We start from the raw sequence: 72089 nt of genomic DNA, 5'->3' as shown, positions 1-72089 counted from the left end.
GAGTAAATATTAAATATATAAACTGAATTTTATGTTTCAGTAATCCATTTTATAAAATATTATGAAACAGGCATAATATTTATACCTCTATAATGTATGTTACGGAGAAGGCAATGGCACCCCACTCCAGTACTTTGCCTGGAAAATCCCATGGATGGAGGAGCCTGGTAGGCTGCAGTCCATGGGGTCGCTAAGAGTCGGACACGACTGAGCGACTTCACTTTCACTTTTCACTTTCGTGCATTGGAGAAGGAAATGGCAACCCACGCCAGTGTTCTTGCCTGGAGAATCCCAGGGACGGGGGAGCCTGGTGGGCTGCCGTCTGTGTGGTCACACAGAGTCGGACATGACTGAAGTGACTTAGCAGCAATGTATGTTATGTGATACGTTAAGGTAAAATTTAAAATAATGTGTACTATAATATGGTGGACTCTGTTTATAATACTTACACTTTATAATAGTGCCAGTTTTCAAAACTCTAGAGCATGAGAGGTAAACAATAAAATTGCCTGGCAAAATGTAACTTTTGTTTGTGAATGTAGCAGGACCTTGCAACCAGTCCTCATCATGAGTATTGATTTTTACCATCTTGAAATTGCTTGTAAAGAGGAGCTTCTGGTTTCAGGACAACCAAATATGCAGGCTTTTAACTGTAATTTGTTCTACAGGCTAACGTTCATATTGTCAAACACTGCAGGCAACATTATAGATTTTAAGGCCTCAGTATCATTATGTCTCCCAAGGTATTAAATGCACTTCAAACACAGAAAAGTGTTCTTCTCTCATTTTGTCTTTTCTTTCTGATGAGAGTTGAATAGATCCACTTGAGAAATGATTATATTGACAATTGCAGTCTTACATTTTCTTTAGCACTACAGAACTGGCAAGAAGTGCCAAGCTGGTAAGTCCAAGTAGGCTGGCGAGGCGTGATTTCACATCCCAGGTCTTTTCTCTGTAACATAATGGAACAGAGTGTATGTTATTGAGTTATTCCCCAACGAATTATATCCCTCTTGCATCCTTACAAATCATTTTCATTAATATTAATCATCACTAATTGTAATTACAACTTGCCAGTGAATAATGGGAATTACATTTTTACAGATTTGGCTTCACAAAAGACTCTTCTTTTTTCTCTGCACCCTGGTCACTGTGCAGTCTGATCGCTTTCAGAGAACAAGCCAAATCGTCAAACGCTGTCAGTGTGTGATGTCATGTTCGATCTGGAGCTGAAAAATGCGGCCTCAGGTTTCTGGCCTGTCTTTTATGTTGCAGAAGCAGAGAATTGTTAAACAATCTGGGGAAATTGGAGGCAGCAAATGTGCAATAAAATCTCCGATGTAGTTCAGTGCTACATAACAAGAGGGACCAATAAACCTTGCTCTCCTCCTGCGCTGGATGCCGACTTATCTGCAGGAATGCCAATCACAGCAGATGTAAAGAAGAACAGATAGAACTTTTTAAAAATAAACTTCAGGAAATAGTTTCAAAGTTTTTTTCTTCTTCTCTCTGTGTTTCAGCTAAAACTCAAAGCTTTCCTAAAATGTTCTGTTGGAAACAATGAGAAGGAAACAAGGTCCATTTTCCATTTTCTTCCTTGTTTCTGGGCTTTCAGAATGGCCTGTTAGTAACCTGAACTTGTAAGGGTGTTGTGATTAAGGACTTCATTGTTTGAGATTCTAAACATAAACCTGCGATCTCCTGTGATGGCCATGCTTTATTTATGGTTTTATAACGACCTTGTGTTTTATCCTGTTGGTATATCCCACTGTATCTTGGACTTTCTGTTGAAGTTGCCAAAAAAAAAAAAAAAAAAAAACCCAGAAGCTTAAAGGAGAGAAAACATCTTCAGCCACTTTGTCTTTTTTTTTTTTTTAATCTTTTTTTTTTCAAGACATTAAATACTTTTTTATAATCTTGATGAAGTAATTTATCTGTGAAAAGTGTACTCAATTCAGTACATGGGACTTATGAGTGCATTTATTGTTTTAAAATGTCATATTTACTTAGATCAAATGAAGAATGATTATGTTGAAAATAAGATAACTATTTTATAAAAGAATTTCTATCTGTCTCTGCCAAGAACATTATGTGTATTTTCCTCACATCAGGAAATGGGCATCATTTTGATGCCTTTGACTTTATTTTTGCAAGTGCTGTACTTTGTCTTCTAAGGAAGGGCACAAAGGTAAGCAGTACTCACTTTTCATCCCCCAAATCCATTTACATTAAAGAGAGATGTTAGTGAAGTTTTCTTCTCTTCCTCTATCTCTGAAATTTGTCCCTAAGGCCGTGTTGTGGGGCAGAGCAAGATAGGTGTCTGCAGCACAGAGGAAGGGGCGCCACGATGGCTTAGAGCAGGATGTCAGACCTAAGGGGGTGAGTAGGCATAGACAGGAGGGAAGCCTGGCAGGGATGTTGGATCCTGGTCAGGGTGATGAGGATGCTCATGTTCAGAGAGAGCCTGTTACTCAGTTTTAGAGACCAAGCAGGGGGAGGAAGTTAAGCACGTGTGTAGTGGGTTGAAATGTAGACCCCAGATGGCTACATCCAAGTCCTAACTCTTGGTACCAACGTCTGTATTAGTTTAACCATGGCTGCTGTTACAAATTGCCGTAAACTTGGTGGCTTAATACATCAGAAATGCATTCTTTTACAGTTCTGGAGGACGGGAAGGTCAAAATCAAGGTATCAGCAGGGTGGTTTCTCTCTGGAGGCACTGAGTGAGAAACTGTGCCAGATACCTTTCCTTGCTTCTGCTGGCTCTCAGCATACCCCTGACATGCCTTGGCTTGTAGATCCATCCCTCCAACCTCTGCCTCTGTCTTCATGTGGCCCTCTCTCCTGTGTGTGTCTCTGTAATTTCTTTTTCTGTCTCTTATAAAGATGCTTGTTTTGGGGCTTAAGGCCCTCCCTCATCCAGAGTGACCTCATCTTGAAATCTTTACCTAAGTTACATTTGCAAAGACCCTTAGTCAAAATGTCATATCCTGAGATTTGCACTGTGTATATATATATAAAGGGAGTGAGAAGGTATGTCTGTGGAGGGGCAGTCACCTGGGGTTTCAAAACCCATGCAAGGTAGGAGAGCATCCAAGCAGAAAATGTTCTGGCACAGGGTGTGAGATCCGAGTGGAGTGAAGAGAGTATCTGCATGGGGAAGGGGAGAGAGGTGAGGATGAGAGGCTGGTCATACATGATGGGCTGATCAAATAGTCAGATATATTGAGGGTAATCAATATATATGGCATCTGGTCCCATCACTTCATTGCACATAAATGGGGAAACAATGGAAACAGTGGCTGACTTTATTTTCTTGGGCTCCAAAATTACTGCAGATGGTGACTGCAGCCATGAAATTAAAAGATGCTGCTTCTTGGATGAAAAGCTATGACAAACCTTGACAGCATATTAAAAAGCAGAGATACTACTTGGCCGACAAAAGTCCATCTAGTCAAAGCTATGGTTTTTCCAGTAGTTAGGTGTGGATGTGAGAGTTGGACCATAAAGAAAGCTGAGTGCCGAAAAATTGATGCTTTTGAATGGTGGTGTTGGAGAAGACTCTTGAGAGTCCCTTGGACTGCAAGGAGATTGAATTAGTCAATCCTAAAGGAAATTAGTCCTGAATATTCATTGGAAGGGCTGATGCTGAAGCTGAAGCTCCAGTACTTTGGCTGTCTGATGCAAAGACCTGACTCATTTGAAAAGACCCTGATGCTGGGAAAGATTGAAGGCAGGAGGAGAAGGGGACGACAGAGGATGAGGTGGTTGGATGGCATCACCCACTCAATGGACAAGAGTTTAAGCAAGCTCCGGGAATTGGTGATGGACAGGGAAGCCTGGCGTGGTGCAGTCCATGGGGTCACAGAGTCAGACATGACTGAGTGACCTAACTGAACTGACTGAGAGTAATGGAAGTGGTTTCTCACTGTCAGAAAAGTTAAAATGTGAAAAAGAACATACTGGAATTGAAGGTATTGGTGTGAAGTCATGATTGTTTAAATTCAATATAGATAGATAGATACAGTAATAATGGAGATGTAAATGTGCATAGATCTATGTATATGTCCCTACCTCTATCCACTGAACGGGGCTGGAAACGAGACACTGCAGTAGCAATGAGCATTCTTAGCACCTATATCTTGGCTTCTAATGACCAGAGTTCACTAATAGAGAAGAGAACTCCTTTGAAAAATGGCTAATTTCTGGGTTTGAGTAGAGGAGGTGCAATATAAGCCTGGAGTATTTAGTCCTAGAAGGTATGAAATTATTCAGAGAATAATGGGAGTATGTCATAAGGGCCTAGAAGTCACCTTAAAGAGGCTCACATAGGCCAAATTGGGAATAATCAGAGCCTGAAGATAAATGACAAAATGTATTACAACCTATTAAATATAAAGCCATAAATCCATAGTGATCTCAGTAAAGATGATAATTGAATAAGATGAAAATTTGATGAGACATTTAGATACTTTCCAATAAATGCCTCCCCACAGGATGCTTACTAAAGACAAAGGGGAAAATGAGTAACCTTTCAGTAGGAAAACTTCGCAGACGCCACTTTAACCAAGTGATCAAACTGAATATCATTATCGATGACATAAATCGAAATTGTTGCCTGATGGAATGCAGAGAGAAGCATTGTGGTGTTCTTCCCATAGATGCATACACGTCATTTACACGTGAGACTGTGCCCCTTATGGAGGCACAGTCTACAAAATAATTGATGATGATTTTAAAAAACATCAAAGGTAGGAAAGACGGAAGAACTATTCCAGTCTGAAGGCATCTAGAAAGACATGATAACCCATTGCAGCGTGTGATTCTGAAATGGACCCATGGTTTTGACAGTTGGTAAAATGTGAATGGAGTTTGAAAATTAGATTGATGGTAACACCTCAACATAAGAAAATGCTTGGGGAAAAACCTGGAGCAAAGTAAGAGTTTATTAATTTTAGCTCTGATTAAGATGAAGAAGGGGAACAGGAGGAAAATAACTGAAGGATCACATGAAAAAATATATCTAGCAGCTATCTACCATATTATCCAGGAATTTGGAAGAAGAATGTTCTGGATTCATATGGAGGAAACTTTTTCCCTCAGGTGTAGTCAAATTAAATTAAGATGTAAATATAAGTTACATATTCTTTTTGGCCCACAGAGAAATGAAAAGCATTTGACCAGGTAATTCAACACTTGGGACCCAGGAATTGTAAAATTAAATTGTGTTCATGGATGTGAAAAATTCAGTTTTCTTCCACAATCCAAAGAAAAGAAATGACTAGCGAAAGGAAGCCTGAAATGTCCTCACACTGGAGTACTGGGAACAATTCATTGAACTCTAGCGTTGGAAGAGATAATGGCAGTGTGCCAAAATCCCTTTATGAAGCCAGTTTGCAAGCACTGATTTCTCATTCCATTTTTTCAAGGGAAATATAAATCTCAGTGTAGTATTAGTGCCTCTATGTAGACCTTCGCTCGTGTTTTCCGAAGTGTGGAGTTCAGTGTGTTGTCACTTTTATTCAGGGAATTCATGTGAGTATCTTCACTTACTCATGTTGGGAAGGAATTTCTGCGACTTCTGAATATCCATAGGTCATTGTTTCAGCAACACTAATCTAATGCAGCACAACCTCAACCAGGAAGGTTGTCAAGAAGTATTTCCAAATTGCCACAAATTCTTTGTCCTAAAACCATCCCATATTGTCTTGGGTTGTCACTGAGTGTGGATTTGACCCTTTTAATATATAATCTTTAATATGCTTGGTGATCTGACTTTCCAGAGCCCATCATTTAGGAAATAATAAACTATCGATACAACTTTGATGGTGAGAAAGTTAGTATGAAAGTTAGTAAGGAAAAAAAAAAAAAGTGGAGAGATGGTAGAAGTAGAGGAAATGTTGAAGCTGGTCATCTGACAGGAAGGAAGGAAACAATGAAAATATGCAAAAGTACTTTATTTCACAGTCCAGAAGAAGGAAGTATAATTAAGAAGGCACTAGACAAAGATTCTTAAGATTTGAGTTCTATTCTTATTAGCTGTGGGAGACCTCAAGGGTCACACCATTACATTATCTATCTTTACATCTATAAAATTGGGACAATAACAACTTTTGTGGCTACCTCACACAATTGTAGTAAGGAACAATTTTATAATAAAAGTGTATTATACACTTAAGCGTTCTAGTCAAATGTGAGATGGTATTCTCTTACATGTTTATAATGCTGATTGTTCTTTCATGAACATATCAAATCTCTTCTTAAGCTCAGAGAAGTGTGTAACAGATGTGTGAGGAGTGTGCATTAAAGATAGTCAAATTGAAACAGAAATCATGCTGCCCTAAATGGTGAACCCAAGATAAGTGAAAATTCACTTAGCTGATGGTTTAGCATTTGAGGTTGCAAGTGACAGAAATTTCAGGTAGGCGAAGCACGACTAAATGGACCTTTGTTGGCAAAGTAATGTCTCTGCTTTTTAATATGCTGTCTAGATTCATCATAGCTTTTCTTCCAAGGAGAAAGGATCTTTTAATTTCATGGCTGCAGTCACCATCTGCAGTGATTTTGAGAGTCCCTTGGACTGCAAGGAGATCGAACCAGTCAATCCTAAAGGAAATCAGTCCTGAATATTCATTGGAAGGACTGATGCCGAAGCTGAAACTCCAATACTTTGGCCACCTGATGCGAAGAACTGACTCGTTGGAGAAAACCCTGATGCTGGGAAAGACTGAAGGCAGGAGAAGGGGATGACAGAGAATGAGATGGTTGGATGGCATCACCAACTCAATGGACATGAGTTTGAGCAAGCTCCAGGAGTTGGTGATGGACAGGGAAGCCTGGCGTTTTGCAGTCCATGGGTCACGAAGAATCAGACACCACTGAGAAACTGAACTGAACTGACTGAGATGTCCACGATGTGGTTCAGGGTTCTGAAATGGGAGAATGCTGAGACTGGCTCATATGTTATCTGTGTTTTTTTTTATTCCCAGGTCCCATCACTTCATGGGAAATAGATGGGGAAACAGTGGAAACAGTGTCAGACTTTATTTTTGGGGGCTCCAAAATCACTGCAGATGGTGATTGCAGCCATGAAATTAAAAGATGCTTACTCCTTGGAAGGAAAGTTATGACCAACCTAGATAGCATATTGAAAAGCAGAGACATTACTTTGCCACCAAAGGTCCGTCTAGTCAAGGCTATGGTTTTTCTGGTGGTCATGTATGGATGTGAGAGTTGGACTGTGAAGAAAGCTAATGGCCGAAGAATTGACGTTTTTGAACTGTGGCGTTGGAGAAGACTCTTGAGAGTCTCTTGGACTGCAAGGAGATCCAACCAGTCCATTCTGAAGGAGATCAGCCCTGGGATTTCTTTGGAAGGAATGATGTTAAGGCTGACACTCCAGTACTTGGGCCACCTCATGTAAAGAGTTGACTCATTGGAAAAGACTCTGATGCTGGGAGGGATTGGGGGCAGGAGGAGAAGGGGACGACAGAGGATGAGATGGCTGGATGGCATCATTGACTGGATGGATGTGAGTCTAGGTGAACTCTGGGAGTTGGTGATAGACAGGGAGGCCTGGCGTGCTGCGATTCATGGGGTCGCAAAGAGTCAGACATGACTGAGCGACTGAACTGAACTGAACTGAGTCTCTTTGCATGTGGTAGCAAAGACGACTAGCTACTAATAAAGGTTTCCTTTTTCAAAGGTCATTTCAAGCCATTTGGGGCATTAAAAGCAACTTTGGGTTGCTTTTTTACTGGGAAAGTAAGGTATATTTTTGCTTTCCCTAGTTCATGACGAGTGGAACACTGAGATGTAGTAATGTCCTGTAATAATATCCTGTGTAATAATGTCCTGTAAGGCAAGGTGGTGTAATATGAAAAAGCAGAGACATCACTTTGCTGACAAAGGTCCATATAGTCAAAGCTGTGGTTTTTCCCATAGTCATGTACGGATGTGAGAGTTGGACCATAAAGAAGGCTGAGCACTGAAGATTTGATGCTTTCGAAGTGTGGTTCTGGAGAAGACTCTTCAGAGTCCCTTGGACTGCAGGAGATCAAAGCAGTCTATCCTAAAGGAGAGCAGACGTGAATGTTCATTGGAAGGATTGATGCTGAAGCTGAAGCTCCAATACTTTGGCCACCTGATGCGAAGAGCCAACTCATTGGAAAAGACCCTGATGCTGGGATAGATTGAAGGCAGGAGGAGAAGGGGATGACAGAGAATGAGATCGTTAGACAGCATTACCGACTCAGTGGACATGAATTTGAGTACACTCTGGGAGACAGTAGAGGACAGAGAAGGTGGTGTGCTGCAGTCCGTGGGTTCACAGAGAGTCAGACGTGGCTCAGTTCCCGAACAGCAGCAGCAGCAACAAGGCAGCGTTTGATGTAGCGTGGCCAGTGGGCTGGATCTGGTCATTAGCTTGCTTTTGCAAATTTTTTAGGAACACAGCCACAGCTATTCATTTACATATTGTCTACGGCTGCTTTCAGGCTACGACAACAGAACTGAATAATTGTGACAGAGATATTTACTGTCTGGTCCTTTATAAAAATAGTTAGCTAAGCTCTGCTCTGGAAGAATGTAAGTTTCTAGTCTGAGCAGTAAACTGACTGCATTGTTGTTTTCTCATCTTTACAATGATGGCTGCAGACTGGGTGATCCCTGAGACTCCTTTTTGGAATCCACTGTTTATTCTCTGACAACTTTGGCTCTGTTCCTAATGCTACTAAATGCACAGGTTAGTGCCCTGGAATTCCCTTCCCTCTTCTACTAACCTCCTCCCTCTTCACAAAGTGAAAATCCTGGCCAACCTCAGATGTCTCCAAAGTCATTTTCCTCAGTTAAGAGCTGGAATCCATTACACCATACACCCTGTGGTTGGAAAAAAGCACCTCTTTCATGCATTGCATGGACTTAAGCAGCTACTTAACTTCCCAGGTAGCAGGGAAGACTCTTCCACAGCATATATTGGGTTGGCCCAGACAATTGTTTCAGTTTTTCTATAACATCTTAGGAAAAACCTGAGCGAACTTTTTCCAGTATTATCCATGCAGAGGCCAGAAGCTCCTCTTCAGTGAGGGTGATAAAAAGGGGGTATGGGGTGAGATGGTATGAAGGGATGTAATAAAGGATCGTAGGATCTGAGAATTAGAGCGAGACGTCTGTGATCCAACCAGTTAAAAATTCTAAAATGAGAAAAATGACTCCTGGTCAGCTTTTACCTCTCTGAATCACTGTTTTGGCAATGCTTATGTATTTGGGTTTAAAAGCCTCAATCTATCAATTTTAAAAGTTTTAAGTAATGAAATTAAAATATAAGTAAAGTTAATATATATTAAACAGGCAAAAAAGTTCCAGAGTCAGCCTCTTCCTCTTTCTTCTTCACTCTTCAATTGGTGTTGGTTCTATTTTCTCAAACTAGTATGCAGTCTTTTGCTTTTTATTACTTGTTTACTGATGGTGTTTGTCATTTGTAGCAGATGGAATCCTCTATATGTCCATTACCTTGAGTGTCTAACTGTATCACTAGGGAAAGAACAGTAGCATTCTCTAATAGTGTAACCTTCCAACACATTGACAGGGGGCTATGGTTCATAGCCTATACTTTGTGCAGAGTCTTGGGAGTTACTGCATATAGCACACTATTCTAATCACCAGCCTTTTGGGGAGAGCTATATATATATATGCTAAGTCACTTCAGTCGTGTCCTACTCTGTGTGACCCCATAGACCACAGTCCACTAGGCTCCTCTGTCCCTGGGATTCTCCAGGCAAGAACACTGGAGAGGGCTGCCATTTCCTTCTCCAATGCATGAAAGTGAAAAGTGAAAGTCAAGTCGCTCAGTTGTGCCCGACTCCTAGGACTGCAGCCTCCCAGGCTCCTCCGCCCATGGGATTTTCCAGGCAAGAGTACTGGAGTGGGTTGCCATTGCCTTCCACACACACACACACACACACACACACACACATGTGTTATGATGGCATCATTCCTATTTTAATGTAGTGCCGATCAAAGATGGACATGTGTTGCTCATTTTTGCATAACACTGACAGAATTAATGTTGAAAAAATGAAGCTCGATTCTAGGCATTTTGTGTCAGTTCAAGTATACCATAGTATTTTAAAGCATAAATATTCGACTATCTTCAACTTCTGAGAACAAAAATAAATATTTTAACAAGAAAAAAAGTGTGCCGTGGCAAGCTGTGACTTAATAGAAAAAGACAAGGAATGGTCTCCATAGACCAAGAGAAAAATGGGGCCTCGGTTATATTTGTACTGGAATGTTATGAATGTAAAAAGCAGCTTGTCAAAATCCCCTACCAAACTTATATTATTGCAAGACCAATCTGTCTTAATGAAAAAAAAAAAAACAGTTCTCTGTGTTTAATATTTATTAACTTTATTTTTATAATTGCTGGAGGGTTTTAATTTTGAGTACAGTGGGATGAATATAACAGTTTTAAGTAAGGCAAATGTGAAGACTATAAGTCAATGAAAACAAAATAGCAAGAAATGTCTAATGGGAATAAATCTTAGTACCCCAGCTTAGATGTACTAGAAATGTAATGTATTTTTCTTCATTTAAATCGAATTTTACTTTTAAGCCTCTGATCCCTGGGTCTTAATTCACTCAGTTCAGGGATGCTCCCCGTTTCCTAAGGGTTGCACCTGTGTTTAAGGGGGTGATGTAAAGCTGAAATGCGAAAGAGGTAAGAGCTTGGAGGGCCGTTGCTCTTTCGTGGACCAAGCAGCCACATGATCTCTTTCTATGCTGACGTTTAGCCACCCTGATCTAGACCCAGGTGTCTTCTTTTACATTTGATTCTTCTTTCTCTTCTACAATAGGACTTCTTTAATTCCATTCTCAAGTATTTTCAGACCTCTGTGGATCCCATCTATTTCTTTTTCACCATGCTGATCTGGTGGGGGCGGCTCTTTGAGACCTAATTTGCTTAAGTAGCCACACAATACAGGTATTTCTTTCCTGGGGTCTTACCACCTTCCCAGGACAATAGGCTATAAGTCATCTTTCCTCTTACATCTTCCAAGAACTCATATCTAGGCAGCGATTTCTCTGAAGTTCACAGAGTTTAAACATCCTTGCTACTGCCCCTCTTTCTCTGTGGAGAAACATGTCTGGTTTGAAAGTAAAATAGCCTGTTTTTCCCTATTGACTATAGTCTCAAGACTATTGCTTATTTCTTGAGATATTTCATTTTTCCCTGAGGACTAGCCTTTTCAAAACAAGAGTTGACTCCCTTTATTTTTTTTCATCTTCTGCTGGGTTATTCTTTCTCAAAAGCAACAAATTAAAAAATGCTTTAACTTAATAAATGGGGCAAAGATCAAGGACGACAAGCTAATATTTCAAATACTGTCCAACTATAAGTAAAAGTATGGTTTAAGTTACAGTGGTCGGGTTACAGGTACATGAAACACCACTTCACTCATTACTTCCAATGCTCTTGATTTTCGGAATAGTAGACAGGGAGTCTTCCTGGGCTGTTGCTATTGCTTCCTGGGCTATTTATCTGATATCAGACTTACTGTGTTAGTTTATTACCAGCTGACTATTGGGCCCCAGCGGAATGACAGTCATGGATATTAACTAGCAAGCAGAAGTCTCATGTTTCCAAGTTCTGATTCTGTCACTAATTAATCTGAAATGCTGCATTTAGTAGTTGCCTTCTTTATGTCTCATTTAAAAGTATGTAATGAAGAATGGGTTGATTTCTAAGAGTTATGTTTCAGTTTTATTAATTTTTGGCTGCACTTGGTCTTCAGTGCTGCATGTGGGCTTTGTCTAGTTGCAGTGAGTGGGGGCTGCCATCTAATGTGTGGGCTTCTCATTGTGGGGGTTTCTCTTGTGGAGGATGGTCTTCATTGCTTCATGGCAAGTGGAATCTTCCTGGGCCAGGGATCGAACCCATGTGTTGTGCGTTATTGGCAGATGAATTCTTTACCAGTGGACCACGAAGGAAGCCCTCAGTTTTATTCTGATTCAAATATATACCACCTTGGGGGAGTCTGGGATACAAGGAAAGATGAAGGGAAGACCTGGAGCCTGAACATATAGGGAATGCAGGTTACTGGAGGATGTCCCAGGAGTTTGAATCCCAATGCGCGGAAGAGTTAGGAGTTTAAATGGGATGCTGCCTGGTAAATAAACATTCCCTACTGAGTATTTTTCTTAAAGCTGTAACAGGTCCACATGGTTAACTGCCACTCAGTTGAAATGTTTGACTCAGTTTACATTTCTGATTTAAAAGCCTGTGCTGTAGCAACTGTCCTTTTGCTATTGTCAGTACATATTATAAAGCGCCCACATAGGTTATTGAAAAATCCATACAAAATCTCTGGTCCCAGAGATTTGTGTTTATAATTAGATGGCCCTTTTTATTTTCACAGATCGGTTTAATAGAAATTACTTAAACATTTTAAAATGACGGCCTTAAAATGTGGGAGTGGGAAGGACGAGGACACTTGACCTCCCTCCGTAAAACTGAATTGCTCTTTGTGTTTGCAGTTTTGACAGAGGGAGAGAGAACATCCTTATTTGGTCATGGTACCCATTAAGAGAGCAGCATAGTTATTACATTTCAGCTTCCTCCTTCACATTCCTGCCTTAGGGATTTGCGAACAGAGTGCTGGGAGACTTCTAGAGTTAAGAGGCTGAGACAGGTAGTTTGGAGCACCTTTTAAGGGGCTCTCCATAATGTGTATAGGCTGAGTGGTGAAGCTTAATTAACTTCAATTAAATGCAAAACATACCGAACAGCTCCTGTGTGTCTGGCACTGTGCTGTGCGCTGAAGTGGCATAAAGGCAAAATAAGAGTCATTGACTCCTAGAGATGGGAAAAAAATCTTAGAGCAGTTCTTGCCCAACACGAGTGCCTTCTTTTAATTTGATCATTGTCGGCTGTATGTATGACTGTATGTATGCCTCTTGATGAAAGTGAAAGAGGAGAGTGAAAAAGTTGGCTTAAAGCTCAACATTCAGAAAACGAAGATCATGGCATCCGGTCCCATCACTTCATGGCAAATAAATGGGGAAACAGTGGCTGACTATTTTTCTGAGCTCCAAAATCACTGCAGATGGTGATTGCAGCCATGAAATTAAAAGACCCTTACTCCTTGGAAGGAAAGTTATGACCAACCTAGACAGCATATTAAAAAGCAGAGACATTACTTTGCCAACAAAGGTCCATCTAGTCAAGGTTATGGTCTTTCCAGTGGTCATGTATGGATGTGAGAGTTGGACTGTGAAGAAAGCTGAGTGCAGAAGAATTGATGCTTTTGAACTGTGGTGTTGGAGAAGACTCTTGAGAGCCCCTTGGACTGCAAGGGGATCCAACCAGTCCATTCTAAAGGAGATCACTCCTGGGTATTCATTGGAAGGAATGATGCGGGAGCTGAAACTCCAGTACTTTGTCCACCTGATGGGAAGAGCTGACCTGATGCTGGGAAAGATTGAGGGCAGGGGGAGAAGGGGACGACGGAGGATGAGATGGTTGGATGGCATCACCGACTCAATGGACATGGGTTTGGGTGGACTCCGGGAGTTGGTGATGGACAGGAAGGCCTGGTGTGCTGCTGTTCATGGGGTCACAAAGAGTCAGACATGACTGAGCAACTGAACTGAACTGATGAATGACTGAAGTGAAATCTGTTCAGATCAGGGCTTTTTTGATATTTGTTTAAACTGATTGTTCCATACATATAATTTCATTTTATAGCTGTATCTGATTTATAATAAATAGACTGAGTCATTAGTCAAGTTTGGTACAGTAACAGTAAAGAAATCCCTTGATGGACTCTGGTCCTGTTGTCTTAGAGCTCTCAGCTTATGGTTTTCTGTAGCTCTCGGCTTCATCTTCTGGGATAGCCATCCTTTTCTCGCACGTATTTTTGACCACAGCCGAAGGGAGAACCTCCTCCTTGGGTACTGGGCTGGTTTGTCAGTATACTATCTCATGGAAGAAATTTGAGACCAATGACCTTGTTTTAAATTTTCAATTGTCGTAGTCTTTCTTAATCCTGACTGGCTTTTATTACCTTCTAAACAGCTCCTTGTGCATACACCTGTACCCACAGTTCTTTTTGAGATACCCGTCTTTGTAGATCTATTTTGAGTTTACTGGCTTCATGGGTGAGCCACACACATGCATTCTCGGTAATCTGAGCAGTTTATTTTCCAAATTAAAAGGTTTTCTGTGGACAATCTTAAACTGCCAATAGTGTTTAACTCCCAAGGTGACAACGATACTCAAGATTGGGTCTTCACCTTGAGATCTAGTCACAGTTTTTTGCTCAGATACTTCAGTATTTTCTTTCACTGGTTGTAGTTGAAAAAAATAGCTCCATCTTTCTAGCCCGCTAGAACTGAAGTTTCTGGATTCTCTTTATATATCCTCATTCCTGGATTTTATCTGCTTTCAATCAATTCTAAGCCACTTTCTTCTCATAAAACCTTGTCAAAGATGGCTGATAATAACAACCCATGCTCCCTAGCAAAACCTTTGCTTCTTGACCTCTTTGCCTAAAGCCACAAGTTCAGTAAGTATATTAGCTGACTTCCATGCTGTCACAGAGGACATTTTAAAACAATGTCACATCACTGTATAACACGGCTCGTTATTTTTCTCAGCTTCAAATAATATTTTCCTCACCACCTACCACCTGGTTCCAAGGCCAGTGCCTCATATTGTTAAGTCATCACCTTGTTTCTGGTACCAATTTCTTTATCATGGTTCACATTTCTGTATTTTTCAGATTTGCTTCAGTAGCAACACCCGTCAAATCCCATTAATTTGCCATAGCAAGCATTTGTTTCTTGCTTTCATTACATTTTGGCAGCTGCAGCTCTGCTGCTCGTGTCCTCACATTCTCACATTCAGTTCAGTTCAGTTCAGTCGCTCAGTTGGGTCTGACTCTTTGTGACCCCATGAATCGCAGCACGCCAGGCCTCCCTGTCCATCACCAACTCCCGGAGTTCACTCAGACTCACGTCCATCGAGTCAGTGATGCCATCCAGCCATCTCATCGTCTGCCGTCCCCTTTTTCTCCTGCCCCCAATCCCTCCCAGCATCAGAGTATCCACATGCATGTAAAAGGGACATCCTCTGTATTTTCTGTCTGCACTTCAGCTCCATGATATACATTCTTTCTAAATTTACTGTGGTAGAGGAAAAGGACAACAGGGCTTCCAGAAACAATCGATGTGTCTTCAAGCTTTTGCTTGTAGGTGGCTCACATTATGTCTTGTCTTATCCCTTTGGCCAAAGCAAGTCACATGGCCAGGTCTTTCAAGCGAATGAGGAAGTATAGCCCACTTTTACAGGGCACAGTCACGTGGTGATGAGTGGGGATATATTATACTTTTATAATGGAGAGAGGAGCAGATGGTAGAGGACAGTAATCTACCGAAGACCCCAAGACCAATTGTGTCTAAGAAGATTCCTTACTTTGGTGGAATGACTTACTTATTGCACTGAGGTGCCCATATATATTACCACACAGATGATTTAGGAAAGCTAGTTATCCAAGTTACAATGGGAAGAGAGATAAGGATTTTTTTTTTATTGGAGAGCAGTTATTTTGGTGTTTGTTATTAAATTTGTTATTACCATGATGTTAGTTGTATATCCATTTTATACCTATTAAGCTCTTACTGTGTGTCAGGCACAGTAGTAAGCCTTCTCCTGACTTTTTGTATGTAACCATTTCTCTTGCTAAGGGACAGAATAGGCAAACAGTTTACCCAAGGGTATGGTATGGATCCCTCCTTTTATGCACTGTATATCCTATTTTTCCATTTTTGTCTTTCATGTAATGCAGTGATTCTGTGAACATCCTTATCCATCCTCTACTTGGACTTGATGAAGCAGTTTATTTACCAAATTACACGTCACGAAGTAGTTTATTCTAAATTAGGACAGCTAAAATTACCAGGAAAAAAAATTAATGTGTCTTTAATCAGTTTTTCCTATTTTTTCTAATTGGTCCTAGTTTTGTCTTATGGAGCTGCTAACATATAGAACATAATCTAATGAATCTTCCTTCAAATAGTATAAACATCCTTTACCTTTTCTAAAAACAGTTTCTTTAATTTCTTGTATAACAAGAGTTACACGTTTTTACCACCTCAGTTAACTTTCCCTCAAACCATCAAACCCTTTCACGTGTGGAACAATTTCTGTTTTGCTATAGGAACTCAGCTATTTTTTTCATTTCTAAGGGGATCGGTGGGTATGTACCTTATCAAAGCTGTCACCATTAGAGTTCATCCTCCTTACCTAAATGATTAGCTTGAAAGTATGGTAGCTATTATTAACAATAAGCCCTGAAGCCAGATTTTGGAAAATGGTCTAAAAAATCGTTGGACGTGTCATTCTAAATTTAATAAAAAGCACCTTATGGGAACTTTTGAACTAATGTCTCATGATGGAGTGAAACAGGTAGATTAACATCTGAATACCCATTTTAAATTTAGTTTTGGCTTATATTGACAGTGATTTGTGATGAATAACTAGGCCTCCTTTGATCTTATTTTTCCTCATCTGTAAAATAATTCTTATTGTCATCAACACTAATTATAAAATCATTTAAAATAGTCCCAGTTTAGCACAAAGATGTTCTTAGAAACTGTCTGCTAATTCACATGGTCATAGGGCCTTTGCAGATGGACTAAGAATCTTAAGGGGAGATTATCATGGATTATCTGGGGCGATGGGAGATAAAATCACAAAGATCCTTATGAGTAAAAAAAGTAGGGACGTAGGAGATGTGATAGGAGAAGGCAATGGCACCCCACTCCAGTACTCTTGCCTGGAAAATCCCATGGACGGAGGAGCCTGGTGGGCTGCAGTCCACAGGGTCGCGAAGAGTTGGACACTACAGAGCGACTTCACTTTCACTTTTCACTTTCATGCTTTGGAGAAGGAAATGGAAATCCACTCCAGTGTTCTTGCCTGGAGAATCCCAGGGATGGGGGAGCCTGGTGGGCTGCCGTCTATGGGGTCACACAGAGTCAGACACGACTGAAGCGACTTAGCAGCAGTAGCAGGAGGTGTGATGACAGAGGCAAAGTGAGTGATGCGGCATGAGAAAGATCTGACTGTATGCTGCTTGCTGGATTTGAGGGTGGAAGGGGCCATGAGCCAAGGAACACAGGCAACTTCTAGAAGCTGGAAAAGGCAAGGAAATAGCTTCTTCTCTAGAGTTTCCAGAAAAAATAAAGCCCTGCCAACACCTTGATTTTTAACCCAGTGAGACCTGTTTTGAACTACTGGCCTCCAAAAATGTTAATATAATAAATTGGTGTTCTTTTAAGTCATTATATTTGTTGTAATTTGTTATGGCAGAATTAGGAAACTAATACACTACTTCATTAGATTATTATGATTTAAAAACTTAATTGATAATGAGAAAGTGCTTTGTAAACTGAGTTCCTATAAATGTTAATTATTATTAATAAAATTAAAATGGGTTCCAACAACTCTAATTAGAAGGATGAGGTCTGTTTCAAACAAAATCTGGATTAGAAATGGGCTAGTGGGTCTTTGCCATTTTCATCAACTTTAATAGGGTTCCTCTCAAAGTGAATTAACAGAACCATTTAAAGCAGCCCCTCTGGGACCAATCTGAAATTAATTTTTCAGCTTGATCTCTGCAACATTCTCTAAACCATAAATTAAAAGGAAGCAATAATTCTTCTCTGAGGAGTGGAACTGCCTTAGTTAGAAGTCTATTGGTACAGCACACAAATAGCCTTAGAAAAAACAATCTTTGGTTGAAAACCTTCAAGTAAAAGAAAAAGACTTTAAACATGTCACAGCCCATTGTACTGTAATCCTAATAATAAATTGCTTGTTTTTTTAAAAAATTTGTAGCCTGCAAATACATAGAGGAAACATTTTTTGATGGTACTGTGACAGAGGAGCCTGGTGGGCTACAGTCCCTGGAGTTGCAACGAGTAGTACACGACTGAATTACTGAGCGCGTGTGCATGCTTCACCATTCCAGATACTTTTGTCACGTTAAAAATAATTCACTCACATATCCTCAGATTTTTTTGTCTTTGCTCTTTCAAAAGCATATTGATTGTTGAAACAGATTTGTTCACTATAAACATAACCTTGGTTTCAAACAGATTCTGATAAATCTGTCCAGACCAGGACAGAGGGAAAAACATACTAGGAAGAATATGGCTTGGCTGGGGGACATTGTAAGGCTTTTTACTCTATGATTTCCCTCTGAACTTTGAGAAAATGTTCCTTTTGACTTAATTCCTATACAGAATTATTTTTATTTAACAATCAAGTAACAAAAACCTTCCTGGAAACTTTATGCCGCTAGACTTCTGGAGATTGTAGTCTGCTGCAAAAACAGAGAGGCTTAAATGATGCTAGGATGAACATGAAATCCTGCCTTCCGGAAGTTGAGTGCCAGGGAAATAAGGCTTTATTTGTAAAGAGTTCTCTTTGAGCCCACACTTGGGTGCGGCAGGGACTTCAGCAGCACAATTTGAAGAGAACAGAAAAGGAGCAGAATTTTGATTCGCTCTAGTTTGGTATGTTAGTATTAATATAACTAATATGAATTGGGGTTTTGCGTTTGTTCCTCTAGTCCTGGACTGCATCAGCAGCTGCAGAAGTAGACTGGTACCTGCCGCTTCCAGGCATTTGACCTTCCTCATCCATGTCCTTGGACACCTTCTCTCTGGAAGAACACAGTTCACGGTGACTGCTGGCTTAGTCCTGTTCTACTGCAAAGCCATCACACCTTCCAGCGCCCAGGAGTAGCAGCCCTGTTGCCCTGCAGCAGCTTCCTCTTCTGTAGAGCTGCCCTTTGCATGGAGCCTAGTATGCACCCAGGGAATAGCGCTCTGTGTGTTCGGACTTCACCCCACAAAGCCTTTACTTCCCCTTGATACTGTGAAGTGTCCAAGATAGTCCACGTTTGTTCTGTCCCCTTCCTCTTTCTTCTCAAGCCGTCACAGAAGCTTTGCCTCTCCATCATGCCCTGAGTTTGGAGGACATTGCTCCCATGTTTCCATTATTGATGGGGGGCTAGTGACAGGGCCGTGCTGTCTGATGCTGCTGTTGTGTCCGCCGACTGACTCTGAACCTGACAAGATCAGATCCCTTAGGCAAGTATGTTTCACCTACCTAGTCTTCTTCCTTTTTCCAGGTGACTACTACACACTGACTCAGCTGCTCATTTCGGCCAGCTATTTATTTATGTTCACAAGTACTTTTTATCCTAATCATTCTACATTTCTAGGTCAAGAAATGTGGCTATGCCCACTTACAACAGTGCCCGTCTCACTTTCTAGATTTTGGTATTTGGCTTAGAGTAAAACTCCTGCCAAAAGTTTGTGTTCTGTATAGGGCATCTCTGATGGCTCAGAAAGTAAAGATTCTGCCTGCAGTGTAGGAGACCTGGGTTCAATCCCTGGATCAAGAAGATTCCCTGGAGAAGGACATGACCACCCACTCCAGTATTCTTGTCTGGAGACTCCCAGGAACAGAGGAGCCTGGTGGGCTATAGTTCATGGGGTCACAAAGAGTCATGACTGGGTGACTCAGCACACATAGCTGATTCAGGCAGTAACTTCCATCCATTGAAAGGTCCATTTTCTTACTGTGTCTCTTCCTTTTATGCCCAGTACGGGTCTTAGCACTGATTCCACCTTTTACCAGAATCTCTTATATTTCTGCTCCATTGAGCTTCACAACTTCAATATGAGACTGATGATATAATTTGTTTTATGGATTTTTATGTGAAATAGAAAGGAAGGAAGGGAAAAAAGAAAGGATGGATCACGTGACCCTGCCACCTACACCAGTTCAAAGAATAATGGAAATCTCCTGTACTGCTCTTCCTTAGACTTTGGATTCAGTAGTTCTAGGTGGAGGTCAGAGGTTCTGCATTTCTGGTGAACTCCAAGTGACACCTATGCTGCTGTTCCTTTGACTACATTTCAAAGGAAATGGCTCTCAATTCGATATGAGTGATTAACCTTTTGATTCTTAAAATTTAAATGATTCTTGTAATTTTTTGGTTCTTGTTGAAATTACAGCAGTAAATTTGCAATCAGTTTTGGAATGCTTAGGAGAATTTGAAATTTGCTATATTTGTAAGTTTAATTTATTTAAACCTTAAAGATTTGTTCAGAACGTGGAAAGATTTTGCTCATTAAGATCGTAAATTTACCCAATCAGTCCTAAGAAATAGGGCATTTTAATTTATAAATGGAGTTTTAAAATTTGAAGGGAATTTAATGAACTGAGTTTTTCAATGAGACTGTTTATCTGTTTTTAAATGAGAATGTAACACGAGTTTATCAAACACTAATCAAAGTTGCCTCCACACTTGTCCTAGTTTATGTCACATTTACTAGGTTTGTGAATGGATGAGAAGATTCGCAGGTTGAATTTAAAGCAAATTATGTTGTTTATTTTTCTTTTACTTAACAAAAATAAATCTAAAAGACAAATAATTCCAAATAGCTTGGCCCTTGTATGAAACTCACCTCGGTGCTACTGACAATTTGTCCAGTAGCACCTGTCTTTGAAAATGCCTAATTTCCTCTGTGTTGCCAGGGCTGCCTTTTTGATCATTGCCCCACCTTGGGTGGACATCTGAGAGCATTATCTACCATTACTCAGGGCACCCAGCTCACTCCTGAGTAGGTGGGGCTTCGAAATTGATACCTGGGGGCTCTCCCTTCAGGTCTGTCTGGAAGCTTCCACCACCTGATTTCTCCCTCTCTGCCTGTCTTCACCCTCACCCCTCACAGTTTCGCCACAGACTCCTCTTGTAAACTCTTTTCCCTTCCGCCTTCCTCCCACCACATCCATGCAGGCAGAGACCTACATCCTTTGGTCCTCAGTCCTTTGGCCCAGGTTCAGTTCCATCTGGTTTTCCATTGTGGAGAGAGCAGGGGATTAAGATCCATGAAGACAAGGAATGGGATTGAGGAAGGAAAGACATTTACAAGACATTAAAAATTTAAGCAGATCTTTTATTAAGCTAAACATATTCTTTGACTCTTCTCTGTGAATTGAGTTGCATCACAAAAATAATCCCCTTCCAAGCTTGATATTGACCTTGATTTCAAATCAGGGAGCCTGAGTAGAGACCTTGGGAAATAGATGGGGTGGAGTATGTCACCTTGCAGCATCTAAGTGGAGAACTCTTATTTTGCATTCGAATAGAATCAGTCATGATTCTGCCTTACATTTTGTTTCTACATGTCAGTTGCTGTGTCCTCTGACCTGTCCCTCCCTATCAAGAAGATCTCTTGATTAAGCCTGTTTTTGAGACTGTGTTTTTTTTTAGAACAGTTTAAGATTCACAGAAAACTTGGAAGACACAGAGATTCTCCATATACCCCCTGCCCCCACATATGCCCAGCGTCCTCTGTTATTAACGTCCCCCACACTTGGTGAACCTGTACATCATTATCACTCAAAGTTCACAGTTTACATTAGGGTTCACTCTTGATAGTGTGCATTTTATAGGTTTGGACCAGTGTATTATGGAACATATACCTTATTATGGTATCATGTAGGGTATTTTCACTGCCCTGTAAATCGCTTTCCACCCTCTCAAACCCAAGCAATTACTAATCTTCGTACTGTCTCCATAGTTCTGCCTTTTCCAGAATCTCACTGAGTTGGAATCGTATAGTATTTAGCCATTTCAGATTGATTTCTTCCACTTAGTAATATGCATTTAAATTCCCTTTATGTCTTCATGTGACCTTTTAAAGAATATAGCCGAATAGGAGCCTCCTCTTATCCCCAGGCGACTGTGTTCTAAAATCAACATGCTCACTTAAGCCTCATATCTGTGATGCTCACTAAGTTGAGGCCCTCCTCCCCACTTCTTCAGCCTCTGCCTCACTTTCTGGTTTCCTGGTTTGCCTTTCAATTTCCTGCTGGAACCAGAGCTCTGCTCTGGACCTTACAGTGATTAGTGGCTTATCTTTGAAAGCCTCAGCTTGATGGACCATGTCTTGGAAATCCCGAGAGTTGGAGACTCCACATCTGCTTCTACCCAATTAACCTACTAGATTGGAGACATACGATCTGCCTGCTTTGCTCGTACAGAGACTTGTGGTCTTATGTTCCCAGCATCTGGGCAGTACATCCTGGATGTATGTATCAGCCTTGATTGAAACTCAGAGTCCTTCATCTCCTTGAACTTTATTATTTCAACTGCTGGTTTTACCCCTGGGGGCAAGTCATGCCTCCTGGTTAGTTTCCCCAGCTCTAGGCCCTTCCATCCCCTGCTGTCATCAGTCTTCCTGCTGCCCTGCTTGTGCTCCCAGCATGCAGAGAGCTCACGTGAGTTATAGCCTCGCACATCCGCAGTTCAATTATAATTGATGTTCACAGGCATGTCCCTAAGTTACTACAGGAGCTAAAGGTGCCTTCTAAATCATCAAGGAAAGGATAAATTATGTTCAGTAGAATTTTATCGTTCCCACATTTTCATTCTTTAAAACCTGAGAATTCACATAGGAAATATGGTTAGCTCTGTATTAATCAGATCCATCAACAGTCCATTCCTGAATAGCTTGAAATTTACAACCTTAGGAAAGATCTAGGTGATTGAATATTTAATTCCTTATCCAGGTATTTGACATCATGTACACAAATTTCAGGCAGAGTGTAGTATAGAGGGAAGGTCATTTCTAGCATAGGAGCCCTCAGATCCTTGGCCTTTCACGCCAGCCATCTCTACTGCCATTCTCTGGTTTCAGTCACTGACCTCTAAATGACCTTCAGTCATTGACTGCCTTATGAGTCAGTTCTTTCATTTTTTGACGAGGTCAGCACATGGTTCATCATCATCTCTCTCAAGTGTTGTCTCCTTGATAATCATGAGAAATAAAATATTTACCTTGTGGCAGCCAGAAGTGCTCACTAAATATTCCATGTGTTACCTTACACTTGGTACAGGCAGTGGGGCATATGACTGGTTTTATCTGATGACATGATGAGTGGAAATATGAGTGTCACCTCTGAGCTGAAGCATTTAAGAGCTAATGTGCCATCTCCATTTTCCTCTCTTCTCTTTTGGCAGAAGAGGGAAAAGTCCTTTTAGTGATGACAGATGTCTCAGATTGAGATGCAGAGTCAAAACGGGAAAGCTGTTCGGCTCTCTCAAGTCACTCAGTGGAGGGAGCAGCCTTGGAGAGTCCTTGAAATACAGTTTTGCATGCAATCGTAATGTGCAAATTTGTTACCACTGGAACACTGGGATTACTTGTTACTGCAGTGTAGCCTCACCTCTGCATGTAGCTGATGCTTTCAGTACGCTGAACTCTCAATTCCTTGACCTCTTTTCCTCCACTGATCTTGGTTCTCATCTTAGCTCAGCCATCTATTCCCTTGCTTATATCCTGGTTGCCACCAATAATTGCACCCACACATAAGCTAAATCTTAAGTATCATAGTCTCCAAACACGATCCTGTGTATTTCCAACTTATGTGTTTTGCTATCCCAACTCCAGTAAGGCCTCAAGACCCTAGTTTCTGTAATTCCTCAACCCACGTGGATCCTTATTTCCTTCATTCCTTAGCCTTTATTCCATGGGTCCAGCACTGTATCGATTGCTGTGGACATGCTCTCTGTTACTTTGTCCTTTCTCCCTCCCTTCTTACCCCTTAGCGTTCAACCCAGGTTAAATGTGACTTTCTTGAAACCCAGTCGTGTTTGTGTGTACAGACAAGTGGATATAGTTAGAGAAAAATATGAATAGTTCTCACTGGATTCTAATTACTATTTACTTATTCCTGTCCTATTTCCTGGGCTTCCCAGGGGCTCAGTGGTAAAGAATCCGCCTGCCAATGCAGGAGATGCACTTTCGATCCCTGGTTCAGGAAGATCTTCTGGAGGAGGAAATGGCAGTCTACCCCAGCGTCTTAGCCAGGGTAATATCATGGACAGAGGAGCCTAGCAGGGTACAGTCCATGGGGTTGCAAAGAATCGAACAGGACTGAGCTCACACGCCTGCATTCTACTTCCCACGCCCTTTCACTCCCATGATATCTTTGATGAACATGTCATATCTTCTCTCTCCTCTATTTCCCATCACTTCTTCCCCTTTTACATTCTCAGAGGATGAGAATGCTTCTTATTTTATTGCTTAAAATGAGCAATCTGGAAAGCACTTCCACATACTTTCACTACCAAATCTACCAGCTAATTTGCATCTTTGTCCGTCTCTTCTGCTTTCCCAACTGCTACTTAAGATGAAGTAGCCTTGATCCTAAAGACCATCCCATTATTACACAGTGGATCCTGTTCTCTATTCCTACTCAAGGTTCTTCATTCTGTAGTTGTCTCTCTTTTCCCCTGCACTGTGAATGTCCTCTTTTTACTAAATCATCAACACGAGGCTCTGGTATCTCTTATCTCAGAAGAAGGAACTCCGTGTAGTATTCCTGAAGTTATCTAACCATTTCTGTGCTCAACTTATACAGGCAGTGTTCTGCATGTTCTCTTCTCCCACTTCCTCCTGAACTTGCTCCAGAGGAAGTTTTAGAACTTCCAAATGTACAAGTGAGTTTCAAAGAGGCAGAGGAACCAGACCAAATTGCCAACATTCATTGGGTCATGGAGAAAGCAAGTGAGTTTCACAAAGACATCTAATTCTGCTTCATTGACAATGTTAAAACCTTTGACTGTGTGGATCACAACCAACTCTGAAAAATTCTTAAAGAGATGGGAATACCAAACCACCTTATCTGCTTCCTAAGAAACATGTGTGCAGGTCAAGAAACAACAGAATGAAACATGAAGCAACTAACTGAATTCAAGTTGGGAAAGGAGTATGTCAAGGCTGTATATTGTCACCCTGCTTATTTAACTTATACGCAGAGCACATCATGCGAAATGCCGGGCTGGATGAATCACAGGTTGGAATCTAGATTTCCTGGAGAAATATCAACAACCTCAGATATGTAGATGCTAACCACTCTAGTGGCAGAACGTGAAGAGGAACCAAAGAGGTCCTTGATGAGGGTAAAAAAGAGTCAAAAGCTGGCTTGAAACTCAACATTCAAAAAATTAATCATGGCATCTGATCTCATCACTTCATGGTGAATAGAAGGAGAAAAAGTGGAAGCAGTAACAGATTTTGTTTTCTTGGACTCCAAAATCACTGCAGACAGTGAATACAGCCATGAAATTAAAAGACACTTGCTCCTTGAAAGGAACGCCATGACAAACTTAGCATATTAAAAAGCAGAGCCATCACTTTGCTGACAAAGGTGTGTATAGTCAAAGCTATGGTTTTTCCAGTAGTTAATGTATGGATGTGAAAGTTGACCCATAAAGAAGGCTGAGCAACAAAGAACTGATGCTTTTGAATTGTGCTGCTGGAGAAGACTCTCGAGAATCCCTTGGACCACAAGGAGATCAAACTAGTCAATCCTAAAGGAAATCAAGCCTGAATATTCACTGGGAGGACTGATGCTGAAGCTCCAATGGCCACCTGATGCGAACAGTCCACTCATTGGAGAAGACCATGATGCTGGAAAAGATTGAAAGGGAAAAGAGAAAGGGGTGGCAAGATAGTGGAGGACAGAGGAGCCTGGGATGCTACAGTCCGTGAGGTCACAAAGAGTCAGATACAACTTAGTGAGTGAACAACAGCAAATTAGTTCTTGTCAATATCTCTCCCAACGTCCACATTACCAAGTCGAAAGACCAACTTTGCGTTTTCATCTTACTCTATCATTTGACATAGACATGTCATCCACATTGAAATGCTCTTTCTCTTGCATTCCCAAGCATCACTTTCTTCGTTCCTTCTGTGTCACTTTCATTCCCTTCTTATCTTATAGACCTTGTGTCATGTTGTCATGACATGGGGGCTTCAAATAAAATTTACACACTGACTATTCTGTCTCCATCCCAAACCTGATATTCATACTCCAGTGAAAAAAGTGAAGTCACTCAGTCATGTTTGACTCTTTGTGATCCCATGGACTGTAGCCTACCACACTCCTCCATCCATGGGATTTTCCAGGCAAGAGTACTGGAGTGGACTGCCATTTCCTTCTCCAGGGGATCTTCCTGACCCAGGAATCGAATCTGGGTCTCCTGCATTGCGGGCAGGTGCTTTATCATCTAAGCCACCAGGGAAGCCTCCTTCAAACTCCAGAGTAGATGTACAACTATTGACAAACTTCACTTAACACAAAATACTACAGTCCGTGGGGTCACAAAGAGCTGGACATGACTGAGCGATGAACACACAGCACAAGTACTGCTGGAAACTATTTTGCTTTTCATTCCCTAAATTGAAGTTCAGGAAGACAGCTGTTACCATGCAAGATATAAAGTGAGTCCCTGAAATATTTCAGTTTTTCTATTTGAATTTTTAAGGCATTTGAATATGCTAAGAGATGGAGAGAGATCAATTGTACTCGTGTTTGTGTGTGCTAAGTCACTTCAGTCATGTCTGACTCTTTTAGACCTTATGGACTGTAGCCTTCCAGGCTCCTCTGTCCATGGAATTCTCCAAGCAAGAATCCAGGAGTGGATTGCCACATCCTCCTCGAGGGGATCTTCCAACCCAAGGATCAAACCCATGTCTTGTATATCTCCTGCATTGGCAGATGGGTTCTATACCACTAGCCACCTGGGAAGCCCCATTTATACCCATAATTAATTACAAAGGTTAAGATTGAGCTTAGGTGAAAACATTTCATTTCTTACATCAGAGATTAAGTTAAAAGATTAAGTTAACTTTTTAAGTTATATGCTAAATGCCTTTTCATTTCTCTGTCTGCACATAGATATGGTTCTCATAATTCTTTCTCTGTTTTTGCCAAACTTTCCCCACAGCTCTAGAGGAATGTGGACAAAGAATGTAAAATACATGAGTCAGTAATTTTGAGACAGATTACAATTTAAGTAATCCAATTATTAAGGCTGGATACAGTACAGTAGGCTCAAAACTTAGGCTACATTCAATATAAATTTTGAGAAATTTATATTGGTGCCTACTCTCCAATATTTAAATTTTATTTATTGACTTTCCATTGAGAAACTTGTCTGATCAGAGAAAATCATTCAAAATTGTAATTGCCCCCAAAATTGAGGAATATAGTCAATAATTGTCCAGAATCTTGGAGGTATTAATACTGACCAGATTTAGATGGGCTCTTGCAACATAGTGGGAGGAACCCTGGCTAGAAATCCTAGTACTTGCCACCAAGGAGTTGTTTTGAATGAGTCACTTCTATATGGGCTTCTGCTGCCTCATACAAAAAATAATGTGGAATTAGTGGTTTGTAAGGGTCCTTTTCGGAGAAGGAGATGGCACTCCACTCCAGTACTCTCGCATGGAGAATCCCACGGACAGAGGAGCCTGATAGGCTGCAGCCCATGGGGTCGTGAAGAGTCGGACATGACTGAGCGACTTCCCTGTCACTTTTCACTTTCATGCATTGGAGAAGGAAATGGCAACCCGCTCCAGTGTTCTTGCCTGGAGAATCCCAGGGACGGGGGAGCCTGGTGGGCTGCCGTCTATGGGGTCGCACAGAGTCGGACACGACTGAAGCGACTTAGCAGCAGCAGCAGCAGCAGCAAGGGTCCTTTCAGGTAATTACATCTTTGTTGTTGTTGTTTAGTTGCTCAATCACATTCAACTCTTTGCGGCTCCATGGACTGTAGCCTGCCAAGCTCCTCTGTCCATGGAATTTCCTAGGCAAGAACACTGGAGTGGGTTGCTATTTCTTACTTCAGGGGATCTTCCCGACCCAGGGATCGAACCAAGTCTCCTGCATTAGTAGGTGGATTCTTTACCACTGAGCCACCTGGGAAGCCCAGGTATGTCTCACAAACTGTCTTTTTTCCCCTATATCTTTTCATAGATGAATGGGATTGAATGGGAACTTACGCCTTCTTTTTTTTGCAGGCTTGTGCCTGTGACTTCCCCTACTTCTTTTTTTTTTTTTAAATGTAAACTTTTTTATTTGGTATTGGGGTGTAGCTGATTAACAGTGTTGTGGTAACTTCAGGTGAACAGCGAAGGGAGTCAGCCATACTTATACATGTATCCATTCTCCCCAAACTCCCCTCCCATCCAGGCTGATAGAAGGCAAACCCTGTTCTTATGTTCTCTGCAGGGGAGTCCACTTTTTCTCTGTCTAGTATCCATCTAGTTTTGTTAGGGTATACATACGTTGTTTTGAAAAATTCTTCTCCTCCCTCCCCAGTCCTGCAGTTCCCTTGGTTCTTCTTGTGCTTAAATAATCCATCTCCTCTTTCATAATGATTATGAAATCAAGCTGCTCCAACCTTAAGAGACTTTTCTCCTGATTATGCATGATTGGTCCCAGAGACACGCATGTGACCGAACTGGGCCATCAACATTTTTCCTATAATTGTTCAAACTAAAGATGGGGGAAAAAGGCATTTCCTCACTAGTGATGAAGGGAAATAGGAAGCAGGTGGCTTCACATTCTATTGTCTTGCTACGTGGAGAAAGTTGGTCTGAGAGGGTGATATGACACAATGAGAAGCCAAGGCAAGAGATGAAAGAGATGGCCTTGGTGGTTTTCGAGGCTGTGGCCAGCTGAATCACCCAGCTTCCTGCAGTTACATGAGCCTTCCAATAAATTCCAGTTTTTGCTCAAGTTAGTTTGAGTTTAGGTGTCTGTCTGTCGCAACCAAGATGAATTACTGACTTTTAATTTTATACCCGATCAGATGTGAAAATACGTGGTTGGAGAAGCAGCCACTTCTTTCTTCTTTCTTTTCTCTACTCTCCCACACACCTTTTTAAGCTATCGAAATAATTGAGGGCATATGCAAGGATTCTGGTATGAATTAGTATCAATCACTTAAGAAATGGCTTACTATTATTCTTATTCACTCTGAGCCTTCTGTCCCTTCTGCTGGTAATAGTCCTTGGCTCCCTGGCCCCAGGAATGAGGACTTGACCCAGGATGCCGTAGTTGTGTTATTTTATGGCTCTGGGCACAGTGATACCAAGATGTGAACACATAAGCAAAACCAGATCAGTGAGGGTATTTTTCTGGATTTTTTCAAATTGGACCTGAAAAGATGCTCTTAGACTCTCGGGCCACAGAATTGCTATCATGTGAGTCTGATGTGTCCTTGGCTATGTTTTCCAAAGAAAGGATTGAAAAACTATCTTCATGGGGAGAGAATTTAGCCAATTGGCAGAGAAAGACAGAAGTGTTGGAAAGGAAGACTCTTGATGCTGTTGTGCCTCTGGTCCCAGTTATTGCCAGCTAGAGCCCCATCATCAGAGTGGGGTTCTTGAGAAGCAGATGCTGAGGTGGGTTTTGACACACTGGCTATTTTTAGGAATCAATGGCTGTGAATTGTACCTTGTGGGGAGGGGATCATGTTACCTTGCGAGAGAGGAGTTTTTGCATTGTTTTCAATGAAGGGGAGAATGCTAGCTCTTAATAGGGGTGTGTGGGCCACATTTGTAGGCTCCAAAATTGCAGAGGCCTCTGGGGTTCAAGAATTGGGGTGGACCTTTTCTCAGGTGATCCCCATCCCGAGTGACAAGGTCCCATTGTCTCAACCAGGTCCTGATCTTTTATAATACGGACTGTATCAGCTGGGTATCCTCCTCTAGAGTTTTGTTGTCTTGACTTTAAGCCAGAATCTAGTCCAGTTTTTTTTCTTCCTTCTGTTGGTGGAAATGATCTCTTAGTGAGGGACTTCAGAGGCCCTCTGGCTTTCACACTTGGTTTTCATCATCTGTTAATTACCTGTATCTTTACTAACAACTTCTGGAAGAGTTTCAAAGGCAGTTGCAGGATCAGCAGCATCAGTATAACCTTGGAATGTGTTAAAAAAAAAAAAAGTATAAATTCTTTAGGCCCATGAAGACCTTCTTAATCAGAAAAGTTGTATTGGAGCTCCGAAAACTATGTATTACCAAGAAAGTTATTTTGCTTCATGGTAGTTTGAGAATCATGGTTTTAGAATGTTGGTATAACTTAGCAGTAGCCATTGGAGAACACTGTGCCTTTGGTTACAAAGTCCTAACAACTCTGAAATACTGATACATCATACCAACTAGTATGTTCCCTTCTACAGATACGCCATTCCTGTTCAACACTTCTGCAACTTTTATTATTTTTTTTAAGTTTACGGTGTTATTTATGGCTGCCCTGGGCCTTCATTGCTGCATGTGTACTTTCTCTGGTTGTGTCAGATGGGAGCTCCTCTCTAGTTACAAGGCGTATGCTTTCCACTGCAGTGGCTTCTCTGTTGCAGAGCACAGGCTCAGTAGTTGTGGCACTGGGCTTAGTTGCCCGTGGCATGGGATCCTCCTGGACCTGGTATCAAACCTGTGACTCCTGCTTTGACAGGAGTGTTCTTAAGCCCTGGACCAGCAGGGAAGTCCTCACTGTGACTTTTAATACCATGTGCCTAGAGCTGTCTGGGCTGTGTCTGCCCAGTGACTGAGTCCTTTTTTGCTAAAGGCCAATTTAAGTTAGAATTCTGTCACTTGACACTGAATGGATTCCAACCATTATACCCGAAACGCCTAAGTATACCTATGGGGGATGTATTTTTATCAACATTATTAACAATAATACTTTTGCATCACCTAATCATGTCACATTGCTTCTTAAAAAGTGCTTTCATACGTTACTTCATGTGATCATAACAGTAAAGCTGTGAGAAGAAGGGCCAAGCTGGTTCTATTATAGTTGCTTGGGGCTCTCTCTCTCTGGATCATATTTAGTTTTTCTTCTTTTATGGTATAAAACATAATGTGTAGTAAGGTAGAAACTTCAGGTTGTTCGCTGTAGTGTAGGACGCGCTCATTCTTTTATTGCCTTTAATTGAAACTTGCTCCCGTCATCTCAGGAGGACGGAAAAGATAAAGACCTGTCCTCTGACTTCCTCAGAGGCCCTTTCTGCAGAATGTGCTGTCACCAGGATGACACAACCTGTCCACAAAGCATATGACAGTGTTCAGTGACAATATTCCTCACATTCTCCCTGGGTGCACGTGCAGCCACCAAGTGACACGCTTGATGCTCTCATTTCGGCAGCGCTCACATTCAATACCAATCACTGCTCTCAGCCAACTGCGATTTATATCAGTTGTGAAGACACATGAACAGGTTCTTCCATTGCATGGTTCCTGTATTTTGCATCCCTGGTCTTGGCCTCTGGGTCTTTACAGCTGAAATTGATAGTCTTTACTCCTGTAAATATTTTCTTTGTAGCTATTTCAATGGATCGACCAGAAAACGTTTGTTTAAACGTGTGATGTGAGACTCATACTGTTAGATATTATGGCAGAGAATAGAAATATATAAAGTATATGAGAAACAGTCTACAAACCACACTCTCCTTAGGTGGGTCTCTGAGGTCATTTTCTTTAGTTTCTGAGTCCTGTGCAAGTCAGTAATTGAGGTGACACTCTCAGGAGGACCTTGCAAGGGAGTGGGGGAAGTGGGATAGGACAGGGCGAGAAGCTAAGCAAAAAGTATGGTTTCAGAAAACATCTAGGCACAGATTGTTCTCTTTGCAGGACCCTGGAGAGGGAGTCATACCAAGAGTTGTCCTGGACAGAGGCAAAGGGACCAGGCTGCTTCACCCCTTGTGCTAGGCAGTCATTGGCCCATGAACTGTCTCTGGGGAAAGGGGCATAACACCCCAGACAGCTTCTGTGGAGTCGACTCCTCATCAGCCACAGACAGTCTTCTGGAGAGGTTTGCAGGTATGAACCTTTAGGGCCAACACCTGAAGCAGGTAGGGGGTGGGTGCATGATGTGGTAAAGGGGAATCAGAGCAACAACAGCACCTTATGCATAAAAATAATGACCTGTAAATCTAAAATGATAATGATGTTAATAATAGTGAATAATCATATCGCATTTCATGTATGTCAGACACCATTCTGAATGTTTCACACCTGTTGACTCATTTAATCCTCCCAAGAGCCCTATGAGGTAGGTAGTAGTATTTTCCCCATTTTAAAGATGAGCCAATTGTGGGTGGTTGTGATCTCAGAAATAATGTGGGAAGTGAGAACAAGCAAAAGCCAGGCACATGGAAAATGTAGTCCAGGCAATGTATCTATGGGTAAAGAATGGGGTAGTCCTGGTGTTTGTCCAGACAGATGGGGTTTTGACACAGGCAAAGGCTGAGAAGTACACTGTTAGTAATGAGGCTATGGATGATAACTTTCTGCTATTTATGAACCTCACCAGCTGACCAACACCAAGACCACTGTGAGAGCTAGTGTCTGAAACAGTCACCACTAAGCACATGATCACACACCTTTGAATTTCAGAACATAGATAATCGGTACATATAGTTCAATCTAATACACTGACTGTATTAGTTTTCTAGGGCTGCCATAATAATGTACTACAGACTAATAACAGCAGAAATTAATTTTCTCACAATTCCGGACATTAGACGTTTGGGATCAAGGTAAGGTTGCTTTCTCCTGAAGCCTTCCTCCTTGGGTGTAGACACAGGGCCAACTTCTCTGTGTTTTCAATGTGGTCTTCTCTCTCTGTGTATCCTATTCTCCTCCTCTTATAAGAACCCCAGTCATATCGGATTAGGGTCCACCCTATAGACCTCACTTTAATTACTTCTTTAAAGATCTTATCTCTGAATACATTGTGAGGTAATGAGGATTTGGCCTTCAATATATATGAACTGGGGGAGGGACACAATTTATACAAACTCAAAGTGCTTTCTACATGTAATATGTCTCCTGAGAAAATTAGCTGCAGATGTTTTCTTTTGTAATCGTTGTCTTGCTTTGTACCAAATGACTACCAAGAAATCGATAACTGATTGGATCAGTGGCTGAATCACAGATAGTCCTGAAGAGGGCTGCCTGTTGTGAGACCTCTTCTTAATAGCACAGATTGCAGTTGAGCAGGGAAATCAACCCAAACATACCCTTTCTTTTGATGTGTTTGAATTCATAGCCTATAAAGAGATGGAAGTTAAGAACAGAGGGTAAAGCAGAGACAGAGAGATGCCGCATCAGGATGGGTAGAGTAATGGAGCTGGGAGCCAAGGATGGCCCTCTGTGCTGAAATTTGCCTCTTTGCCCTCAGGCCTTCCCCCTGGCCTTCTCCCGCCCTGATCTGTATCACTACCTTCAGTTATGTTAAGCCAGTGGAAGGCACTAGTGAGAGGTCTGACTGCAGGAGGAAGGGAGAAAACCTACTCTTCTTATCTTGGTTGATGTCTCAGGCAGAGGCTGTATTACCTTCACAATTCCAGTTTTTCCTGAAAATACCTTCTTCAAGAGTTCCAGCTTCCATTAGGCAGGCCCGCCATGGCTCCATTTCCCCCGGTGGCCACTTTTTGTGGATTCTGTAACACCGTAGCCTCTCCCTTTGTTTCTTCAGCCCTCAGTGATAGCAGATTATCTCTGTTCTGATGAAGTTTGCCTTCCCTGTTGGACTCTTTATCACCTTTGTTATTTGTGAAACCAGTTACTCTGTTAAATTCTTTCTACTTGAAGTACCTAGCATAATTTCTCTTTTCCTGATTAGACCACTGTTCCATCTTTTCCAAGGAGATGAATTCTAAAGTTGCTGTCAAGGCGCCATCTGTGTTATCCTAAACAGTTATGAATAGCATTCTGTTTCCCACTTTGGTGTACATTGTGCCAATGGTTTTGGAGGTTCTTTCCACCCCATAGAACTTTACAATGTATCCATTATTTGAAGTAGATTGAGCAGATTTCTGATTCTTGCAGCCTGAAGGAGTCCAGCATAACTTAGGCAATGACCTATAGAGAAATAGCAATTTTATCAAAAAGGCAAATTGTTAAAGTGTCACAAAAAGCTTTAGGATAAGGGTCACTCTCTTAATAGCAGTCTTTTTATCATTTGTATGGGCGTTTTTCCTGTTTACCCATTTACCAGCTAGAATTCTTAGACTGGGCCCCAACAGGAAAAGCAGACGCTGATGAGAATGTGGACCTGTTTCTTAGCTACTGTAGCATTTAAGATTATTCCCCTTTCATTTCTCAAACAGTAGAGATGTTCAAGGTTATTTTTAATTATCCATATTCCTATTCAAGTCTCAGAGTTAGTCTTATAATATTATTACAGCAGAACCATGAAAAATTCTTGAATAACTTGATCTATTGAAAGAAGACATAGGCAACTTGGGGCCAAGGCAATTGTAATGTTTTAAAAGCCCCATAGTTGACTCTGATACACATTCAATGCTGAGAAACACTAATATAGGTTGGTAGAATTCTAGTATATGTTAAAATCTACTTGTTGTTCAGTTGCCCAGTTGTATCTGACTCTTTGCGACGTCATGGACTGCAGTACACCAGGCCTCCCTATCCCTTACCATCTCCCCAAGTTTGCCCAAGTTCATGTCCGTTGCACTGGTGAAGCCATCCAGCCATCTCATCCTCTGATACCTTCTTCTCCTTCTGCCCTCAATCTTTGCCTATCAGGGACTTATCCAATGAGTCGGCTGTTCACATCAGATGACCACAATACTGGAACTTCAGCTTCAGCATCAGGCCTTTCAACGAGTATTCGGGGTTGATTTCCTTTATGATTGACTGGTTTGATCTCCTTGCTGTCAAAACTAGTATATGTTAGTAAATGTCTTTCAACAGTTTTTATTTTTTTCCCTCCAAGAGTCATCTTGGCTGGGTGGGAGATTTTCATGCTCTAAGTTTACACATGATATTAGAAGCATATTTGGAGAAATAAATGTGATTTGACATTGTTTCAAATTAAGTTCATGTGAAGACAGTGCTTCAAATTGAACCCACATAAAGGGATTTAATGTGTTCCATGGGATATTGGATAGAGCATAACACATAAATCTTAGACCGAAGTCCAGGCCAAGAAGAAGATGGTCGTGTCACAGTCCCAGGCTGCCATGTGTCAGAGACATGAGTCCTGAGTTTTCCAAGCAGTTGCAGCATTGCCACTTAGAAAACATCCCCATTACATCAAATGATAGGAGTTTCCGTGTGGTCGCCTGGAGTATTGCTCGCTGACAGGTTTTAAAGCGATGCTTCTTGTAACACAGCTCTGCTGGGAGGAGCTGGGGCAGCCCAAGCCATGTGCTGTACATCATGGTGAGTGGAGTGACCAACATGTAACTGAACAGAAGAACTACTTTCAATGCAGCCAGAGCTGTCTGATGGGAGAAGATGGATGAGTAGGAAGAACTAACAAATCTTCCCATGCTTGGGGTGGACAAGGGGAAGAGCACTGACTCACTGGAAAAGAGCATTAGGTTTGCTTCTTCATGCTGGAGGGAGCAGCGTGGGTTGATCTGCTCTTAGTTGCAGACCAGTGTGGCAAACCGGGATAGTGATGGGAGTTCTGGGTAGAATTTTACTAACACAGAAGATCTGAGTGCTTCCTGGAGACAGCACATTCTGAGGGCATGGGAGAATCAAGAAGTAGGAGGAACAAGAAATTCACCCCCCACGCCCCTGTTGGCATTACCCGGTGATGATGGCTCTGGGTGGGTTTTTCACATCAAGTCAGATTAGTGGCATCTCTGGGGGAAGGAACACCCAAGGGATGGTAGAACTGGAGATTCCAAATGGACAGAAGAGAGAGCCGTGCCAGGAGAGTGAGCCTGAGCATTTTCACAAAGACGCTGGGTGCCTGTTGCCTTAGCGTGGTCAGTTTTGTTTATGTCCTTCTAATTTTTCAACTGATGCTTCTTTCTTACAAAAGGAAAAATGCAAAAATCATGAAGTAGGTCTGTGTATGTTCCTCAAATGATAACTGATTCCAATGACCTATTTAATGTTATTCAATATTAATGCCATCATTGTGATTAAATAGAAAATATCTTACTATATAGTATAGAATAGTTACTTGTGCAGTTACTTTATTAACATTTTCTATTTATGGTGAAAACTAGTAAGATAAATCATTTCAGTTGGATGAGGAAAATAAGGGAAAAACTGTAGTTTTTTTTTTTTCCTTGAACTTTAATACTTTCCATGAAAGGACCTCAAGGCATGTGCTTCTTTGAGATAAAATACATTTTACATCACTGTCTTTCCCCTCACATCATGGGTCTCTGCCTTCACCCCATCGGATGTTGGCTCAGCAGCATGTCTTATCTCTTCCTAACATGCATCCTGCCATGCTATATTTCTTAAATGAATGGAAACTTTGTTTAAACAGAGGAGAAATATAATGATCACCTCACCTGTTTAAAATGGCTGCATGAGTATGCTTTGGTCATTGTCATTAAAAATGTATTTGCTTGGCAAGTTCTACGGCTGTATGAATTACTCTATAAGAATTCCCCACAATAGTTACTAGGAGATGGAAATAGAGTTAAATGACTACTTCCACACGTATTTTAAAATTAAAGGCAGCAGTTTAATAAAGCGAAAAAGAGATACATTTTGGAGTTAGAGCTTCATTCTGATTCTTGGTTTCCCATTTACTTTTTGTGTGACCTTGGGCAAGACGTATGACCTTGTTAAGGCCTCCAGTGCTTCATCTGTAAAATGAGAACAAAATCCATTTCATTAAGTTATATTGAGAAAGAGATGCTACATGAAAACAGCCGACAGAATACTTGGCATAGAACAGAAACATAAACATAATTGTTTGCTTCTTTTAGGGCTTCCATTGTCACTGTTTTTAATTCTACTTGAGAACTCATTGGTAAAACTATGTTATATAGATGTTTAAAACTGCTTTTGTTATTGTCTTCCAAGAGTGAGTCAAATTTGCATTTTCTTAAGATAACAGAAAAGAGAAAGTTCAGTGAGGATACAGCTGTTAGGTTAGGGCAAATCATCTTAGCATTTGCCTTTTTGATCATTTTGCATTATTTTTCCATTTTACTTTTAAAACTTCCAAATGTTATCAAAATGAGCACTTTCTAGTTCCATAGAAGCTGTTCAAATTTTATATTCTCAAAAGGACTAAATCGGTGGCAACATTCTGAATACTCGGAAAAACAGCTTGACAAGTTCAGTCGAAAGAGAAACAGACATAAGTAATGAGCATTAAAAAAAAAAAAAAAAAAAACACGAAAAAACCTTACAGGGATATGAATTCAAATTGCTTGATTTTTTTTGGTTTTACAGGACCCACATAAAGAACCCTTTCTATGGAGGAAAATAATGATATCACTGTGGCTGGCAAGGTCAGCTGGGACATTGGCTAGGTAGCAGAAAATACATTTCTTGGCTTCATTTCCTTCCAAACAAGGGCATATTCCATATTTTGCACAAAAAATCTATCATTTCATAGCTGTAAAAAGAAACAAGGTTTAGAAAGAGTGTGATGTGGTAAATGGAAATGTCTGGAGTCTGATGTACTCAGCTGAGGTCATATGACAGCTGGACACATTTGAGAAAGTCATGTATCCATCTGTACCTCAATGTTTGAAAAAATGGGGACAGTGCCATCCAATCTGCTGGCTGGTTGTGAGAATTTAAATGAGATAATGCATGTGAAAGTGCCTGGAATATATAAGACTGTTAGTAAGAGTCACTGGGTACTTTGGCCACCTCATGCAAAGAGTTGATTCATTGGAAAAGACTCTTGATGCTGGGAGGGATTGGGGGCAGGAGGAGAAGGGGACAACAGAGGATGAGATGGCTGGATGGCATCACCAACTCGATGGACTTGAGTCTGAGTGAACTCCGGGAGATGGTGATGGACAGGGAGGCCTGGCGTGCTGCAATTCACAGGGTCTCAAAGAGTTGGACACGACTGAGCAACAGAACTGAACTGATCTGAAGAGTCACTGGATTTATTTTGTTTGTTTTTTACTAATGATATTCTCATTTAATGGTTAAAATAAACCAAACGTAAGAGGCCAAGAAAATTTGGAAATCTCAGAATTCTCATGAAGAAACCTTTTAAGAACTTCTGTAAAATAATATCATGAACATATGGAGTAGATTTCCAACTCGAGCACACTGTGGCCTCAGAATTAAGATTAAGATGATTGACTTTTACCTACCCTGGAAACTGTGACAGGAGTTCCACGCATCTGAGCTCTCACAAACCTAAGTTTGCCAAGACTGAGGAGGCACGAAGCATTCATTGAAGAAATATGTCTGCTTCCAAGCCTTCAGAATTCGTCTGATTTAAAGTTCAGGGTTACATGTACAACTCACCTACTGTGAGAATGACCATGGAGATTTCTTAATACTGTGGCCATTTTAATTTTTTTTCTTCTTTCCTCTATTTACATTTCTGGTGGTGCTTCTCAGAGATTAAATCACTAGCTCAACCAAAGCATTTTCTCCAGTATTTTCTCTTACTCATTAGCTCATTCCCAAAGTTATGCTACAGTTGGATGAGGTTCAGTTGCTTCTGAGAGACTTGTTGTTTGACGTTTAGATTCCATTCACATGACTTTATCCTTCATAACTCATAGATGATCATTTATAAAAAATACTGTCAGGAGCATGTTATGTGAAAAGTCATATTTAAGAGGCTCCACTCCTAAGGCAAGACCTATTAAGCTGTAGTAAGACATCGAAGTTACAAGGAAACTGATTGTCTCTCTGAATTACGCTCAATCTCTTTCTCAGTCTCTCTGATGAGGCCTCTCATCTTAATGTGTTTGTATAATAGAATTAGAGATTTGGAAAAGGTCAGAACTGAGATGTGAGAGTTAGACTACAAAGAAAGCTGAGCACCGAAGAATTGATGCTTTTGAACTGTGGTGTTGGAGAAGACTCTTGAGAGTCCCTTGGACTGCAAGGAGATCCAACCAGTCCATCCTAAAGGAGATCAGTCCTGAATATTCATTGGAAGGACTGATGCTGAAGCTGAAACTCCAACACTTTGGCCACCTGATGGGAAGAACTGACTTCCTGGAAAAGACCCTGATGCTGAGAAAGATTGAAGGCAGGAGAAGGGGATGACAGAGGATGAGATGGTTGGATGGCATCACTGACTCAATGGACATGAGTTTGAGTAAATTCCGGGAGTTGGTGATGGACAGGGAGGCCTGACGTGGTGCAGCCATGGGGTCGCAAAGAGTCGGACACGACTGAGTGACTGAACTGAACTGAGAGTTCATTAGTCCAACTTCCTACTTTTACTGGAAGATAACTGACACAAATGTTTAACGGTTTTTGTTTTCAAAACATGGAAGATAATGAGATTGTGTTGATGTATAAAGCGATACTTCAGGCCAAGGCCAAATCTAAGAATAGGAAGCAAAGTTGCTTCTGTGCCCATTGAAGGCTGGGGAATAGAGAAAAAACTATGATGTAGTGGAAAACATCACTCAAAGCTTCAGATTACACATCTGTAAAATAGTGATGTTAGTAGTCTGTCTACGGGTTTTGTAAAGATTATGTGAAGCAACTCATGCAAAATACTTAGTCCAGTGCCAGACACCCACTAAGAACTGTGTTTTCTCTCTCTTTCTATATATATATATATATATATATATATATATATATATAGTTGTGTGTGTGTATATATACACATACGTAGAGTGGCATAGTATACATGACATAAAAGCTACGACTTTATTTTTAAGAAGTAGTTCAGTTGTATTAAATACATTGACACTGCTGTGCAGCCAGCAATGCCATTTATCTCCAGAACTCTTTTCCTCTTGCAAAACTGAAACTTTGTACCATTAATAATAATACCTCATTCCCCCTGTCCCCCAGCCCTTGGAAACTACAGCTGTACTTTATCTCTCAATGAATTTGAATTAGCCACTTTAGCTAGCTCATCTGAGTAGAATCATACAGTGTCTGTCCTTTGAGGATTGCCTGATTTTATTTAGTATAATGTCCTCAAGGTCCAGCTATTTGGAGCATGTACAGAATTTCTCTCTCTTTTAGGTTGCATAAGATTCCATTGCATGTCTATGCCACATCTAGTTCATTTATCTGTTGATGGACACTCAGGTTGCTCTCATATTTTGGCTATTGTGAACAATACTGCCCTGGACAGCAGTATTTTCAATATTTGAGACCCTGTTTTCGATTAGTTCCATTTTATATCTAGAAGTGGAATTGTCAGAATGCTGTGAGTCGAGAAGTGAAAAGGGGTAAGAATGTCATGTCACCACGGAGAAGGCTTCCAGAAGGAGAAGGAGAAAGAGAAAGAACACAGAAATCTAGCAGCAGAACTCACGTGATTGTGGACAGGTCTAGATCTGCACTGTCCTCTACAGTGGTGATAATGCCATTTGAGATGTGGCTGGTGCCACTGAGGAACTGAGTTTTTAAATTTTTAGTCTTAATTAATTTAAATAATTGCTTATGTCCATGGCACCCCACTCCAGTACTCTTGCCTGGAAAATCCCATAGACTGAGAAGCCTGGTAGGCTATGGTCCATGGGGTCGCAAAGAGTCAGACACGACTGAGCGACTTCACTTCAGGGGCAACCATAGAAGACAGAGCAGAGAGCACGCAATCTATAGAAAAAGAGGTCACTGAGGGGTATTGAGGAAGGTTTTTATTTCTGTTTTTCTCAAGATATTAGAGACTTACAGGATTATAAAAATGATGAGCATTAGGCAGAAGAGCTTTTGAAGTTGAAGCACAGGAATAGGAAAATAATCAATAAAGTTTCTGAGAGGAGGTAAGGTTGATAAGATCTAGAGCAGGAGGGATTCTTCGGCCTTTCACAATACACAAGATTATGATGATTCTATGGGAGGAGAGAGGAGGAGTATGATGGTGTTGGCAATTGTCAGGAGTGTAGGCCGGTGGCAGGAAGCTGAGTGGGTTTCCAACAGACGGATTCCATTTTCTTCCCAGGATGGGAATTGAGGTCATCTACTGGGAGGGAGGGAAAGAGTAGTAAGCTAGAGATTGCAGGAGTTGAGAAGATTTAAAACAGCTTTTGGAAAAGACAGAATGCTGACGATGGAAACCTGTGAAGTTTGTTGAGCAGTCCTTATTTTTCAGACAGGGAAGCCAGACTTAGGAAGGTGTGCATGTCGCTTAGTTTCTTTCAAGTCCAGAAAACAGTGGAGACTTGAATCTTTCTGAGTCCACAGATTCAGTTCTTACACTGCCAGTAAATTAACCTGCCTGTGCCAAGCTCCAGCGCCTTATATGTGCCTCTTCTGATACTTTTCACCTCCATCTTTTATGGTATTTATTCATGCAAAGGCTCTGTTTCTCTTAGTAAATTCCAGGTGTGCAGAATCTATCGTCTTAAAACATCCTAGCCGCTCCACAGTGCCCAGCACAACTCCTCACAGACAAAGGAGGCTCAGTAAATATTTGTTGAGTGGTGCATGGCTGGATAAAGGGAGGCAAGATGCATGAGGTGGAAGAAAAGGCCCTTTCTCATACCCGGGTTCACCTTCCCCATTCTTATGCATGACTGACTCCATTTATGCTCTGCATTTCTGGCTTAGACATAGCTGGAGCCTCTCCCCATTATCATGATGGTTTGGAGAGACATACTTGAAAATCAAGTGAAGCAATTCAGTGTGAAAAAGAAGGGCTGTTATTTTTCTGAGATTTTTTTTTCCTTTTTAAAAAATTATTTAATTAATTTATTTTGGAGTCCAGACATGGCAGGAAAGCTGACACTTGGGAGGTTCCTCTTTCTCCAATATAACTGACATCACAGAGTTCATGCCCTTATCTTTCATTCTCAAGGTTATAAACAAACATTGAGATTGGCCAGAGCCCTGACCTTGTGGGTGACTAAGGCCCCTTGGAGTTAAAATCTAACTAAGATTTCCCCCTGGGACTCCAATTCTATCATATTGTGCTATATTTACCGATGATGTTACACTTTATCTTAGCAAATATTTAATTTGTTGAGAGAAAACATGTCATGAATGTATTACTCATAAGTTTCCCTGTTTCCCAAAGATTCTGGCAAGCGGCAGAGCTGGGATTTCTGGGGTCCTATTCATACAGCTGAAACAAAGCCAAGGGCCAAACCTTAGCGAATTCAGAGGAGAAGAGATGGGTGTTGTACTGAGGCTGGCAGCGCTTGCTGAATGATTTGATGTGGCCAGTTGGTCAGTAGGCATTTCCCATGCGATGGTTAGCTTAACTCTGAAATCAAATGGTTTTAGAAATAAGTATCTAAGAACCAAGAAAATGTATCTGACTCACTGAAAATATGGGAAGCTCACTTTTATTTTCCCAATTCCATTGTCCTCTGTTCAATTAAATATGCATGTCACTGACCATGGATAAATCTAAACATTGATGGGATTTTGCATCACCAGTATTTATGCTCACGCCAGAGCTCCTGAACTGAAACACCTCTGAGAGAATAAAATACCTGTTGGCACTGATGGTTTTGAGATTATCGAAACATATACTATTTTAGAAAATCAAAATATGCTGTTTTAAAGAAGAGTTTTTTTTTTTTTTTTTTCAATAAGCACCCTTAAAACCTCGTTATTTGTACTGAGAGCTGAAACCTGACCATAGAAGCTGTTTTCTTGATTTCCCAAGTGACCTCATAAAGGGTTTGGACTAACTTTCTCTTAATTCCAAAATCCAACGAAAATAAATTTTATCCAGATGTTGGGCTTGGAGATTCGTGTTACATTACAAACATAACTGAATATTTGTTTTTGGAAAAATTTACTACTGTATATCATTTAAAGTAAAGGTTATATGTGTTTTTTCATTCTTGTCACAGCTTCTTATTCTTTTAGCCTCTGAAGCCACTATCCCATCCTGAGTATCTGACGTTTCTGTGTTTGTCGACAGTGCGCATGATTAAAATGATATTTTCATATTTCAATGTAGTTGGAGCTCCTTAAAGTAGAGGGTTGTAAGTGCAAAAAAAAAAAAATAAGATATGCAGCTCCCTAATGGCTTATTACCATCACATTTGCAATTCAGATCAGCTCTAAATTGACTGAAATTTTTAAACACATAGCAGGCAGTTTAAACTAATGATTGTCTGGAGGTTCACATCTGACATGAACTAAGCTTCTGTTCAAAACAAATTGCAAATAATTCCTCCCTTAGAGTCAAAATGTCACTTTTAAAACTCCATGTTATTGCTAGATTTTTGTCAGTTACATACAAAAAAAAAATCTGCTTTTATAGTGTGTTCTATCTTTGAAAGGACTGAGTGACACCATTTCCCTATTAAAAAAAAATAACACAACACCACGTATCTATATATATGGCTCTCCATCAGTTTCACTAGGAATCACCTCCCCCCATTCCCCCTCTTCCCCTTCAAAAATCCTAATTGTAAAGTAAAACACCCTTGGGGCAGTGGTAGACCCGGTTGCTAAGCAACCCTCAGCAGGTAGCGGGATTCAGCTGCAGATGTCCTGATTCTTTCCTAAGAACCTTCTTATTACTGTTTGTGTTAATCTTTAACCAGGCTTTTAAACCACAGCCTTTCTCTCGGGTCTCTTGTTGTTAGATTGCACAGGCCTCCTCAAATGTTGTCCCAGAGGTAATGGTATTAAGGGGTGGCTATTGAATGTTTGGAGAGTGATAAGCACTGAAAGGGATTAGAGTTGCATGTTCCAACTAACCTTATTCTACCGTTCTTAAAAAATATCGTGAAAATTGGACCCTAATAGGAACAATGGTTGGTGTTGACACACAGCTCTGAACCTGCTTTCACTCTGAGCTTGTAAATATGGTGAGGCCACCTCATGATAATTGTTCTTTTTAAAAGATCCACATTCTCCTACCAAGACCATGTATGGAATTCATTTAGCATTTGTCGATAGCCTTAGACTGAGTCCCAAGTCATTCGGTTTAATTACAGGAGAGCCAGGTACGGATGGGTTGATGGACAGACAGATTTAATAACGGGTTGAGAGAATCTCCTTCTTTGGAGAAGTGTTTCTGCCTCCAGTCGGGGAGGAGGGTCTTCACAGTCCCAAAATTCTGTGATTGGGCTTAAATTTGACCAGTTCTTCAAGGCTGTGTCAGTGTCATGTGAGAAGAGAGGCGCATTTAACAGTGTGGAGATCTCTTCATTTCCTCTGTTGTGAGGTTTGGATAAATTTCACAGAAGACCCCTCATAGCTGTTATTGGCCAATAGGAGTAAGCTCATAAAACATGTTAAAATAAGCCTATTTCTGCATCCTCCTTACACAACATAGGGCAGAGTAAAGACAACACAATTTCTCCGAGGCCTTTTCACTCCCTTTCAGTAGATTAAAAAAATCATCACAGATGATTCACTCCCAGGACCTGCATTCTGTGTCATTTAAAAGGAATTCAGGCCTTTTCCCAACATAACATTTGCTTACAGACCTGATCCTATTATGCAACAGAATATGTGCTTATTAACACTGATTAACTGACTTGGAAATTGGAGAAAGGTCAGAGCAAATGTGAGAGATAACATTTTCATGTTTTCCAGACCTTATTGAAGTTAATCTATATCGATAAAATCTTCAAATTTTGGATTCATCATACACACATCCATACACAGACAAATAAGATATTAGTCTCCTGCTTTCTGAACTCCATTGATATTCTCCTTTGTTTGAAGCTATTTATGAGATATTTTGATCTTAAATTTAAAAAAAAGGAAAAAAGTATAGCTGCCTCCAAAAGGTTGACAGTTGATTGGTGTCCACCATCTCCTAGGTTGTGTGTGGACTAGTTCATTTTTATTCCTCTCAGTCAGTTCAGTTCAGTCATGTCTGACTCTTTCTGACTCCGTGGACTGCAGCATGCCAGGCTTCCCTGTCCATCACCAACTCCCAGAGCTTGCTCAAACTCATGTCCATAGAGTTGGTGATGGCATTTATTCCTCTAATTCCACCAGACATCAAACACTAGGAAAATACCTTATATTCCTGATGGGGAGACTGAGGCAGGGAGCTTGTTATCCAGTTTTTGGACTGTCATGTTTGAATGACCCAAAAGTACCATGATACCAGATAAGTGTTCTCCAATGTATGATGGCCTGAAGGCTTTCATGAGTTTCATTTTGCGTTTAGAAGACCAGCTCATTTTCTTTCCAAGAAACCTTGGATATACCATTGAGAAATGATAAACCTTCTCTATAATTTTGAATTGTCTTCTATTTAAACTCCAACCTCTGTCTTTTATCTTTCTCTTGCTCTAAGAGAAATTATTTTGTTACATGATGATTGGCCAAGTGGGTCTATTAAATTCTGAATACAGCTGGTGTTGATTATAGTTCTGCTAATGAAAGTATCTTTGTGCAATCCTGAAGGCAACTTGTAAAAGTAAACTGATGAACCTAGAAGAAAAAATTTTACATGTCCACTCATAAGCATGTTGATGGATTCCATCCTAATCAATCAAAACTTTGTTTGTCAAACAATAGTTTGTCAGATGCCAGTAGAGGAAAATATTAGTTTAGAAAAGGGCAGTTTGAAGCAGTGTGCCCATGCCTAGATTGTAGAGCCATTTTTACAGGATGGGGTTTGGCCTTTGTCTCTGCAGGTAGTGGGAATATAGGCTCCACCCTTTCAATCACTTGCTATCTCCAGGCAGCTACCTGTGTCTATTCAGGGCAGACAGATTCACGGACCTCATGGCCACTCCCCATTCATGTCCAGGATCTGTGGCTTCAAAACTATCAGTCTCCATGCCAGAAGTATAACTCGTAACTGAAGGGTATGCTGTTGGGGTGACCCATTGTAGGCTCTGTGGTTTTCATTGTTGTTGTTATTGATGCATGAACACACTTTTAATATTTCTAGTCCCCAATTTCCTTCTTTTTGACTTCTGAATCTAGGTATGAATAAAAAAGGGCTACCCTGGTTGCTCAGATGGTAAAGAGTCAGACATGACTTAATGGCTAAACAGCAACAACAAATGGTTTACAGTAAGTGGTGAAGATTTGTTTAGTCCAGGGCTCCATTGATATTTGGGTATTACTGAATTTTGAGCCCAACAATTCTTTAGGACGAGGGCTGCCCTGTGCATTGTGGAATGTTTAGCAGCCTTCCTGGCCTTTACCCGCTGGATGTCTCTCCTCATTTGTGATAAGCAAACCTGTCTCTGGGTGTTGCCAAGTACTCCGTGGGAGTACAAAATCACCCCCTGTTGAGAACTACTGGTTTATTCCCTTGCCCCAGTGTGTGGTGTAGGCTAGTGCATCAGCCTCACCTGTAAGCTTGTTAGAGATGCAGAAATTCAAGACCCACCCCAAACCCACTGAATAGAAATCTGTGTTTTAATAAGATCCTTAGGTGATATCATATGAACCTTAATGTGTGGGAAGTGCTGGTATCATCTTGAACAAAAGTCTGGCCTTATTTATCTCGTAAGCTAAGGTAGCACAATTTCAGGAGTGGAAATGTAATCTCAGTGGAATTCTCATCCTGCAAGTTGATGTATATACTGGCAGGTATATTTAGAACATGGTTCATTGAAATATTTAAGGAAAATCAAAGGGCACTGACCAACCTAAAAATCTTTCTTTTCTCCCAATAATTATCATGTTGTTTTCTGTTTTGGCCCACTTCGTACCATATGAATGCAGATTAATGATACTTAGGAAATGTTTGCATCTCCCAAGCTAATCCATAAATAACACCAGTAATAATAAATACTGAAATTCATCCTAGTGTTTATTATGTACTAAGTGCTCTATCAGGGTCTTTAATCCTCCCAACAATTATGTGAGGCATTAACCTTGTTTGACTGATGAAGAAGCTAAGAGAGAAATTAAGTGCCTTTGTCCTGATGTCACATTTCTACAGAGTGAGGGGGGTCCGTGTTCTTTCCACCCTTTTCTTCTACCTTCCCATCTAAGGAGAGCAAAAACAAGAATGAATATTTTCTCCAGCTTATTATGCCTAAACAGCATCCATGCAGATTCTCAGCCCCAGGAATAACAGGGGGAAAGAATCGTTTTTTGTTTTTTTTTTTAAAGTCCCTTTTGTTCTATCTTCTCAGGCAGTGTTCTCATTATACCTTGAGAATGTCTGGTTGTTGCCAACAGCTTGAGGTGAAGCATCCGCTCACCCTTCCCTCCCCTTGCCCTGAGAGAATTAGCGTCCAGCAACAACAAAGCCCTGTGGTACACTGTAAGAAGCTTTCTGGGAAAGGACCGTTACGTCTCTTGTTTTTGAGATCTGCCCACTGATAGGACGGGGTACTATGCACTGATTCTGTAGCCCAAAGGTTTGATGAGTAGACACAGAGAAAGAAAACTAAATGTGGCACTCACATGATTTAATCGAAATCTAATACTTCAGTGATTCTTTATTTTTCCTTCATTAGAGAAACCCTCTGCTCTTGCTTCTGATCCTTTCTTTGGCTGAACTTCTGCTGTATCACCCGCCTATTTTTTAATTCAACCTATATTCTATCAGACGGTATTCCCAGCTTCCTTTTATCACCATGGTGACACCATACGCTTATGCCTTTATTAAAAATTTATCTTAAATAGATCTTCTAGGAACTAGTCTTTTAGGCAGTGACAGTTTTTCAGTTTCAAATCCACCATAATGTCCAGATACTGGGAATTTGTGTGCAAATATTATTCCACTATTACTATAAAGGGAAATAAAGCAAAATGTTTAAAATTAGATAGCTACTATTCCTGCTGGATGCTTATGCATGGAAAAAGACATTTTATATGCATTCCATTCTTACTTTCCAAGTGCACTTGGCACACAGTCTTTTTAAAGAAGAACTTTATGTAACCTTGAATTAGCTTATATGATCATCTACATTTGGTCAATTTTTAACTTTTAAACTTAATGTCAACTTTCCAGAAATATGTCCTATGAGAAAAATCAGAAATGCTGATGAAGATTAACAAGCATATAAACAGCTTAAAATTACTTCTATATCCAGTAATGAGAGAAGAAATAATAATATAATAATTTATACTTTGATATAGTATGAACTGGTATGGTACAGTATCATATTATTGCTATACTACAAATTGCTCAACTGTAGTAATGACTGAATAATAAGCATTTCCTAAGAAAGATATTGCAAATAATTTTAGTAATGAAGAAAGGATTATAATGCAGTAATTGAGAATATACTAAATTTATTTGTGACACTGCTTTTGTCTTTATAGCTATGTCTATACCTCTTTAGTTAATTAAACATCTTTAGTTATATGTCTATTTATAAAATTGAAAAAATGGCAAATACTAATAATGGCTATACCTAGTTGATGAGTTTATGGGTGGTTTTTATCTTTTTAAAGCTTTTCTCTGTTTTCTGTAGTTTTTTTTTCATGAACAGGAAATACTTTTGAAATCAGAAAGAAAAAAGTGAATATTTAAATATGAAATTAAATTAATTTAATTCTACCTGGATTGTAGTAATATGATTAAGAGGTCCTTGGGATTTTGCATATTTTTCTTGTATTTAAAGAGTTTACTGTTACAGAAACTACTCTTAACCTGATACTTTTGTTTTAAAAGAGGATTTCAAAACAGTTATTCCAAATGAAGGACAGAGACTATTGTCTTCACCACAGATAATGAAAAATGAGTTACAAGGAGATAGGAACAAAATCAGGGGCCATTGTCCCCAGTGTGTATAAATTAAATAGCTATGTTTCCAAAAGGTCATATCTGGAGTTTGCAGATGGGCTTGACAAAAGAAAAGATTGCCTGAATATTTTTCATTGTACTTAAACAAAAATGTTTAAGCAAAATGTAAAAAGATGGTTTTCATAAAGAATATGATTAATGGGTGTTTTACGAGGAAAATACTCAGAGGATGGTGCTGGATACTAAGAAAAAAGCACAGGATTTGATCACAGCAAACACGGGATTCTCGATTTAACTGCCTTTACCAAGATGTGGATAAATAATTTCATCTTTCTTAGCCTCCATTTCTTCACTTATAATATAGAAGCAATCTAAAATCCCTTAGAGTTGAGAGTGTGCTTTATTCTACTGTTTTACATATCCTTGTGGCAGAGATCAAGTTATGGGAGTTTATATTTCTGAAACTTGGGTCAAGGTCCTGGCTGATCCTCAACAAGAACAACTGTGTGGGCATCTCTTGTGTTGTTGTTCTCACCAACTAAATGAAGCCAAGCAACAAGGAAAGTAAGTCCAGGCACACAAAATCTCCTCTTGGTTTCCACGAAAACAGTGCTTTTTCGTTTGGAACAGTCTTTCCACATGTGGAAGTGCTTCATCTTTCATAAAGTGCTTAATGTAAACTTGTGACTAGAAACAGCAAACAGTGATAATAGCTGTTCTCTTTTATGAATCCAAGTGTCTGTTAAATATATCTAACATGTACTTGTGTATGTGAATGTGTGTATTAAAAAGACACTTAAGTAATTGATAATAATAGATAATGTATTAGTTTTTTAAAACAGCTTTATTGAAGTATAATTGATATGCAACAAATGGTACATATTTTAAGCATACAAGTTGCTGTTCTGATGTGTGTATGTGTGTGTGGTGTATGCCCTCACCAAAACCCATAACATCACCCCCAAAAGTTTCCTTGTCTCTTTTTGTAATTTCTCCACAAACTCATATGTGGTATGAAGGGTAGGTCAGAAGTTTTTTTTAAGGTTTCCATTTTTTATCATTGTGTATATCCAGTTCTTCCAGCACTATTGAAAAACTTCCCTTTCTTCCCCTTGCAACTGTTAAAAGTAAATTGCCCACATATGTTTTGGGGGTATTTTGATTTATTTATTAATATTTGGCCATGCCACTAGCAAGATCTTAGTTCTCCACCCAGGGATTGAACTCTGGCCAAGGCAGTGAAAGAACCGAGTCCTAGCCATTAGACCACCAGGGAGCTCCCGTGGGTTTATTTTTGAAGTAACTATTTTGTTTCACTGATACAGTTCTTTGTTTGCTAATACCACACAGTCTGGATTGCTGCAGTTTTATAATGAGTCTTGAATTTAGCTAATAAAATTTTAGGTGTTTTGAATTTTCATATGAATCTTAGAATTAGCTTGTCAATTTCTCCAAGAAAACCTGCTGAGATTTTTATTGGGACTGCATTGAATCTCTCAATCGATTTATAGAGAATTACTATCTTAAATTGTCTTTCCTGATTTATGATCACAGTATATCACTTCATTTACTTAGGTTTTTAAAATTTTCTCTCTGCAGAGTTCTGTAGTTTTCATTATATAGGCCAAGTACACATTTTGTCATGTTTATACTTTAATATTTTGTATTTTTGACACTGATGCAAATGATATTGATTCAATTTCAACTGATTATTCATTACTAAGCTATAAAAATACTCTTAATATTTAAGTATTGATCTAGGATCTCATGACTGTGTTACACTCAATTTTTAGTTTTAGTAGATTTGGGGAGTAGATTCCATAAGGTTTTCTTTGTGGGTGATTGTGTCATTTGCAAATATTGACATTTTACATTCTTTGTTTCCAATCTGGATGGTTTTCATTTTGTTTTTCTTGTCTTATTACATTGACTTAGCACTTCAGTAAAATAATGAGTAGATGTGGTAAAAACAGACATCATTTCTTTGTTCAAGATTTTAACAGAAAAAGCACTTAGTATTCTACCACTAAGTAGGATATTACTGAACTGAGGATATTAAGTGTACATTTTTGTAGATGTCCATTATCTTGTTGAAAAAGTTTCCTTTTGAGAAATGCTACTTTCCTGAAAGTTTTTTTTTTTTTTTTTAATTAGGGATGGATTTGGATTTTGCTAAAAAATTTTTCCATCTATTTATAATTGTGTGTGGGTGTGTGTTTAAATCAGCTAAAGCTTCCCTGGTGGTTCAGTCAGTAGAGTCTGCCTGCAATGCAAGAGACTCGGGTTGGATTGCTGGGTCTGGAAGATCTCCTGGAGAAGAGAATGGCCACCCACTCTAGTATTCTTGCCTGGAGAATTCCATGGACAGAGGAACCTGATGGGCTACACGGGATCACAAAGAGTTGGATACAACTGAGTGACTTACACGTCACTTTACATGGTGAATGATATTGACCGATTTTCAGTGTGAAACCAGACTGGTATTCCTGGGATAAATCTCATTTGGTTATAATGCATTATATTTTTAAAATTATATATCACTGGATTTGATTTGCTAATTTTTTTTTTTTTTTGCACCTGTGTTCATGAGGGATGCTGCTCTGTAGTTATTTTTCTTGTGTTTGTAGAATGAACTGGGAAGTACTACCTTCTCTTCACCTAGTGGTGGTGGCTCAAATGGTAAAGAATCCTGCTGCCAATGTAGAAGACGGAGGAGATGCAGGTTTGATCCCTGGGTCAGGAATATCCCCTGGTAGAGGAAATGGCAACCTATTCCAGTATTCTTGGCTGAAAATGCCATGGACAGAGGAGCCTCGTGGGCTGTATAGTCCATGAAGTTGAGCACTTGATAAGAATAATACCTTCAAATTTCTAGAAGTTGTGTAGAATTTCTTTCTTTCTTCAGGGTTTGATTGAATTGACCAATAAAATGACAGGTGGTAACTAGGCTTATCATCATAATCATTTTATAATGTATGATAATATCAAATATAAAAAATAACTACTGTGTTGTATACCAGACATTAATATAATATTATATGTTAGTTATAAATTAGTAAAGAAAGAATTGACCAATAAAGCCATCTGTGTGCGGAGTCACTCAGTCATGCCTGACTCTTTGTGACCCCATGGACTGTAGCCCACCAGGCTCCTTTGTCCATGGGGATTCTCCAGATAAGAATACTGGAGTGGTTTCCATGTCCTTCTCCGGGGGATATTCCCAACCCAGCGATCAAACCCAGGTCTCCCACACTGCAGGTGGATTCTTTACCATCTGAGCCACCAGGGAAGCCCCAAAAGCCATCTGTACATAGAGATTTTTTGGTGGGAAGATTTCAAATTACAAATGCAACTTCTTAACAAATAGTGTTAGATTATCTGTATCCTCTTGAGTAAGCTTTAGTAGTTTATGTCTTTGAAGGAATTCGTCATTTTCATCTAGTTGTCAGATTTATAGGCATAAAGTTTACAACATTCCTTTATTAGCTATTTTAGTTATCAGTTTATTACCTCTCAGCTCCAGATCCACTCTTTACCTGCTCTGTGATCTGTTGTCTAGTTGGTAAATCATTACCGACTCTTTTGCTACCCCGTGAACTGCAGTCCACCAGGCTCCTGTGTCCATGGGATTTTCCAGGCAAGAATACTGGAGTCAGTTGTCGTTTCCTTCTCTAAGGGATCTTCCTGACCCAGAGATCAAACCTGCGTCTCCTGAAATTCTCGACCCCTGAGCCCACCTGGGAAGCCCCTGCTCTGTTATAATGGAGCTTTAAGCATGTCTCCCTTGCAGCGAGCAGGATAATATGCTTTGTCAGTAGAAGGTACTAGAGAGCATTACAGAGGAGGGACTTGTCTTCCTTCTTTCTGGTGGGAGTCAGTGTTCTATGTATATTCTCAAGTTTTTGCAGTTAGGGCTTTTGAGCAAAAAACATTGGCACCTGGGTTGAAGGATGACTGAATAGAACCATGAAGATAAAGGCATCTGGAGAGAGACACATAATTGATCTCTGCAGACCCATTTGTTTATATTTGTTTGTGTTACAGGGTGGTAATGTCGAGGGGAGAGGATGGAATCCTTAGAGAGCATTTGCTTATATTCTGGAGCAAAGGTTTCTCTAAAGAGGAGCATGGCAGGTGTGCCAATAGTCCTCTGTAAGCTCTGAGTTTCATAATGTTGGAGTGCCCATCCCGTGGTGCAAAACCCATTTTAATGCCTAGGGTACATGGGCTCTGCCACATCACACCCTATTCTCATTGGCAACAATTCCCACATGTGGCAAGAGAATGTGTGACATTCTCCTGCATCCCCCTGTGGGAGAACTGAGTCATGAGGAAGGGACACACACTGCTGTGTATGTGAAAGTACTGTTCCCTGAAAGAGCGATTTTATGTAAATGCATATGCATTTATGCATGCACGTACACACATATCTACGTCTATACCTGTGACAAGCTTACTCGTTAGTTTATGGATCTCATTGCACATCTTTCCAGTTTCAGGCTTAGTTCCAGCCTTGCTGCTGTGCTGCCACTTCTTCGCCCCAGCTGCATGGCTGTCAGCAGGGCACTGACACATCCCGAGCGCTCAGTCCCTCCGTGAGCTCACCGCCCTGGCCACTGCACTCACTGTGGCCCCGCTGACTCGGACACCATGTGCTCCAGGTGTTGCTCTGTCCTTCTGGTCAACAGACTTCCCATACTCCAGTCCTCTGCACAATATCCCACGGCCCTGACCCATCTGCACCCTGTCGGACTGTTTCTCGCAGTCCTCCTGACACTGACACTGTTACTCCTGGCTGATACCACACCACAGCGAGTGTGCTCCAGTCACCTTGACTCCTTCTGTGCTGTGTGGTTTCACCTGCAGCTGGGAGAGGTTTTTAATTTACCTTTTTTTTTCCCTGCACCTGTGGACCAGTTCAGGTTTAGCCAATGCAGTGAACTTCCCTGTTATGTGGTGGGCTGCAAGACCAACTTTTCTAATAAGGTCTTAATTCAACCTTGAGAAGGGCACCCCTTCCAATTGCATTCCTCTTTGAGTACTCTCCCTCAAGTTTATATTATTCTTTAGAGCTTTGTTTATATCTTTATTATTACTCTTCATTATAGTTCACTATTTTATGGGCTTTCCTGGTGGCTCAGACCGTAAAGAATAGGCCTTCAATGCAGGAGACCCGGGTTCAATCCCTCTGTTGGGAAGATCACCTGGAGAAGGGAACAGCTACCCACTCCAGTATTCTTGCCTGGAGAATTCCACGGACAGAGGAGCCTGGCAGGCTGCAGTCTGTGGGGTCACAAAGAGTCCGACAGGACTGACCAACACACACACACGCACATTCCTTTTTATAGTTAATGCAGACTTTACTGATAGAAGACTCATGAAATCAGTTGTATCATGCCATGCATTCATACAACATAGAGTGACCTCTTGCACTATAGGGGGGAGAACTCACAAACTCACTAGTTAAGTATTCTTTATATCAAAACTTCTCTGCTCAAATCATCATGTATTTTATGTTGCCTGATAAGATTCTGACTGATACATTACTTAAGAGAACAAATTTGTATTCAGTATACAGTAAACTGCACATATTTAAACTGTACAATTTGCTGTTTGGTGTGTGTGTATACCTATAATATACTATCAGGATAATCAGTGTATATGTTACCTCTAGATGTTTCTTTATGTAAAATATTATTTTGGTACCTTGGGATCAGTTTATGGGATTCATGGTCACTTTCATGCGTAGTTAAATCACTGCTGGTCATCCTGGTTTAGGAATGATTTCTGGAATGATTTCTGCTGACAGTTACTTTCACTAGCATCTGGATAGGAAGGATCAGGATCAAATGAACATATCCTGAGGTGGTGAGGATGGTCTAGTGGAGAAGTATGGACTAATGGAGCATGTGGCTAATGGAGAAGAAATAAGGTTTACATTAAATAAATATTTAGATTTAGGACTTTGGCTGTTAACTCACATGAACAAGGCTTGAGAGAGTTTTTCCAAGTTATCAACAAAACTTCTATTTCAGTTTGCTAATAATGCATCAAGAAGCTAAAAATCATTGAAAAACTATCAGTAGTGAAAGAAAATAAATTTTGGCTAACTATGCTCAAGGAGACTGAATTAGTTATTTAGCATCTTTGCAAAAGGGACAAAGAGGTTGAAGCTAAAAATGTAGGCATAACTTATTGTAGAGGTGGGTCTGTTAGGTTATGAATAGAAATGTTTGCTCTCCTTTGGTTTATAATGTTTGCGGTATGTCAGTTTTTCTATGTTGAAATCTGTTGCCATTTATTTTTATCCCAAATAAATATTCAATCTTATATCCATAATTTGGTTTTATCCTTATAGTGGAATCTCCCGAAAATGCTTGGAGTCCCACAACCTGGATTTGCCTATGTCTCCAGCACAGTTTTTCCTTAAACATGTGAAAATATACATAAAACACTGACTCTCACCAGGAAGTAGGAAAAGACAAGTCCCTCCTTTGTAATATCCTCCAGTACCTTCTGTTCACAAAGCTAATGATCATGCTTGCTGCTAAGGAGAAATAATTAAAGCTCCATTCTCAGAGAGTGGGCAAAGAAGAGTGGATTTGGAATTGACAGCCAATAAATTGCCCAGTGTATGGAGGTTTTTTTATGGTAACAGAGACTCTGTAGGGATTTTGAAAATATTGATGATGATGATGGTGATGACAACAATGGCAGTGATTGATGGAGGTGGTAGTGATAATTAATGGCTATTTCATTTATTCTTACAGACTAAGCTAAACCCCCTAACTACTTTTCCAGATTTTTCCAGCATATCAGTATTTCTTTTTCATTCTCAAATTTGTACCACCTACAGTTTAAACTTCATCTTGGTCTATCCTACTAAAGATTGAGAACACTTGGTCAGCATTTATCATCTATTTCTTTAGGTGGTCAGTGTCTGTTGATAATTTGTCAACCCCAAATCAGAGCACACAGTTTTTTCTAGTTTATATATTTCTAATATGATATAACACGGTGTTTGATGCCTTATACAAGTATCCAGCTAATTTGTATTTATTTTTATACTTAAGTAATTGCTTTTATTGTAAAAAAAAAAAAGACAATTGAGTGTATATTTTGAGTAAATAAATTTCACATGCAAATAGAAGTATATGAAAATTGTACTGGAAAATCAAGGACAGTTTAGAAATGCTCTTGTGTAACATGCCTTAAGAATGATTCAACGTAGCATAAAGAAAATTATAACTATTTTTTTATTATATTTTATTTACTTCTGTGGCAAACGTGTTGGTTTTCAGATGTATATATTTTGCTTTTATTCTTCATGTTTATCTTCCTAGTTTGAATCAATGGCTTTCCTTCCTTTCTTAGTTTGTCATTTTTTTCACAGGTTGCTCAAGACAAAGAGCTCTTTGATAATGGGTAGGACAAAGGGTTAAAGGATGGTTTAGAACTAATTCAAGAAAGAACAATCCGATCCCACTTGGAGAAGGACAGAGACACTGAATCAGATGGGGCCGGGGAGCCTGGGGAGGAAATTGTGAGTACTTGCTCTTGATTGAGTATCATTATCCTCCTGTGGTCTAGGAAGATGATTGTTATAATTAGCAACAAATGTCTTGGGCAACTATAATTTACCTTTCCCTGTAACGACTGATGGTTTACCTTTTTCAGTGCTTTCTTTTGCCTACCCACCATGCCCTTCTCCCTACCCTTCCATAACAATCAAATGCAGAATATTATATATTTGTCTTATAGTGTTGGATCTCAGTGTATATTAACAGTGATAATGTGACTATTAATTGAATGAAAAAGCCATTCAATAACCAGTCACCCCACTTTGGGGCTCTCTTAAAATTTCTACAGGGGGAAACTAGAAACCACAGGATCACATAGTAAGCATGCCGGAGACACCTTACAGATACCTTAGGACTATTTCTTATTAATCCTTTTTCTAAGTGTAGTATTACATTTAGAAAGGAATATTATTTACTGTATTGCATAGTGTCTTTTAAGTGAATTTTCATATTCTTTAGATTTTATTTATAGTGTACTTTTTAATCTCATTTGAATTTATTGCAGTAATTCAGTAGAAGTACATGTAACTCAAGTTGAGTTTTAAAAATAGAATGTAAACACAATGCTTTATAAAACATCATAGAATTAATTGTGAAGAGTATTTAACTAGTATATACCTGTACTAGTTATTTGTTACATGATAATCACAATTGTTGACCTGCCTTTAAATGAAAGTAGCTCAAGTCCTCTTTTTAAAGTGTCCCATTATTTTGGAATTTGCACTAAATCTATATAAATAGGTCCCTTTGCAGATTTTAAATAACATAGAATATCATATTAAGAATAGTAATTAAGTGAAAAAAAGTCATTGAAATAAATAACTGATAAATCATCTGGCAAAGATGAATATTCCTAAAACTGAGGAGAGTTGAGAATAATATAATGATATGTTTTTATCATTATCATATGTGTAGCTGCTGCTCTGACATTTCTGTCTTTTACTACCACAGTTTTAGAATGGTCAGCATTTCTCATCTGCGAGTCTACTCTGTATCCTCATGACTTGAATTAATTCTGTGTCTTCCCTGAGACTGTTCTAGAATGCCATTGACACGTTCTTTTAACCATATATGCTGGCCTTTGCTCAGTGTTCATTCTCTATAGCATCTCTGTAGATGTTCATGTTGTAGATCACAGTGAGTTTTCCTGAAACAATGGCCTTTGTGGCTTTGATTCTGGGTTGTCTTCTGTCATCTGGGCTGCTCCTTTTTTCACTATTTTTGTCCACTCCCCTAAATGCACTTATTTTGCTCATTGCTAGAACACTTGCTCTTTTCCCCCTCCTTTGGGAAATATTTTCTTAAATCTCATTTCTCTGAGGACAAAACTTTGAAAACGAACATTTTTCCATCTCTGGACTTGTTTTCTTGACTATCCTCGAGTCAAGGAAAGTGAGAATAAGATTAAGTAATTTTTTTGGTTAAGATCATAAAACTATCTAGTTAGACACCTAAAACTATGGAATTAATTTGAAAGATGAATCGTCTGTTAGTAAAACCAAAACAAAACTGGAGTTTGATTTTTTAGTTTTTGCTCTCTTTTGAAAGGCAGCTTTTTTAATAATTATTTTATTTTTTTTACTCTTTGTTTATTTGTAAAGGTGGTCCTTGTGTTGTTGCATAGCTTTTTGCTAAAGGTTAATAACATATGTACTATATCCAACAGTCTTCAAGTAATTAATTCAGGTCCTAAGCAAAAGGTGCATAGTTTTTGAGACGATGGGAAAATTCAGTTGCTGTTTATACTCAAAGTTATATTAATGGCACTGGAGCAAGTCCATTATTTTAACACCATTTGCCAATTTTGCTGACAGTGATTACAGTAAAATATGACAGTAAATTTTATTTTTAAAGGGCTTTTAAGCTGTATACTTAGAGTGCCTGTATCTCAAATGACATTCAAGGTGTCCCTTCCTTTGTATGTGGTTGATAATTTCACTTTCCCAGGCCTGTATTTGCATAAGGTTCATTCTACTGACTACTGGGATCACAAAGACCAAATTTACTGCTTGTGTTCAAGTTATCCTAGGACTACCCGAAAAAGTCTTTATTTTTTTAAAACCATGTTGTTCTTGTATAAGCTTAGGATTTAACACAAACAAGCAATGAGGAAAATGTAGAAAACTTCGGTGTCAATGTCCTAAACTAGAGCACAAATTTTTGTGTACTAGATAAAATGTGATAGAAGGCAATGCACCTGATTTTTTATATACGATTATGGAATTAGTCTCATCTTAAAATCATACCGAAGAATTGATGCTTTTGAACTGTGGTGTTGGAGAAGACTCTCGAGAGTCCCTTGGACTGCAAGGAAATCCAGCCAGTCCATTCTGAAGGAGATCAGCCCTGGGATTTCTTTGGAAGGAATGATGCTTAAGCTGAAACTCCAGTACTTTGGCCACCTCATGCGAAGAGTTGACTCATTGGAAAAGACTCTGATGCTGGGAGGGATTGGGGGCAGGAGGAGAAGGGGATGACAGAGGATGAGATGGCTGGATGGCATCACTGACTTGATGGACGTGAGTCTGAGTGAACTCCGGGAGTTGGTGATGGACAGGGAGGCCTGGTGTGCTGCGATTCATGGGGTCGCAAAGAGTCAGACATGACTGAGCAACTGAACTGAACTGAAAATCATACCTGGCTGTTCTTGTTACCATGAAAAAAAGCAAAGAATATTTTGCTGCCTAAAGCTTGGTTTTACTAATGAAATTATTTCTATGCCACCTCTTATCTGTTAGAAGGCCTAAAGAGACCCCACAGTTGCTTCTTAGAAGTTCAAGCATATTGGTTAAACAGGTTAATTTTCTCTCCCAGTTTAATTCTGTTCATTTGCATTTGCTTTTTATTCTCTACCAATTTCTGTCTTTTCCAAAATGTTTGTATAGTGATTGTTCAGCACATTTTTAATTTGAACGACAGTTTCACCCAAATTTTTTTCTCTTGTTACCTCATCTTCTGAATTGAAAATATCTACATATCTGCATATGTCATTCAACATACTTGAAAACTGTATTTGACAGTAAAGAAAATGGTATATCAAGTGTTTGATGGAAGTAAAAAATAAAATCTTAAAGTGATAGAGCATATGTAACGAGACAAAACCATTATATGTTATTCAATATTTCTTATAAAAACATTGAAATAGAAAATTGATGCTGCTATCAACACTTAAAAATATGGCTATATTGGAAATTTGGGGATTGAAATTTAAGGAATTTGTTTGAATATTTTTATTTAAACTATTCCTGTTAAACTTTTGTGAAATCTTCTATTCACACTCTTCCTATTCAAACTGTGAGTTAAATTGGAGTACTTGAGTTACAAAATATTGTAAGACTTTTAAAAAAATCAGCATATTCATATTTTTGTTAAATTCATCCTACTGTGTTCTGGTGACTGCCAAAACATTTAATAAGATTATGACAAATCTATTGAGCATTTTGAAACGTATGTAATAGTTGAATAAAATTACTTCTGCATGATATAGTGTAAAATAATGAAGATATTAAAAGTAAATACTTTCACAAATGATTCATATTCTATAACAAATGATTTAGGAAGTCCCATAACATGAGACTAATTTATATGTGTACTAACATTTTTGAATTTAGTTCCAATCACAATTAGACTTTTCACAAATAGTTTTAGATAAAACAACAGTAGCAGCAGCCCCCCTCCTTCTCCCTCAAAACTCTCAACACCTTAAGAGAAATCAATTTAATTTTACTTTTAAACTTCTAAGGATATTTGGGAATGATGCCCACATCAGTAATTCTGTTCCAAACTAATAATAAAGAAGTCCATTTTGGGGCTTGTCTGGTAGCTCAGCTGGTAAAGAATCCACCTGCAATGCAGGAGACCCCAGTTTGATTCCTGGGTTGAAAAGATCCCTTGAGAAGTGATAGGCTCCCCACGCCAGTATTCTTGGGCTTCCCTGGTGGTTCAGACAGTGAATAATCTCCCTGCAATGCCGCACACCTGGGTTTGATCCTTGGGTTGGGAAGGTTCCCTGGAGGAGGGCATAGCAACCCACTTCAGTATTCTTGCCTGGAGAATCCCCATGGATAGAGGAGCCTGGTGGGCTGCAGTTCATGGGGTTGCAAACAGTCAGACATGACTGAGCAACTAAGCACATGGCTTATTTATTTTCTCCTCTTCCAAATGTTAGACTAATTATATGGTTAAATATGGTTTAGTCATCTGATTAAAAATGTACACCAGCTTTATTTTCTTTTTTTTCCAATAAAACCGGTATTCAATCCCGTATTTTTCCTGAAGACGAAACAGGTTTTGACAAGTCCATTATACTACTGTAGACTTAAAGGAGACTTTAAACACAACAAGAAAATAAAACATAACACTCAGAATATAAAATGATTTAAACTTTAAAAGTTAAAGATAAACAATGATAAGGTTATTAAATGAGTGTTACAGAAATCTCTACACTGCCTTAAGTATTAATCGACTAAAAATCAGCACTAAACTTTTCAACAATTGAGTGAAAAATTGTAACCTGAAAAATTCCATAGTTCACAGATTTCATGCGTTTTAAAAATAGACCTGTTTAAGAGGTAAAATTATTTTGTATACTAATCCCAGAAAGAAATTTCTAGCAAAGTTTCTCATTAAGAGGATGATGTAAGCAACATCCTGCATGAGATTCCTAGAGATGAGTTCAGAAGTTCTATTTTTTTAAGAATTATATGCTAAATATTGAATATTTATTATAATGTATTTAAGTAATCTAAGTTAATATATAAATATGATAATCAACCATGTAAATACATTAAATATATGTAATATTCTCTTAGAGTATTATACCAAAGCAGAGAGAGAACCTTATTTTCTGTAAGAGTGCATAGTGTGAGTGCCATGAACGCAGTGGCCTTAGGAGACACCTAGCCATGCTGTCTGTTGCCACAGAAGGTCTAGGTACACCACTCCAAAACAAAAGTCAATAACTTGGCAAGTTATCCACGTGTGTGCATACGTGCTCGGTCATTCAGTAGTGTCCCATGCTTTGTGACCCCATGGACTGCAGCCCGCCAGGCTCCTCTGTCCACGAAAATTTCCAGGCAAGAATACTGGAATGGGTTGCAGTTCCTCCTCCAGTGGATCTTTGTGGCCCAGGGATGGAACCTACATTTCCTGTGGCTCCTGCATTGGCAGGCGGATTATTTATTGCTGAGCCACCTGGGAAGCCCAAGCTATTCATTCAACTGCCTTATAATTTATGATCTTATGTGGTAAGTTCGCTCATTTAGTTCTCCTGGCATGTATTTTGTAAGCAGTGCTCTACAGAGCAGCCTGCTATTCAAGATTATCTACTCTAAGGGTACTTTCCTGATACTTTAAAAAAAAAAAAAAAGACCAAGGAGTAGGTGTGATGTTGGGAAAGATTGAAGGCAGAAGGAGAAGAGGGTGACAGAGGATGAGATGGTTGGATGGCATCACTGATTCAATGGACATGAACTTCGGCAAACTCTGGGAGATACTGAGGGACAGGGATGCCTGGCATGCTGCAGTCCACGGGCTGCAAAGAGTCAGACACGACTTATCAACTGAACAACAACGACCTTCATTTTCAGGCTCTTTTTGCAACCATCTACTCTTGCATTGTTGCCTGGGTAATCCCATGGACCTAGGGGCCTAGGAGGCTATAGTTCATGGGGTTGCAAAGAGTCGGACACTACTGAGCATACATGCACCACCTTCTGCTGCAGAACTTGGGGAACTTTTGGTTCCTTCATCTGCATATGCAAAATTACATCCCTAGGAATGTCTTACATCTTCTTGGAGGAAGAGAAAGCCTTTCTGTGCACCCTCCATACTGTTGGGCAGGCACACGACTCTTCTAAAGTGAAAGTGAAAGTTGCTCAGTTGTGTTCGACTCTTTGCGACCCCATAGACTATACAGTCCATGGAATTCTCCAGGCCAAAATACTGGAGTGGGTAGCCTTTGTCTTCTCCAGCGGATCTTCATGATCCAGGAATCGAACCAGGTTCTCCTGCATTGCAGGTGGATTCTTTTCCAACTGAGCTATCAGGGAAGCCCAACTCTTCTAAAAGCCCATCCCAATTTAGGTATAAGATTCCAAGCTAAGACAAAGCGTGGGACAGTTGTGCTTCAGGTCCATGTTAAGGAATATCACCTTAAGGTCCCCGCTGCACCAATTTTATGAAAAACTCACTTGAACAAAAGTATGTTTGTAAACACACACACATCACTGTAAGAGTATGTGGTCCAGCTGAGAACTGCATTAATTGACTTCTTAATTGCTGTTGTCCCCTCATATAATTGCTTTTATTGAGTTACTTCTTTAGTGCAATGCCCCAGTCCACAGTGAGTAATTTTATAAGGAAACAGTCTTATGAAACATTATGCTACATCTAGTGTAAGAATGTTGGGTTTGTTTCATCACCCAGCACCATCTTTATCAGGACCCATGGGAGAAGAGTTTCTTGGATTTCAGAACTAGGAATGCCTGCCCTGAGCCACAAGTGCCCTCCTCATCCATGTTGTTAATAAAGTACTTGATGGGGCCACTTCTGAATCCTGAACTTCCTGGCTCTGTCCCCCAAGGCCTGCCCTGGCACTGGATTCTAGAAAAGCTAGGGTCAACATATAGCCTTCTTCTAGTGAAGGTCCGGATCCACAGGAAGCTTATGTATTTGTTTCAGTCCTGGTATCCACTAATTTCTTCCAGTATTGATTTCTCTTGGTTTCATTTTTTTATCTTCTTAGTTGAGATTTTGTTTTTGCTTAATACATAGATTTTGAAAGCTACCTTAAATTTATGGAAGTGAGTGTGAGAGTTTGCAGAACAGTTAAAGCCTTAACCTTTCATTCTTCTGTGTCCTTTGAGTCCAGCGATTCCTGTGTTCTTTAAGCTGACCCCCTGTGTAGTCAGACTGCACTCCAGATTTGCTCACTGTTCCCTCTATAGGGTTTTTCTCTATTGATAAAATATTATACCACCTTCCCCATGGAGGACATGAAGCATGGTTGGTGTGGCATGTCACTTGTGCTATGTTCTTTAAGCATATAAATTTTCATATAAAGTTTAATGCTTCTTGGAAGTATTGAATTTGGTGAGCTCAATGTTTTTGATGATTCATATTGTCACTCAGTTTCTTGGGTGATTTAATAAAAGATCTGAACTCTTCTCTGAAATGAACACACTCAATTAAAAAAAAGAAATGTTTACATAATTATCTTGATAGGAGTTGATGGTAAAGCAGAAATTCTGAGAAATGCTAGTAAATATTGTCAGTAAACTCCTTCCTCCATTGTCTGAAAATACTTAAATGGCACGGCAGACATTCAGTATATCCTGTGATTCACTTTACCATTCACATTTTTTGAACAACTAAGAAGAATGTAGGAAAATTGTTTTTGATTATGTTATCATTTATTCACTCATCCACTTAATTCCTGTTATCAGTAACTACTCTGTACCCTACACTGTTCTCAGTATTGAAGATACAGTGAAGAAAATGAAAAATCCCTGCCCTTGTAGAACTTATATTCTGTTAATAGCTAGGGGAGACAGATAATAAACACACTAATAAATTCATAAATAACCAAAAGAGATAACCTCAGATGGTTTTGGATACTATGAAAAAAAAGAAGTGGCTAAGTGTGGTGATGACTTTAGTTAGAGGAATCAGGACAGGATAATGACCTTTGATAGGAGACCCGAACATTGAGAGAGAATCAGCCACACAAAGATCAGGGAAAGAATCCTCCAAGCAAAGAGAACAGCTAGTGCAAAGGATCTGAGATGAGAAAAGGGTTGAATGCTCTGGGTCCAGGGAGAAGGCTGGCATGCTTTGAGCTGACTGTGGTAGACCAGGAGGATGAGGGGCCGGCAGGGAGTGGGTCACTTGGGGTTGTTAACTATTCATGTCTAGTTGTCCTTAGTCTCAGTTTCCAGAAGCAAATGGGGAGGATGAAGGCTCCTTCACAGGCTAGTTTGTGAAGATTTTGTGTGTTAATCGCTGGTAAATGCTCAGGAGAATGCCTGGCACTTGGTAAGAACTATATGTGTTGCTTACTATTCTTATGCATATATGCATGGTACAGTTTTCCTCTAGCTAACAATTTATTGTTCTGATAGACTTTTAAAACAAGTATAGGTCTTAATAATCATATCCAGTCTTGATGTTTTACAGATCATACTTTAGCTCAAAGAGGTCAAATGGCCACGCAAACTCCCACAACTAGTGAGTAAATGTTTAGACGAGAATCTTGGTCTCTTGACTCTCAAGCCAAGAGCTTTCTCTGTTATATTGTGTTGGCCTTTAGTTATCAAACTAACGGGCATAGAATTGTTTTCCTTAGATTTGCCTTATAGGATTATATTTAGAAATGTATAGTTAAACCTGACTTTCTTTGTATAGAGATCAAGATAGTTACATGAATTTATAAGTCAATGACTTAGTGATAATTGAAAGATTTTTGGAAATAATTCAAATTTCAAATGATTCTAACAATTAGCTGCAGATTTAAATATCCCATTTGTAGCTTTAGCATTTACACTTTTTTAGTAAGATGGATCTAGGAAAATAGTTTCATTTCATTCATTCATCTCAGCAGCTCCTCTGTGTCTGTACCCAATACAAAGTGCCTGCCCTCATGGAATCTGTACTTATAGAAGCAAATAATAAACACGTGAATAAACTAACACATGACTAAAAAGACAACTTCAGAGAAGTCCCCAAGATACTTTAAAATGAAATCAAGTAGTCAGTGATTTGTTATTATGATAGACAAGAATTTTGTCACTAAAATTGGAAAACCTAATCACACTTTAAACCCATTAAAAAAATTTTTTTGAGCACTGCTTACCAGTAAACACATTAATGGTTTACGTAAATTCAAATGCAGTTATGTACCTGGTGTTATTGAACAGTGGCATTTAAAGTAATATGTAGCATAGTCTTTGTTAACGCATCAATTTATAGGGCTACATTTATTTTACCCAAAACGTATGATTTGGTGGCTTGCAATAATTTTAAATTTTAACTTGTCTCTTTTTACAACTCTGTAAGTTTTCCTAGGCATAGGAGAATTAGTTCCGGGGACATTTTTTCCCCCTTTGCTTGCCTTTTTATAGGAGATCCCTTACCTGGGAAAGGTTTTGTTCTGAAAGTTCATTTGTAAACCATTTTGAACTCATTTGTCATAGAAGCAGGCTTAACATGGTGGTTAGTTTCAAATGCCAGTTCACAGAAATGTATTCCCCATTTTTGAAGCTGAGTGGCTGTAGTTATGATGCTTCCGTGAGTTCTGACCCAGTTTGGTTTGGAAGTAAACAGGGGAGAGGCGTACTTTTCTCCTTCTCTGAGCTCGGACTTTGGATCTAGTCCATCCCTTAAAGCTGAGAAGCTCTCCTTTTTGCACTTACTCACTTCCTTTCTGTACTCCTGCCTCCTATGGCACCCTTCTCTTTAGGCTCTTGTAAAATTAAAAGGATTTTTTTCCCAGTAAGAATACGTGTTCCTTACTCTGTTTTCCATTTCATTTGGAGTCATACAAAATTGATAATCAGGTACACAAAATGAATATTTGATTTTCAAGATACCAAGCATATATTTCACACTGTTGAAATGATTTCTTTTAACGTTTGTTCAGATACCTGCTTTTAGGAGCTAAGAACTTATATTCTCAATGTTACCTCCTTTTGCTCCCTAACAGCACTCACCATTCAGTTAGAGCTGCAGTTCACTCATCCTCAGATGTTCACAGAATGTCCTTGTTTCTTGCTTTGAGATGGTGTGTTTGCTGTTTAGTTGCTAGGTTGTGTCCAACCAGCACTTGCAACGCCGTGGACTGTGGCCTGCCAGGCTCCTGTGTCCATGGAATTTCCCAGCAAGAATATCGGAGTGGATTGCCATTTTCTTGGGGATCCTCCTGACCCAGGGGATTGAACTTGCATCTCCTACATTGCGGGTGGATTCTTTACCGCTGAGCCACCAGGGAAGCCATGAGATGGTATATAGGATTTGAAAATATAAGAGATTTCACTGAAGGCAAGCTTAGTCCTGTAAGGAAAGGCTGAGAACTTATAGCAGTATTATTCAATTAGTTTGGGTCCGCCCTGCTGTTGGCATCTGCTTTGTTTTCTATATTGTCTTTGTGCACTTTGCTGTCAATTTAGAGAAATAGGCTGCATGGACTCCTAGCCAAAGCAGAAACCAAGTGGTGAGTGTTTCCTGCTCAACTCTGAAGACAGTGCATAGGTCTGTTGCCCGCCAAAAATAGATGTAGTTTATAGTATGTTCAACTCCATGGCTCATATTTTTTCATTTCCTCTTCCCAGATGAATAAATCGGGAGGAAAGAGAAAAAATTACCCCCATAAAAAGTACATTTCCCCCTCTATGTTCAATTATGGAGGGACATCTATAAACACAGGCATAGAGCCCAGAGGAAAGATATTTTCGAAATGTTGTCTGAGAGTCACTTTAGCTTCCAAATAAAAATTGTTTGAAAATACATTTAGGACATCTAAGCAGAAATATTGACATATGGTATGTGATATTTGGCTGAGTTCGTGGATGATATATGGGCCTGCCTGAAGGAGCTTTGCTGGTAATTGTATAACCTAGGAAGAGACTGATCGTCAGAAACACAGACATTCGAGGATCTGTGGAAACTTAATGGTCATGTAGGAGAATTTATTTGGTGATTGAAGGAGTGTAACTTATACAGAATAGAAATAAAATTAATGAGGCTTTTTAGAAATAGCTGAAGTATTCAGTTTCTGTTTTTGCAAATTCCAAAAAGATTCTATTTGCTAGGTCTTCAGGAACCACAGCAGAAATGTGCCCTTTGTCAATATCTACTGTTGAAAACAGCCTTTCAGGCTGTTTAGGGTATGGCACTTATTTGTCCATTGCAGTTTTGCCTCTTAAAGCACAAGTCATATATGCTTGTAGCGTATTTAAAGTTATACAACCAATAGATTTATGAGAGACAGCAAGGATTGCAACAGTTCATGCTCAAACCTGTATGTACTTGAGAAGTAAAGTGTCAAAGAGATAGTACTGTTTATTGGAATGTACATTTAGTTAAACTTAGGAAACTTGGTTTCTACTTTTGCCATGGAGTTTTATGAGTTTAGATAAGTGACATAACCACTCTTGGATTTATTTATATATCTCTAAAATATTACATATATATATATCTAAAATAGAAAGATATATATATATATCTAAAATACTAAAAAGCAGAGACATTACTTTGCCAACAAAGGTCTGTCTACTCAAAGCTTTGGTTTTTCCAGTGGTCATGTATGGATGTCAGAGTTGAACTATAAAGAAAGCTGAGCACTGAAGAATTGATACTTTTGAACTGTGGTGTTGGAGAAGACTCTAGAGAGTCCCTTGGACTGCAAGGAGATCCAACCAGTCCATCCTAAAGGAAATCAGTCCTGGATATTCATTGGAAGGACTGATGCTAAAGCTGAAACTCCAATATTTTGGCCACCTAATGTGAAGAACTGACTCATTTGAAAAGACCCTGATGCTGGGAATGATTGAAGGTGGGAAGAGAAGGGGATGACAGAGGATGAGGTGGTTGGATGGCATCACTGACTCAATGGACATGAGTTTGAGTAAGCTCTAGAAGTTGGTGATGGACAGGGATGCCTGGCGTGTTGCAGTCCATGGGGTCACAAAGAGTCAGATATGACTGAACAACTGAACTGAACTGAAAATGTGAGGAGAGTCTAGTTGATTTCCAAGGTTTCTCCCTTTTCTATCAAATGAATCCCACTGGGATTAAAAAACCTGGAATAAAAAAACCCATTTTTCATGCCAAGAGTAATGGCTGAAATATCCATGAAATTATATAAAAAGCATCTAAATCAATGATGTGTTTCTTTTTTTTTCAGTTTTATGGAAATATAATTAGCAAATATAATTGCAAGATATTTAAAATGTACATGATGATTTAAATAGCTATACATTATGAAAGGATTCCTCCTATCAAGTTAGTTAAGACATTTATCACCTCACTTATTTACTACTTAAAAATCTTTTTTGGTGAGAACATTTGTTTTACACTCTTGACAAATGTCAATAATACATTACAAACCATCATCACTATGTTAAAAATTAGATCCTCAGACCTTATTCATCTTAGAGGTTAAAGTTTATACTCTGTAAAAGAGTAAATTCTTTCTTTTGTAAATGATTTTTTTGCATTTATTTTTATGCGATCTGAGACATATTCTTATATTTATGGTTTTGAATTCAGGAAAAAAGATGTCCTCCTCCTGTTGTAAACACTTTAGCGATAGGTCCTTGAGGAACCATCTTTATCTAGCAGCTCCATAACCACCTGTATCATTGTTCAAAAACAAGATGATTTACACAGGTAAGGAAAATAAAGAGAGCTTAATGAACTTAAGCAGTTATTGGAAGTTGTACTAGAGTAAAGGATGACTGAAAAGGAATAGCAAAACCTGTCGGAGACATGCAAGAACAGGGAGTGATGAACACATTTAGGTCCACAGGACAAAGGAAGAAAGAGGACATTGCAGTCTCTAGAGAGACTTGTATATAGCTGCAGCTGAAGGTGAGGGCCTCTGACCGGGGCTCTGGTCTTCAGTGAAGAAACTAGGCCACTTCCCAGCAGAAGAGAAGTCAGAGGAAAGAATCAAATCCACTAATCTCTTTCTCCACTGACTCCAGTCTCCTGGTAGTGTTTTCCATTGGCCAAACTCCAGTAGAAGTCAGAGGCCAAGGGAGCCAGAGGGATGCAGTCTGGTCTGGTCAATCTCCAAAGGTTCATAACATGAAAGAAAATGATCAAGAGTGGTTCTAGAGCCTCAAAAAAAGAATACCAGATAACCCGTCATTTCTACGTGATAGAAATGTTCTCTTTATCCTGTAAATGTAGTTATACTTGATTTTGATAGGCCTTTAGAATGACCCTTGTCATGATTAACTTTAATGGGAAAGGTCAATTTCTGATTTGGCTTTCCTTGGGTATTTGTCACTATATTGCTGTTGTGATAATATTATTACTGGGACCCCAACTGACTGTATCGCTGATTTACTTACACCCTTTGAAGAGATAGGTATGTGACCAGACTTAGGAAGGAAGGGACTAGAAACATATCACGATGTGTTTTTATATATTGTTGGATTCGGTTCAGGTCATATGCACATTCTGTTCTGAACGAGTATGCCTTCTGTTTCAACAAACTGTAAGTCTTGTATCTCTTCATTATTTCTCTTTACAAATGGATGTATATAATGATACTTATACTATATTTTACTTATTCTTATAGGCCATTGCTCTGCTTTTGTTAGGACCTGAGATTTAAACCCTTGAAAAAAAGAAATCTGTTGTAGAGTTTGAAGTATGTTGCAGTATCTGAATTGATGGAATAATAAAATGACTAATGATGATTACTTATTTGAACTTACAAAATTTTATATATGCATATGAAGAGATATATTCACATATAATTTTATTCTCAGCCCCTTGTGGTATTCTGAGAGCTTTGGTTTAGATTATATGTAAAAGAAATTATTTTATTATGACAGTTAAACAACTGTGGTGGTTATAATTATGTGTGGGCATACTGAATCCATTAGTCCAGGGGCCGTAAAATCGCATGTCCTCATCCCTTTGAGAAGAGAATAATAGCATTTCTATGACTCTTTATCTCACTCATTTAATTTATACTTTGTGTATATTTTTAAAATATCACAATATATTAGAATAGCAATGCATATATAATATTTTTGCATTATACAATTTGAATCACTGACAATGTGTTGAAAAATGAAAATATTTTGGAAATTAATTCTTTTGAAAACAGAAAATTATCAAAATTTGCTGCATAAAATGTTACTTAATTTGGGAGTAGTGTAGTTTGGAAAGTAGTTTGTTAGTTGCTCAGTCATGTCTGTCTCTTTGCTATCTCATGGACTGTAGCCCCCCAGGCTCCTCTGTCCATGGAATTCTTCAGGCAAAAATACTGGAGTGGGTAGCCATTCCCTTCTCCAGGGGATCTTCCCAACCCAGGGATCAAACCTGCGTCTCCTGCATTGCAGGCAGACTCTGTATCATGTGAGCCACCAGTGAAGCCCAATTTACCCCCAAATTATTTATGAAATCATTTCAACTGAAGAGAGGGAAAAATGTTCAAAATAATCATGTTTGCATGAGTTTGCATAAAGCCTTAGAGATGGAAATATTTTTGAAGTTGGGCAGAAGAGCAAGAGATTGGATTATATAGGGTAAACCTTGAATCTGGAACGTAAGAGAGCAAGTTTGCTGCCCTCAATGGGTTCCTCCTCGTTTTTTAAAATCACCTCCTTTTCTTACCTTTACTCCCTGTATCACCTGCTCTGCTTTACTATTTCTTTTCCTGTAGTACAGATACAGATCACCTGTTAACATACTATACAGTATACTGGATCCATGGTTTTTGTGGGTTATCTGTCTTCCTCAGCTGGAATATAAGTTCCATGAGGACCAATGTCTGCCTGCCATAAGCGTGCCTGAGTCAAGTGGGAATTAAGAAAACATTTGTTACATGACCAATGGCAGAGTACTTTGGGCTTCCCTGGTGACTCAAGACGGTAAAGAACCCACCTGCAATGTGGGAGACCTGGGTTCGATCCTTGGGTTGGGAAGTTCTCCTGGAGGAGGGCATGGCAACTACTCCAGTATTCTTGCCTGGAGAATCCCCAGGAACAGAGGAACCTGAAGAGCTACAGTCCATGGGGTTGCAAAGAGTTGGACATGACTGAGCAGCTAAGTACAACATAGCACAGCAGAGTACTTTAATGACTGAACAACAGTAGCAGTTTCAGAATTTAGTGGTTTTTATGAGCTATTGTGACTAAACTGTTCTGCAGTTAATGCTGCAAGGTTAAGGCACTTTTCTGTTTTCTTTATCAGCATAAACATAAAGTACATTTGGAGATAAGGTTTTAGTCACAATATGCTAGCTAGAATGTAATTTTGGAAAAAAAACAAAAAATGTTAGTTGAGTTGCTTTCTTTATCCCAAAATAAGTATATTCCTTTAAGAAAAGTTTCTGTATATAGGTGTGTGTACATTTGTTTATACATATGTGTATATAAACCAATACATGTTTTAGATATAAAACATAGTGCTTGTATGATCATCATACATCTATAACATATATAATGTTATATGGGTTTCAGGTGTACAGTGTAACTATTTGATATGTGTATATATTGCAGAATGATCACCACAGTAAGTCTGGTTAACATCTGTCACAATATAGTAACAAGATTTTTTCTTGTGATGAGAATTTTAAGATCTCTTAGCAACGTTCCAAAATGCAATAAGTATATTCATTTTTCAATTTAGTGCAGTTAACTGTGGGACAAGTCATTCTGAGTCTTAGCATCAAAGAATCATGTTTGAATAGTTGAACTGAATAAGATTTCTCAATTCTAATTCATAGAGAGCTTTCTTGAAAAATCCACCCCTGATTAGGCCCACCTGGCTCCCATCACACTTGGTATGGTGTGCAGGCAGAGATCTGTCTTTAAAGCATATGTTTCTTTTCCACTGTTCTGTGCATTTCTTCCTCAACATCTTTCATTGCCTCATCTGTCTTCCTTTTGTTTATTATCAAAATAGGTTATAATTATGCAGAAGACATCTGAGTAGCTAGAGTTTCATCTGCTGCCTACTGGGCATTTTGGAAAGAGGCTCGGAAGGAGTTCTTCCAATATTAGAGTTTTACTTTCAGGAGATTAGAAAGATTTTCAGTTTCAATAGTCCATCAATATGAATATTATCTTAGGACTGAACACTTTAAATTATTTGATTAGTGATTAGCTGACCTGCTGAGAGTAAAACAATGAAGGGATAGTAAACAAGGGTGGATTCAGGTGAAAGGAATGAGAAATTCTTGGAGGAAGTAGACACATATTTAAGGAGGGCATTACTTAACGTTTTGTTTAGGATTTGGGTCAGGCTGGCTCTGTAGAGGAATGGGTTGTTTTCATTTTATTTCCATTCATCCTGTATGCTTTACAATGTATGTCTTATTTAAGTGTTGAAACGGACCAGTGACT

The 72089-nt window shown here is 39.5% G+C and overlaps 1 long non-coding RNA gene across 1 annotated transcript; it reads right to left on the bottom strand.

Moving 5' to 3' along the window:
* Positions 1-36400: 36400 nt before the first annotated feature.
* On the bottom strand, positions 36401-65775 carry LOC109576969 (uncharacterized). The gene is made up of 3 exons (XR_002183455.2): positions 65715-65775; positions 41930-42046; positions 36401-36527 (listed from the first exon to the last, which is right to left on the bottom strand). It is a non-coding gene; the product is annotated as an uncharacterized lncRNA (long non-coding RNA).
* Positions 65776-72089: the final 6314 nt, after the last annotated feature.

This window comes from Bos indicus, chromosome 23, assembly GCF_029378745.1.
Source record: "Bos indicus isolate NIAB-ARS_2022 breed Sahiwal x Tharparkar chromosome 23, NIAB-ARS_B.indTharparkar_mat_pri_1.0, whole genome shotgun sequence".
Lineage (NCBI taxonomy): Eukaryota > Metazoa > Chordata > Mammalia > Artiodactyla > Bovidae > Bos > Bos indicus.
This window is presented reverse-complemented; position numbering and strand designations above follow the sequence as displayed.